The sequence below is a fragment of the Lucilia cuprina genome, chromosome 4 (assembly GCF_022045245.1).
Source record: "Lucilia cuprina isolate Lc7/37 chromosome 4, ASM2204524v1, whole genome shotgun sequence".
Lineage (NCBI taxonomy): Eukaryota > Metazoa > Arthropoda > Insecta > Diptera > Calliphoridae > Lucilia > Lucilia cuprina.
This window is the reverse complement of record NC_060952.1, coordinates 16,103,438-16,175,526: the sequence shown is the minus strand read 5'-3', so window position 1 is coordinate 16,175,526 and position 72,089 is coordinate 16,103,438. Positions and strand designations below refer to the sequence as shown.

At 27.0% G+C, this 72,089-nt stretch overlaps 7 protein-coding genes across 10 annotated transcripts; 4 read left to right on the top strand and 3 right to left on the bottom strand.

Annotated features, from left to right (window-relative positions):
- The first annotated feature begins 393 nt into the window (after positions 1-393).
- LOC111690658 (paramyosin) lies at positions 394-1,435 on the top strand. Its single transcript, XM_023453186.2, has 2 exons — positions 394-754; positions 824-1,435. Exons 1-2 carry the CDS (start codon positions 563-565, stop codon positions 1,313-1,315), a joined length of 684 nt encoding a protein of 227 aa, XP_023308954.2. The 5' UTR covers positions 394-562; the 3' UTR covers positions 1,316-1,435.
- LOC111690659 (probable prefoldin subunit 5) lies at positions 1,423-2,696 on the bottom strand. The gene is made up of 3 exons (XM_023453187.2): positions 2,456-2,696; positions 2,172-2,381; positions 1,423-1,757 (listed from the first exon to the last, which is right to left on the bottom strand). The coding sequence occupies exons 1-3, from the start codon at positions 2,549-2,551 to the stop codon at positions 1,578-1,580; spliced, it is 486 nt and encodes a 161-aa protein (XP_023308955.1). The 5' UTR covers positions 2,552-2,696; the 3' UTR covers positions 1,423-1,577.
- Positions 2,697-3,651: 955 nt separating this feature from the next.
- On the top strand, positions 3,652-4,725 carry LOC111690660 (ATP synthase mitochondrial F1 complex assembly factor 1). Its single transcript, XM_023453188.2, has 3 exons — positions 3,652-3,962; positions 4,020-4,344; positions 4,420-4,725. Exons 1-3 carry the CDS (start codon positions 3,724-3,726, stop codon positions 4,681-4,683), a joined length of 828 nt encoding a protein of 275 aa, XP_023308956.2. The 5' UTR covers positions 3,652-3,723; the 3' UTR covers positions 4,684-4,725.
- Positions 4,726-7,491: 2,766 nt separating this feature from the next.
- Positions 7,492-13,582, top strand: LOC111690664 (synaptic vesicle glycoprotein 2B). The gene is made up of 8 exons (XM_023453192.2): positions 7,492-7,895; positions 11,188-11,350; positions 11,409-11,837; positions 11,898-12,005; positions 12,068-12,200; positions 12,258-12,541; positions 12,607-12,734; positions 12,807-13,582. The coding sequence occupies exons 1-8, from the start codon at positions 7,583-7,585 to the stop codon at positions 12,839-12,841; spliced, it is 1,593 nt and encodes a 530-aa protein (XP_023308960.2). The 5' UTR covers positions 7,492-7,582; the 3' UTR covers positions 12,842-13,582.
- Positions 13,583-15,064: 1,482 nt separating this feature from the next.
- LOC111690666 (neuropeptide F) lies at positions 15,065-24,034 on the bottom strand. Of its 2 annotated transcripts, none has more exons than XM_046948079.1 (4): positions 24,013-24,034; positions 15,913-16,093; positions 15,470-15,533; positions 15,065-15,401 (listed from the first exon to the last, which is right to left on the bottom strand). In XM_046948079.1, the coding sequence occupies exons 2-4, from the start codon at positions 16,086-16,088 to the stop codon at positions 15,360-15,362; spliced, it is 282 nt and encodes a 93-aa protein (XP_046804035.1). In that variant the 5' UTR covers positions 16,089-16,093; positions 24,013-24,034; the 3' UTR covers positions 15,065-15,359. The 2 variants fall into 2 exon arrangements, with proteins under 2 accessions (XP_046804035.1, XP_046804033.1); XM_046948077.1 differs by lacking the exon at positions 24,013-24,034 and adding an exon at positions 16,393-16,563 and having other exon boundaries at positions 15,124-15,401.
- Positions 24,035-26,726: 2,692 nt separating this feature from the next.
- LOC111690663 (scavenger receptor class B member 1) lies at positions 26,727-54,966 on the top strand. The gene is made up of 7 exons (XM_046948907.1): positions 26,727-27,280; positions 46,814-46,905; positions 47,068-47,726; positions 47,790-48,070; positions 48,139-48,257; positions 48,319-48,444; positions 54,030-54,966. Exons 1-7 carry the CDS (start codon positions 27,244-27,246, stop codon positions 54,519-54,521), a joined length of 1,806 nt encoding a protein of 601 aa, XP_046804863.1. The 5' UTR covers positions 26,727-27,243; the 3' UTR covers positions 54,522-54,966.
- On the bottom strand, positions 54,956-62,739 carry LOC111690668 (trypsin-1). 3 transcript variants are annotated; one of them, XM_046948909.1, is made up of 5 exons: positions 62,475-62,739; positions 61,160-61,962; positions 55,472-56,387; positions 55,293-55,380; positions 54,956-55,232 (listed from the first exon to the last, which is right to left on the bottom strand). In XM_046948909.1, exons 2-5 carry the CDS (start codon positions 61,278-61,280, stop codon positions 55,065-55,067), a joined length of 1,293 nt encoding a protein of 430 aa, XP_046804865.1. In that variant the 5' UTR covers positions 61,281-61,962; positions 62,475-62,739; the 3' UTR covers positions 54,956-55,064. The 3 variants fall into 3 exon arrangements, with proteins under 3 accessions (XP_046804865.1, XP_046804864.1, XP_046804866.1); XM_046948908.1 differs by having other exon boundaries at positions 62,482-62,739; XM_046948910.1 differs by having other exon boundaries at positions 62,583-62,739.
- Between the last annotated feature and the right edge of the window lie 9,350 nt (positions 62,740-72,089).

The following is a 72,089-nucleotide window of genomic DNA, read 5'->3' as shown; positions in this document are numbered from 1 at the left end:
TGGTATTTTTTATATCGATTGCTGTAGAATGGCCCATTTTATAAAAGCATTTAATTATTGTAAATAATTAAATTACACACTATTATACAATTATTATGTTAAAATAAAGTTATTTCATGTTTTGTAAGTTTTAAAAATTATACTTTTGTGTTCTGTTAAAAAATAAATCTAAACAATTTTGAAATTTGTTTAATCTTATTTTCATCCATAACAATACTTTCTTCAAAAAAAACTAAGCAAAACAAAATTCCAAAAAGATTTATGTTTATAAATGATTTTCAACTTAAATTTATAGCCCCACCCCACCCTTCACCTGAAAACAAAATTATTGTGATGAAAATAAAAAGAAAAACGAATGAAAATGAATTTTCACAAAAATATACACATAAAAAATGCGCCTAAAAATAGAACATGCAACCGAAACTACGTAAAGAAAGTCAAAAGAGAAAAAATCTTCATTCAATACACACGATATTAGAAAAAAAGAAAATCTAAAGAAATTTTATAAAAAAAGAAAAAAGCACATTTCAGTTAGACGAAAAACTATTAAAAACCGTTAAAAATGGCAGAAAATAACGCTCAATCGACAGGAGATATTAACAATAATGAGCCACAGGAAATTGTGGAAAATCCTCAAGAAAATCCAAATAACAATAATGAATTATTGGATATGGTATTCACATTGGAAAGTGAAAAACAACAATTGGTAGAAGAATCGCGTAAACGTATAGGAGCTTTGCGTAAAGATTTAGAGGTTAGTTTTTCTCAAAGAAAATATATATAAAAATTCCAAAATTTATTTTATTTACTTGTAACTTTCCAGGAGTCTCTAAGTGAAAATGAAAAACTTAAGAAAAAGGTTAATCAATTGGAGCAATCGCTAAAACAATCCGTTATGCTAGGTGGTGTAGATGCACCAAAAACCAAGCAAGATCAAGAGGAATTATTGCTAAAGGCCAAAACTCTGTTGTTCGAAAAAACTAAAGTCAATAAACAGCAAGAACAACAGATTGCTACTCTAAAGGATCAAGTTGAAGCCATGAAAGACGTGGTGCAGGTAACCAAAGATATGTTAAATTTGAAGACAGCTGAATGTGAACATATGCAAACCCGATTGGATAAATCACATTTGTGGATAAAAGCAGAAAAAGATAAATGTCTTATCACCGAAAAGAAATTGGCCATATCAAAGAGTGTTTACGATAAACTTAAATCTGAACACGAAATTCAAACAAAAATTCATAGAGAATTGAAAGAAATCTATGAGCAAAAGATTAAACTTTTAAATGACACAATAGAAAAACTTAAAGAATAAAGAACTTATTTAATTAAATCAAATTATAAGTTAAAATTAGTAATGTTGTGCTTAATTGTTGTTAGTAGAAAATGAAACAAATAAATTTATTTATAAATAATAAACAATTTTTGTTTTGTAGATTTTTTCTTAAGTGTTTTTTATTTCGTTTTAGGTTTGCGACTAAACCTCTTTTAAAAGTGTATTGAACATATTGTTTGTTTGTTTGTTTTATGAATGAAAAATTTGGAGTCCAGTGTTTCTGTTGTGTGTATTTTTAAATTTAAGCAGTTTGTTGTTGCTGTTGCATTTGTTTAACGGCTGCCATTTGTTTCATTTCAATCACTCCTATCACAGCATTCAAAAAGCGACTCTTTTGAATTTGAATCTTTTCGATTTTTTCAATTTGTTCTTGGACATATTCAACGCGACGTTTGAAATAATCCTTAGAGCCTTCAAGATTCTATAGAAAAAAAATTAATACAGATTTTATCAAATTTATATTTTAAATGTATAAAAATTTGTTTTTCTTAGTAAATATTTGGAGTTTAAGTAGTAATATAACTAAACGTTTTTGTTGGAATTAATTAGAAAACTTGATATCGTATTGAAATTCGTAGTATGCGAATCATTTTTCTAGAAGAACCTGCAATGTTGCTATAAAACTATCAATTGGGGCTGGGGACCTATACTTTTCCAAAAATTTACACATGTTTCAATTTTTTTAAATCCTCCCCGGCTCCAAAAATATTAATTGTACAATTTGTAGAGAACTCGTTAAGGTATGATAAAAAAAAAATATTTTTTTTAAATATGAATCTAACAATAATTTTGGTAACATTCTAAAAATACCAAAACAAAAGTAAAACCTAATTACCTTCTCAACATAGTAGCCAGTACCAACATCAATAACAAAGTTGTCTAAATCCTTAATGCGGCCGGGTACATACATACTGCTGGTCAAGGGTACAAGAATTTGACGATTATTCCAATCAGGTTGAAAAGATTCTAAAGCTTCCTTCGAACTAGCATATTTAGCTTTGCAATTGTACAAAGTTTGTAAAGACTCCTGAATTCCACTGATTTCCTAAAAGATTTATTGATATTTTAATTCATATTTTTAAGACATTCAATGGAAAAATGTTTTCCCACAACACTCACCTGTTCAAATTCTTGTCTAATTTGTACCAATTGTTCCAAACTTAAGTTGGCTAAATTGATTTGTTCGGGTTTATTTGTTCCTTCACTGGATGACATGGTTTATTTGTTAATTAATACTCTAGTTATAAGGAAATTTGCAAAACTTGTAACAAATGTTTTATTTTTTGCTCCAAAAAATTACTTTTAATATTTTTAGAGATCTCGTGTGTCATCACCAAAAACCAATGTTGAACAGATTTTATGGCGTCGGCGCCAAACTCTTGAATGTCAACGCCGGTTTTATAGCATCTTTTTGCCGGTATAATGCCGGAATGTAAGTTTCTATATTAAAACAATTAAAGCAAATCTAATTTCTGCCATTATTGGTCACAATTTTAAAATTAATAAAAATTAAAAGAAATTATCAAAATTTCTAGGGAAAGTTTTCGTCAGCGTTGGAATTTAAAATTTTGATGACGGCCTACGTTTTCCGACATTTCAACGGCACAGAATTGTGAAAAATTAATAAATGATATATCACTATTATTGCCAAGTATAGAAAAAATACTTTTATCTAGGGCGGACCCCAACGTATGTACATAATTTGTTTATATATGTTTATGTAATTCGAAATTATTGTTCTATATCTTGATTAAAAAAATAAAATAGTATAATAGGATTCAACTCAACTGGTGCTGAATATTTTTGACAGTAAAAAGAGATGATAAAGGAAAAAATGCTCTTTCATAATTAGTTTAAAAATTTTTTAATACATATATTTATAACCGATATTTTCAATATAGGCTAAGTTATTGGAAAGTTATTTGAATAATGAATTGTTTACAAAATATTAATATCAATCTCCTGTTATCGTTAAATCGCTTAATAATCTGCCGTTTAAAATTATTTTAGAATATACCCATATTAATGTTTACTTTTTCTTTTTGTCAGTAAGTAATATTAAAATTTTCAATATAAATTTTAATCCAAAATAAAATGTTTTCAAAAACTCATACTTTTATTTAATTTCACGTTTTAGTAAAGAACGCAACTCTTTCTTTTTTTATTTTTTTTTAATTCTATATATTCACTGATGGCAGAATAAGTAAAACATGTTTGTGTGCCACTGTTACTACTGTAGTCTCGGCCATATTTAGTCACAATAAACATTAAACAGCTGATCACGTTTGAGTGTCCCAATCAGATATGCATGTGTTGTGTAATTTGACATTTACATAGAACAAATTATAAAAACCCTCTTTTTGGGCTGTTTATTTTTCAGTGAGGGAATGGCTTGTACTAGAATTCCATTAAGATTGTTGGGCGTAAATAAAATTATTGTCAGAACTGTAACAATGTCAGCTCAAAGACGTGCCGAAGAAGCTTTAGATAAGATCAAGCAGAAAAATCCCTACTTTGATAAGTATGCTGAAAAAATAGCCAAGTTACAACAGACTTCTCCCGAGGAATTTCTAGAAAGAGTAGATAAGGTAGCCAATCCCATTAAGGAAGGCAAATCACAATCGAGGTTGACAATGTTTCAAATTATAAAAAAAAACTTGTTTTAAACGATTTCAATTTACAGGTCCTACTCGGAATTGTTGAATCCAAAGGCACCCAAGGCACAAGTTGAAGCTGAAATTCCCCACAAAAAACTAAGTGATATCATGAAAATCGAATTGGTTCAAGATAAAACCGCTGAAGAAATCTCCAAAATATGGTTTGAATATCACAAAACAAAAGATGTTTTGGCTGCCACCTTGACTGTTCAACAATTTAATAGTTTAATGGAAAGAGCCAAAAAACATCCTATCTTTTTGTTGCCTTTGCCCAGAAGTGAAGGTTTTGAGTTTATTATGTTGCAATTTGCGAATAATACTGTACATTTTACACCTTTATTGGCATACCAGGTATATAAATGAACTTGTTTTTCGGAGGTGTAACTACATACATATATAATTATGTTGTATTTTTTGTTGTTATAGGTCCATGCCGAAAACGCTCCTGAGTGTTTGACAATAGTGCATTACACTGAAATGAGTGATAAGGGTGTTATTTTAATGCGTGGCGAATATGACTCTAAAGTTTTGACTGCCCAGGAGGCTCAATGTCTGGTCAACGAATTGCAAATGTTTTATTGCATAAATGATGAGGCCAAACAAAAACTTTTGGATACCTTCACCAACAAACCAGATGAATTTAAACACATGGATTTAATTAAGGAGGTAGAAAATATACAACTTGTTTAAATTGTTTTTTGTTAAAAATGAATAAAGAATTAAAAAAAACAATAATTTCAATTTTAAATTATCCAAATATTAAAACCACTTCATATTCTTAAATAACAACAAGACTGTTTGTTTCCATTTCATACCAAAAATATACTAAATAGTGAAATTTTCATAGTAGTACATACATAGATTACTTTAATAATAGTATGAAACAAATTTAATACAAACAAGAATTTATGTCGTATAACAGATTAATTAAGCTTAATTAAGAGTTATAATTTTACACGACTTTTATTTCTGGTGTTACTCTAGGAATTGTTTAAATTCATTGAAATGAGATCAATGAATGAAGGAACTTTTTATATTTCAACCATTCTGATTATTTTAGTCCAAAACATGCAAGTGTTGAAGCAATATCGATATTTTATGTTAAAACTAATAATTCCTACTGTAAATTATGTTAATTCATAAAATAATTTAATTTAAAACGTAATTAGTATTCACATTCATTCAAATTGTACCTAATTTCAATTGTTTTTATTTTCTAATTTTTTGCACAGTGAGAACTTTTTAAAAAAATAGGAGAAATAAACAAAGCTTTTATTTGTTTTGTAAGATTTAACTTTATTGTAATATGAATATTTATTTTTATATTTTTTATTACACATTAACTGTTGTTGTATTAAAACGTAAACAAATGAAACTTTCCGTTTTTTCTTAAATTTAAATAAATAAAATTATAATATAAAAATTGTAATAATTGCAGAATAATAAAACACTTGACAACAATTCATCAGCATCATCTGTGATCAAAAGTTTTAACTATTTTATTAATAGAAGTGAGACAGTTGATCTTATATACAAATTCTGTTTTTCGAAATTTTACCGTTATTTAGGGATCTAAGGCTGATTTTATTTTTCTTACATGTTAATGTATTTTTGATGGGAAATATGAGTGATATAATATTTTTACTATTTTCTTAATTGGAATGTTGTAAAAGCTCTACAACAAGTTTTTCAGTATTTTCAAAATTTGATCGTTATTTACGGATCTAATTTTGATGGGAATTATGTGTGATAGAAAAAAACTTCTAAAGAAGTAGAATTTACACCATGGAAGTACTGAAAAAGACCTGAAGAACTGATAATTTTAACACAGATTTGTCATTGAAGGGATTTTCTTTTTATTATGGGTGTGAAGATAAATTGTAAATTTATTACCCTAGACACAAACCATTCAATTAACAGGGATTTGTTTAAAGTTAACATAACATTGCTAAAATACAGTTAAATAAGTCTGGAGTACCGGACAAGTTAACAGAGCTCTGGTAAACGTTAACATATCTCTGTTAAAAATTAAGTTATTTTTTAAGTTTTTATCGATTTATTTACGAGTTTTAATTTCACTTTCGATCGGAATGGAATTCTGTGACAAGCCTGATAAATCGACATTTGGTGGGTGATTTGAGTGATCACATCAAATATTGAAATATTACTCATAATACTTCATGGAAGTACTGAAAAAGACCTCAAGAAGTGATGATTTTAACACAGGCTTGTCAAAGAGGGATGTACTTTTTATTTAATTCCAAATATAAATATAAATAATATTAACATTAATAAAATAGAAGAAAATTGTTTATCTCACAAAAAAGTAAGAACAAAAAAATATATTCTGCGTAGAAAAAATAGAATTACTTTCGTTCTTCGGAAGTTCTTAAACATCACTTCCACAGGAGTACTTCGCTTTATTTTTGCTAGGAAAATGCAATTTCAGTGAGGGTCTTGAGAAGTATTTTTTGCATTTTTGTACAGTGTCAGTGTTTTCAAGTTATTTAAAAAAATAACAGGTTTTTACGATTTAAAGTAACAAAAACATCCGTTATTATATTGACATTTGAAAATGTAGGTCAAAAGTGAAGTTATCATGACAGCCAAGTGACAATTAACTGAGTTATATATAGATCTTTATATCTTTGAAAAGAGATGAATAGATATTTATCAAAAGTAAGATTTATGTACTCGTCACAAGGACTAACATTAAATGGATATGACTGTCATGATATTTAATAACTCTCAACTATAAAGAAATATAATTTTATAATCAGATAATTGCAGGTTAACTAAAAACATGTAAATAATTGTAATTTATAATAAAACCTAAAACATATATTATAAATAATATTGAGTAAAATTTACTATAATCGCCATAATTAAATTACGCATTTAAATGACTAACCACTCTGATACAAATTGACTTCAATCAACATCCAACAACATCTTCCTCAATAAATAATTTTCAATTTGTGCTCAATTCTATATTTACTTTGTTATCTGTAAACAGACAGCCACATTTTTACAATTAGTATATCTACCAATTCCGTACCCCCGAACCCGATAAACAAAAGAAAATATTCTAAAATATTTATTTAATATTTTTTTATTTTGTTATTAAAATGGCAGTTGCAAGTTGATGATTAAAAGAAAAAATTTTACATTTCAAAATTTATCTTTATTATAACTTGACTAGTAGTTGGTTGATAAAAGTTGGTAATTCACAGAGCTACAACCAGCGAAATAAACACTTAAAAACTTTGCAAATTGAAATAATAAAAAATGATAATCGTAAACGATAAAAGACTTTTGTCTTTGACGTTACTGATCAAAACAACGGTTGTTGTAGGTAGATAGATTCTTACTAGTAGATGCTTTCATTTAAGTTGAAAATCAAACGCTTGATCAGTTTGAAATGTATAGCAAGTTGGCAAAGTTCGTTTAGAAAAGAAACGTTTATAAAATATAAATTAAATATAACAAAAAGTTAAAAATTTTGTGTGCAAATGATAAGAATTTAATAAATATTAACCTAGATCAGTTATATTGAAAAAAATTTTGTTAAAAAAATTAATAAAAAAAAATGTCTTCTATTAATAAAGATATTAATACTAATGAATCTCAAGTGCAAAAATCGATAGTGATCGCACCGCGCCTTTCCGTACAAAGCAATGGAAATGGTTGCTTAGATACGGAAAAAAAATTTCTCTATGAAGATGTCTTAGATTTAATTGGTTTTGGTAAAACTCAATGGATTGTACTTTTAACTTGTGGTCTTCTTTTAATGATGGTCATTAATGAGACAATGGGTATGAGTATTATTACCATTGCTTCACAATGTGATTTTGATTCGTCTTCCATGGATAAGGCGATCGTGAGTGCTGCTGCTTTTATAGGTGAGTAAGGTGAAAGGAAATGATCATGAATAAAGTCTTAAACATGTTTTTTTTTCCTATATACATAAGTTTTTGGGTTTTATTTTTTTTGCGGGGAAGTACGTACAGTAGATCTAATAGAGTGTTTCACAAATCGATATTTAGAATTTTTATTAAATTCCTAATAACCAGGGATACAAAAATATGCAAATGAAATTTTGCGGAGCTTTGAATGGACAAGGTATTTATACGTTTTTAGAACAATTTTGGTATCCATTTTGTAATGCATATTTTAGCATAATTTTGCATAAATAAATTCTCATAGCATATTGTGCATATTTTATGTCTTTTAGAGCATATTTTATGCTCTATTTTTTAACATTTCAAAACTGTATTTTTATTTTTATTTACATTTATTTTAAAAATTGTTCTGCGTGTTTCACAAATTGTCGTTTGGAATTTGTGTCAAGTGACTTTTCTAAAGCCAAAATGACAAATCCATTAAGTACTTAATTTTCTATCCCTGTTTAATAAGTAGTTTAATACAAGTATCATTTATCTTATTGGATTATGGCTGAGCTACATATTAAATCCGTTAATTTTCTTATTGGGTTAAAAACCTTATTTAACTCAATCAAGGCTAGAGGGAAAATTTATACATAAAATTCAATTACTAATAATTTACTAAAGTCTAGCGATAAACTTTTGATCTAGGGTGTAATGTAATTATTTATTTGTAATTAGAGCACTAGAAAAATCAAATAGTAGAACAGTAAAACTGGAATTGTATTAGAAACGCAATAAGAAATAATTGTTAATGTCTAACAGGCTCTATTTAAATAAACAAGATTTTCTTTATTTTTGTTTAATTAAAATAAGAAAAATCCCCAAAAATAAACTTAATTTAAGCTGAAGAAAGATTTTAAAAAAGTATCATGTTTATAAAATTTGCTAACTATTTTTTGTTCAATCATGTTTAACTTACATGATTGACAAATTTATTGAGGGCAACATATAAAAATCCCCCACTTTTTGTAACACATAATTTGTAAAATTTTTTTCAAGGTAATTAAATAATAGCAATAACGTTACATAAATATTTTATCTTAACATGTTTAGACTGTGTTCTCCCTGACATTGAACTTTATCGATAATAAAATTAACATGTTCTAATATTTAAACCCTACACCACTATAGTGGGGAGGGTATTATGTGATTGAGCTGATGCTTGTAACGCACAGAATTATTGGTCCTAAACCTATCTTAAAGTATACCGATCGAATCAGAAGCTCTTTCTAAGTCGAGTCAAACAGCCAGCCCATCCGTCTGTCGGGTTGTCTGTTCATGTACACTTTGTGCGCAAGTAACAGGCAGCAATTTTCAAGCGACTTTGATAATTTGAATCATACTTGCTTTTCAGCCTATTGAGTATGAAATCGGTCCATTATTTTACCTATCCCCTATATAACCGGGTATTAAAATTCGGCGTTTTTAAACAAAAAGTACTATCGGCTTAACTAATTTATTATAAAATATCAACCTTTTCCCAACTTTTTGGCCCTAACTACCATAAAAGCCTTCTTTAAAAAATTTGTTATTCATTACTAATGGCTTAATTATGTACATCGGAATTTTGATAAAATTCAACATATAAGTATCGTTATGAAAAATAAAGAATTTCTAAAATATACTCATGGTGTAGGGTATCATGCACGACTATACTTTCCTACTTGTTTCAATTAGAAAATAGATCTTATAATTGATAAAGACTTAAGACAAAGGATACTCTATACATCTAATTATAGACAATCTGTTTTATCAAGTGTTAATTATTACTTGTATTAAAACAAATAATATACAAATGTATTTAATATATTGTTTTAACAAATAACAAAAATTCATTGAACTGCGAAATAAAATATTAATTATAAAGTAACAAAAGCCAGGTTATTATTTAAAATAGTTTAGATATTAATGTAAATTAATAACTTTTATTCATAGGAAATATCCAATAGTGAGATTTTGTAATTTAAAAAAGCTACGAACTTACTATGATAAATAAAAAGAGTGAAATAGCAATTGATAAAAATAATCGATTTAAACAATGAATTATTTTATTATATATTTTTTAAATTATTTTCCAATTCAATAGAATACTATAGCATTGAAGAAATTTATATACTTTCAAAAACAAAAAAAAAAAAAATATATATATAATCTTATTGACATTGACATACTGATAAATGATGAAGTTGTAAAAACATTAGAAAGAATCAAAAGATATTTAATTTTCTTTAACGTTTTAACCACAAAATTAAGTACATTTAGAGTGCTAAATATTTGCAAAATATTTCTGGGTTTATATTTATCTTGTCACGAGAGCAATTTTTTAATCAAAACAAATATTTATATTATTTAAACAGATTATCTAACATTAAAGTGTCATAAAATGTGGTAATGTTTATAGGAGCTTATGTTTATAATACTTTTAAATATTTTATCCAAAGTTCTTTTGTTTTAAATTTTTGCTTTAACTAAACAAGAATTATGCGACATACATATCATAAATTATTATTACGTCAATTTGATTTAACAGTGATAAAGACTCATATTTATAAGACAAATTTATAGTCTAGTCTATTCCAAAGTATAGTCTATAGTCTATTCTATAGTATAGTCTATAGTTGAGTCTATATAGTCTAGTCTATAGTTGAGTCTATAGTCTAGTCTATAGTCTAGTCTATAGTCTAGTCTATAGTCTAGTCTATAGTCTAGTCTATAGTCTAGTCTATAGTCTAGTCTATAGTCTAGTCTATAGTCTAGTCTATAGTCTTGTCTATAGTCTAGTCTCTAGTCTGGTCTATTACAATATCCATTTTTAAAGTATTGTAATATGAATTACTTGCGGGTTTGAAAGGGTTTTGGTTTAGAATTGTAATAAGCAAGAATTCTATTAACAATTAAATTCAATTTTCTTATAAAATACTGATCTTTGGTTGAGAGAATTAATGGACCTATTCAAGCTTGTAAATATTTAAGTTTAACTGAAACAACAACAACTACCTTTTAAACTATTTACTAAAATAATAATAGTAATTACATGGAAGCAAACATATCTTAGTTAAGTACTTACTACTTGTATGCTTATCTAACTATTTTCATTCATCATACCAGATAGTAATTAAAACGACACGTGCATGTTGGCTTGGAGCATTCGTAGTACATTGACTTAAGCTTTTAATTACGCTCATTAAGAATTATAAACAATTTTAATTTATAAAAGATACATATTTTAATTTTCACATTCACACAGGTATTTTATGCTCTTCATACTTTTGGGGTTATCTATGTGATACGTATGGCCGGAAACCGATTTTAATGTACACTACTTTAATGGGCAATCTGGTGTCATTCATATCCATATTTATAGCAAACTTTTGGTTTTATGTCTTTTTAAGATTTGTGGTGGGAATATTGTAAGTATATTAAAAGTAATCTACAATTGTATCATCTGATCAAATTCTTTAATTACAGTATTGCTGGTGCTTCCTCCACTACGTATGCCTTTTTGGGAGAATTCTTTATAGCCCGCCATAGACCGGTTGTCATTAATTATGCCAGCATGTTTGTGAGTTTGTCCATGACCTATGTTCCAACCGTGGCCTGGCTTGTCTTGTACATGAATTGGTCTTTTGAAATAACAGATTCCTTTGTTTTTCGTCCTTGGCGTTTGTTGACCATATTTTACTTATTACCGGGTTTTATAGCGGTTCTAATATTATCTACATTACCCGATAGTCCCAAGATTTTAATGTCTATGGGTAAATATGATGAATCTTATGAGGCGGTTAATTGGATTGCTAAACGAAATACTGGCAAATGTTTGCAAGATTTTAAGGTTTTCAAATTATTGGACGAAACAGCAACGGAGGGCGATAAGATATTGCTTACCTCGAAATCACCGTAAATTAAAATGAAACTGAACTTTAATGGGGATTTAGTAATGGAGTTTTTTTGTTTTAGATCTCAAGTTTTGAAACAAATGTGGCGGGAAACGAAACCATTGTTTAGAAAGCCTCATGTTACGAATTTCCTTATATCGTGTACTATCATGTGCGGAGTATTTTTCTGGTAAGTTGGTAAAAAATATATTGTTTTTTTTTTAAGAATAGATTGATCATTATTTTTTTCAGCAATTCCGGCATGGGTCTGTGGTATCCAGAAATACAAAATCGTTTAGGCAGCTATACAGATGAAAATAAAATGACTATATGCCAAGTGATTGATGCTTTTATCGATCAGCAAAATCAAAATGAAACAGAAAAGGTAGATTTAAAAAATTTATTTCTAATGAAATACTAAATACTAATGCCTCTTTTACAGATCTGTGACGATACTATCAACACTAAAAGTTATATAGATTCCATAACTTTTGGTGTAGCCTACATAGGGGCCTACGTTATATTGGGAATGATAATTAATCCTCTAGGACGTAAAGTAACCATAATGGGTCTCTTAACTATTTCGGCAATATGTGGTATAACATTACATTGGCTTTTGGAACCTATCGCCATTGTGGTGTGCTTTATATTGTTTTTGGTTCTACCCGGTTTATGTATATCGATATTAAGTGGAGCAGTGGTTGATTTGGTGCCCACACATTTAAGGTTTGCTAAATTGTTTGCAGTAAACATTAGAAAGTATTCATTATATTGTTTTTTATTTCTTTTAGGGGCAAAGCTGTGTGTATTTGTCTAATGTTGGGTCGCTCGGGTAGTGTTATAGGTAGTAATATTATTGGCAGTTTATTGGAAAGCTACTGTAGTATAACATTTGGTGTTTTCTATGGTTTAATACTAGGTAAGTGTAAACGTTTGTTATATTTCATATAATTTTGTTAAATTTTCTAATAACTATTATGTGATTTTCTAGTGTGTTGCTTGTTAACATTTACGCTGCCCATTTAATAAGTATGTTATGGAACTTTTATAAAAATCTCATTAGTTTAGGATTTGTATTAAATTTAAGCACATTTTTTTGTATGTATTTTTGTACTGAGTAGATATTTATAAAAATGAATTTAATTCTCTTTATAAAACAAGAGAATAGTACAAAATTGTTCTTTTAGTTTATAAGCTACAGCCATATCGGAATCAATTTAAGTTATAAATTGGAATCGCAATATATGCACCAGACACTTAGTGTGTAATGATTACATAAAGTATTTTAGTACATCAATTACAAGTAATTGTAATTGTTTAAGCTTCAATTACAGTTACTTCAAAAATGATTGTAATTGTAATCATTGCTCCCATTTCAATGTAGAATTTGATAAGTTAAGTTTATTTGAACTTTAATTGTTTTAAAATTCAAGAATTTCTTTTGGTATTTAAAGCTGTGACGTTATATTTTATTTGGCGCTATTGTTTGAAGACTTTTTGTTTATTTAATTGCATCAGATGTTTTTTTTCAAATACGGACGAATTTTTAATTGAAATAAACATTAACAGTACATCGGGAATTGTATCCATTTGTATATGTTAATTCCTAAATTACCAGATAAAATTTAGATAAATACCTGTTCTGCGCTTCTTCTGATAATTAAAACAGATTATATATTTATCCCAGCACATTTATCATTATTTCAAAAGTAGCAACTATGGAAGTGCTGTTTAATGACCTCCAAAGAAGCGAAAATAATTATATGTTTTCGTATATGCTGAATATATTTATTTGTTCTTATTTTTGCACTTCTGTTTTATTAATTGTATTAATGTTAATATTTATGTTAATACAAATGCACTTCTTTCTTGAGAATGACTTCAGAAGTAGTGAATTTGGAATTAAATAAAATTGACATCCCTCATATGACAAGTCTCTGTTCTTCAGGTCTTTTTCAGTACTTCCATGGAGTAAATTCCTACTTCTTTTTCACTTCTTTGGATGTTCTTTTTTTGCTGGGTATATATTTCATTGGGAATTCATAAATGAATTGAATTGAAAATTATTGAAACAGTAAAAACAATTTTTGCGCCACTCATATCTCAAATTCTCCAAAACGTCTGTCTAACAAACAATAAGTTAGTGGATCGAGTACTTGTTAATATCAGCAGATTTTTTCAAAAGCCTTTTCCAAATAGCGCAATAAAATAACAAATAAACACAGATTACAACTGTGCTGCCGTCTCGTAACATTGTGTATGCATAATTGTAACCAATTTTTTTTGAAACCTTGCCGAATAAAAATAATTAGTTATTCAGATAGAATGTTGGAACATCCACTTTGCATCAATTCCCTCAAACAAGTACTTACAAAATAGCATTATAAGTCATTATTTTAACATAGGGATGATATTGGAGGTAAGTACTTACTATGGGGGCCTACAAATAGTGGGTAAAATAAGTACTTGACACGATCGCCTGAAAATAGGGAATTAAGTTTGTAGTTTTGTTTCTATCGGTAGACAGTTTTCTCATGTGCATATATAAACTCTGTATTTCTCAACCGATGCCTGATTTACAATGAGACAAATCATCTTTACTCATTTATATGATGCTGTTAAATATGATGCCAACAACTATAAAAAGATGATAGAAATTCTTAGGCTTTTATTGGCTAACTAGGCTGAGTTTGGGGCACATAATCTGAGGAGATAAATACAAACGGTTAATTATGGGAAAAGACCAACACAGATATAATACGATGATACAAATTCTTCAGATCTCTTAAGTATGACTTGAAGAACTTATTTTCGTATAAAATACAATTGCGTATCTAATTATAGTAAATTTTAAACATAATTAAAAATTTCATAATTATTAAAATTTATCTAAACTGCTAAAGTTCTATTTACCACAGCAAAATACTTTTGTAATGTGGAAATTTTTAATATTTGTATAAATGTCTGTATTTTTAGAATTATAAATAAAATATACGAATATATTCTTTCTTAACTATTTCCTACTTTGGCAAACCTGTGTTCAATTTAGTTTTTAAGTTAAATCTTTTTACTAACTTCCTGTTAATAAAATTTTAATGCAAGTTAGAATAATACCCTTAAAGTGCGGTGAATAAAAACTATTTTATACTTTTTTAATTATGTTGACTTACAACATTGTTATATAATTTTATTTAATTATTACAATTACAAAAAAATAAATAATCATAAATTAATAAAATTGTGTATTCTTTTCATTATATTAACAATAATATTCATACATATTTATTAAGTATTTGATATACATTACAATAACTAGGTTGCTCCAAAAAAAAAAATTGTGTTAAATAATATATTACAAAAAATAAACTAAATAAGAAAATATATTCTAAAATATTCCATTATTTTTTTGTATTTTTTTTAATTTGTTCATATTTGTCATTATATACATATAACAGAGATTGTATTTTTCATTCAGGTTAAATAGCGATATGTTAGTGAAATTATTGGTGATTGGTTTTTGTGCTAGTTTAAAGTTCTATCCAATTTAGAAGGGTTCTTCAGCAGCGGCCAATTCAGCAGGATGATTCTGAGAATAACATTAAAAGTTTTTATTAAAAGTGTGTTTAACATATTTGTTAGATAGTAAATATTTACCATTTCAGCTTCATTGCTTAAATGATTTCTTAATAATTGGATCAAGGAAGCACGTTTGCCAAATCTGTTTATAGAATTTTTTTAGGTTAATATAGTGGTTTCACAGTTACATATTTTAATACATTACAAGTTATTGTAATAAATAGTTTTTTTTTAATTACAATTACTTTTAATTGTAACTGAAGAATTGCCAAAATTATTTGTAATTAGTATTTGCTTAATTACTTTAATTACATTATTAATAAGGTAATGAGAAGTAATCAAATATTTGTAGTCAAATATTTTTAATAATTACTATTTATATAATTGTAATTGGAATTTTTTAATTGTTTGTAATTAAATTGATCAGAATACAATTAATTTTGTGTGTAATTACTAGGTGTAATGATTACTTATTATAATCATTAACCTTCAAAGCTACATTTTTTTATATGTGGACTCACCTAACTCTAGCCCTATCACCATAATAAGTATCCAAATCTTGTAAATATTTCAAAGCATCGGCCATGTTACTGATGTCATTATTTCTGGGTGGTCGTGAATTACTGGCCGATGCGATGCAGGCGAGTAGTGCAATGATGGTGACAATAATGAGCACTTGACGCATGGAGGAGACCATTTTTGCTGTTAATTCACAAACACAATTATTTTTAAAATTATGAAAACGAATATTTTCAAAAAAAAAAAAAAAAAAAAAAAAATACAGAAATTATATTGTTTTAAGAAATAATTTTAAAAAATCTAAAATTAATTTTACCGTAAATATTTTATGGAATGACCAATTCGTTTTATATTTAAAATAATTTTAAATGAATTTTTAAAAATTAAAACAATACATTCTGTAATTATTGGTTGGAAGGACCAATTCAAAAGCACAATATTAAATAAAATTATTTTTTTTAAATAAAATTAATTTTTTTTACCTTTTTTGTTTATTTTTTTTAATAACAATTAATATACAAGAAAAATAACGAAAATTCGTTAATAAATTTTATGAGTATCTGAGTTTTTTTATATTTTGTAATAACAAAGATAATATATATGGCGTTTAGTTTGTTAATATTAGAGCGTTTTGATAAATTGTTGCACTCACAATGAAGTTTAAAACAAATGTGATTCTAAACCACAATCAGAACATCCTTTTATACAAACAGAAATTGACAAATAACATAGATTTGTGATGATAAGAGAAATAACAACGAAACAAGAAATATGGAAATTATTTTCATAAATAAACACACACACTCTCACTTACAGTTATGTACAGTTAACGCTAAAACCACATACAGTAATAGGTAAAATATCCTGATTTACAATTTGATAATAAATAAACAGCATCAAACTTTAGCTTTGGGGTTGTAGTGGGTGTTAAAAAGAAAAAAAAGTTACTAAAAATGTTAATCAAATATAAATTTAGCTTTTAATTATAAGTTTTGGTTATGTATTTGAATATATTCATGTATTTACGTATTTTAGCTGTTTAAATAACTCTCAAATAATGCAGTTACAAAATGCTATTTTTGTTTTCTAATTTTACAAACATCCTCTAACATTTTTACATATTTACACAGCCATATGTTGCATTCATTTATGTTAAACTTATGAATAAAGAAATCTTATTAATGCGTAATTTTCTTTTCTTTTTGTTTTTAATGACATTTCATATTTGAGGGTATACGAGGACAGACGGAAAAGTTCTACAAAGTTTTTATTTAGGATTTGATATGATATTTGTAACATTTGTGATCCAAAGATAAATGATATCAACTAGTTACAATAAAAGTTTCCTTTCAGACTAACTCTTTAGTTTGGCTAATTATTTATTACTATTTTTTTAACTGTGTTTAACCAAATCCTAGGATTAACAAATTGTGGAAAAATCAATAAATTTCTTCCGAGATTAATATTTATTATTTTCTCATAAATTTGGAGATTTTGACAATATTTTATAAATAAGTACTATTGTAAATTTTTTTGAGATCGGTTCTGCTTTAAGTCCGATCTCTTATATTAGGTATAATTTACAAATTTAAAAACTAATTATTGATAGATAGATTTCGTATGGAATACATCTCGAGAAGACTTGATGTTTGAAAAACTCAATAAGATCTTGGTGATCCTTCAAACAGTTTCGCTGCTACTACACATCTAGCTCTGGTCTTGTGGCGTCGAACAGATTGACATCCTCAGGTTTTCCTTTATAGCTCTTGCTTTAAAAATTGGGGATAATATTGCACTCCATATAACACATTTTGTGAATGCCTGGTAATGATAAAACAAGTGTTCCGTGTTTTATTTTGTATGGAAAACATCGACCCATTTTGAATATGTATTTGTACCGTAACTTATCTCGAGAATAGATAAGTGATCCCACCAAGAGTTTCGTTGCTGTAAGTCTCTGCTATAAGGTTTGGTCTCATGGCTTAAAACAGATCCTCAGGGTGTATTTATAGTTCTTGCTTTAAAGGGATGGGGATAATATAACATTTTTTTACCTTGAAACATCTTGATGGTCCTATGAAGCATTCCGTTATTCCAATAAGTCATGTGATATTTTTTGTTTATAATTGTTAATTCCACTTTCTCTCTAAAAATTTGCAATTAACTGGTTGGATTCCCGAGCGACCATTCAGTCGATAACGTCTTTGTCTTTTGATGAGATTGCAATCTCGGTGTAATCATTTCTTTGGAATGACTTAATTGGAGTCGAATTAAAAAACCCACATTATTTCATACCACGGAACTTTGTCTTGTCCCGGTTATTGGAGAAGGGTGCATGTGGTGTCTAAGGTTTAAAACCAAAATCCGAGTAAGCGAATGTTGGTTAAACGACTGATGCAAGTTGAACTCTCTATTTCGTGATAAATTGGGTTCTGTTACCGAAAAGATAACAAATACTTCTACGAGGAGTGGAGGATGTATATAAAATAAATGTTTTGATGTTTTTTTCAATGAATGTGTCCGAAGTCTGCTGGGGTTGATGGTTATGGATGAAAGGTATCTTATACAAGACGGACCGTTTTATTTCTCTTTCTCGTCAAGGTATTTTTATGGTGTAATCATGAAAACAAGTTCAATTTAAATTATTTTCCCATGGTGCCTTTTCAACATTATATAACATATTTTTAGTTTTGTTTTAGGAAATGTAGAACTTTTTAGTCCAACCTCGTATATCTTTCTCGAGTACTATAATATGGATAATCATGCATTTATTTGTCTATGTGAATTGACATTAATATACCCTGAAATTAGCTATTTTAGCTCCCCTTCATATACAAATTTTTATTTTAATTAAAAACTTTTTTTAATTTTTATAAAAACATAAATTTTCATTTGTAGGTTATCTTTCTAGAATATAGTAAAATGCTAAATGCCACTGAAGTTGTCATAATTTTTCTTTTCGCTCTTTTTTTATTTTACCATTATATTATTTTATCATTTAAGAGCCTAGCAACCAAGCATTTCAATATACATAAGTAGATAGTGCTTCAGCTTTTTGTGGTTAGTCTTAAAGGATTAAATCAAATGCAAAATTAATTGAATTTTGATAGAGCTCACCTGGCCTAAATTAGCTTAAATACACAAATAAATGCCAATGACGATTGTTTGCAAAAAAAAAGTAAGCACAATAGAAAAGACAGCAGAAAAAAACGTGTATATTGTATTTTTTGTTATCATTAATAAAAGGAAAATAAATAACTATAAAATATTTAGATTGTTTTACTTTTGAGCGTAATCGATAATACTGTTAAAGAGTTAATTTATATATTACCTATAACAACTTTAATCGTTTTTAAGTACAATTTGAATAAAATATGTGTGACAAAAACAAATATGTTATTAAAATGACATCTTAAGTGGTCGTAATCAAAAAAAATATTTTTTATAATTTGGCTCTAAGAAGTTGAGACGGAAATGGGACGTTTAAGAAATCATATCAGTTTAACAATATATTTAAATTCTTTAACATATCAGCATGTTATTGATATTTTATACTTCGTTGGGGAGTTTCTAGGTAATATCTCACTTAGAATTTAGATTTTTTTTAATAAATTCTATTTTTTAAATCATTAAAAAATATTTCAAGTCTTTCAAAGATCTGTCTAATTATTGCTTTAATATTTATTTGTCTTTTATCAAAAAATCCCCTTAACCGTAACAGTAGTTTTGATTTTCTATTTGCAACAAAATGAAGTGTTGGCATGTATTAACATTTCATTATAGTAACGTTTATATTACCCCTTATACGAGTAGGAGTGTATTTATTGATACATTTAAATTTTCCCATTATTACTATTTAATGAACAATTTTTTCTACTATTAGAATGACGACGACGAGTAATAAATTCGTATAAATCTATTTAACGCAATTTTGGTTAATAGTTTATTTTTTGTTATGCGAGTTGAGTCAGTAAACCATTGCGCCTGGTTGGCATTAAGTTCGTTTATTTTTAGCAAAACAAAAAATAAAGGGGGCATTGAGCTCTTCGTTTTTTTTTGGTTAATATAATTTGAATTTATTACTCTTAAATAAACTGGAGTGAATTTAAAAAAAAAAACCTAGTGTAATTATTTCATAGTCTGTCGATGACTTAAAAAAATTATATAAAGAGAAACTGAAATAAAACTAGAGCTATAGTGGGTCTAATAATTTCCGATTAACAAATATAAATTTTTTGTAGGTCCTTATAAAAAATAAAACGAAGTACTTCCAAAAGAATAACATTTATCACCACTTCAAAAGTAGTACTAAGTTAATTTTTGCCTTCTGTGGAAGTGACATCCAAAGAAAAGAATCCAATTTTTGAATTTTAGCTATATTTTTTTGTACTGAGATTTTGTGAATTAAAGCAATTTTATTTTGGAGTTAATTGTTAAATGTGTGTAATTTATTAGTTATGTTAATATTATTTGAATCAAATTAGTTGTAGTGTTATACAATTTCACTTCCTAATAACTTAAGGATGTAGTGAATATAGAATCAAATGTTGTTCTTTTTAAACACGGTCAAAAGCCTGTATTTAATAGTAACATGTTGCGGATCATGTACTCGCATGATTTTATTAAGGTCGTAGTTTTAGGATTAGTCTGGTGTAATGCATGGAAGTATTACGTGGTTCTTACATAGAAACATGTTTTATTTTCATAAATTTAAATTAGTTTGGAATCTAACCTAGTCCTTTGAGGAGTACTCTCTGCACGGTTGTGCGGAGTGGTCTTAACTTTTGTAGGTTATGTTTTTTAGATATTTTTAGTTTCTACCGTCTAGCTTTTCTTTTATCGCTTTTCGGGTTTTTTTTTTTTTTTGGGATATGACTTGGCTTCGACTGTACATTAAGAGATGGGGAGCTCTTTATCTTCTTAGATTTTTTCTAAGTACACACTTCAAAGAAAATCTGATTTTTCCTTTAATGTATAGTGGGTTCGACTATAATTTGGGATTTGCCATTACGTTGATAATGACATCTCAGGATTCAGAGTCGGAACTCTCATCTATATTTAACGTCTGAATAAGATTAGAGATTTATAGATTTCGAAAACGTTTTCGTCTTTGAGTTAGGTATATTAAAAGATGGGGAGCTCTTTTTCTTCTTAGGTTTATTCTAAGTTGTCAACTCTTTGAGAGTCCTCTTTGCCTATTGAGAGAGATTCTGAATTTTTCTATGAAGTGTCGTGGGACGCATTGTCTACCACGGAAGCCAAGATACTTATCTCCGAGTAGTCGTTTGCACACTATTTAACTTTTATTTTCTTTAACTTTTTTATTTTCCATATTTTTATTTTTTTCTAGTTGTTTGTTCTACGGGTAATACACTATTTCCAGGTGGTGGACAATTTGCCCTCCCTTAGCTTAAGTGAAACTATATCTGGGAGAGGACAAATGTTCATCACCATTTTCATCAGATCAAAGTAAGCGTATGCCAAATTTCATCAAAAAATCTTTAGTATTCCGACCTTTAGTATGATTACAAAGTTTACATGGACAAACAGACAAACGGACATTGATGAAAATTGGTAAACTTCTCAATTACGAATGTCGTTGAAGTAGTCGAAATTTCGGAAAAGTCAATTTAATTAATTATTGATATAGGAATTTCATTAATTTTTGATATTTGTAATACCAATTAAACAAAACGACTTATATGTTTGTTAAAACTTCTAAAAGCATTATTATCTTTAAATCGCAGTTACCGAAATAATATCAATGATCTTTAAAGCTACTTTTTAGCATTTAAGAAATTTAGGAATGTTTCCGAAAAAAAAATTAATCCGGCAAGTTTTGTTAGGTAAAAAAAGGTACAATTTTATTTCATTAGCATAGTTAGTGTTCAAATAAATAAAAATATGCTTGCTTGCATACACATACATATATAAGAATCAAATAAATCAATGTTTATGAACATAAAACGTGTATAAAGAAAATAGCTTTTATAAAAGTTTACTGTTAATATAATAGTAAAATTGTGCCGTTATAAATTGAACAGTAACATTTTTATTAACATTATAAATATTAAGCTTTAATATTTTATAGCTTTTGCATATTTTGTGTTATTAAAGCTTTACTACATACATTAAGATGCCACATTTTTTATTTAAAAGCGCTAAATTGAAATATGTTGTTGTTTTGGTTGTGATAGACAATGTTAACAACTTATTTGGTTGTGTGAAAAATTTAATCAAATTACCACCTGTAGAGTGCGCATAAGGTTTACATGGATAAACAGACTGACTTATACAGCGGAGAATTTGAGTTGTAAATTTAGAAATTATTTGTAAATCACATTATTAATTAGATGCTACCCTGATTATATAGAAGTAATCTATTATGTAATTAGGACTACATGGACTTACTTGTCATGTTAATAGGTACAGTCGAGCATACAAGTAATATGATCAGTCATAATTTTGTGTATAAGAGTATGGATCATCTAAACGCAATATATAATGAAACCATTACGGATTGAGAGGAAATACGGGTGGAACATTTGACAGTCGTATGGCTCTTTTCATTTTTTGAAATGATTCAAAAAGCATTAGAGCAGGGATGTATTTTTATGGCAACATATACAAAAAAGTGAAACAACTGTTTCCATCTTACTTTATTATCGTTTTATACCAATCGTGTAAACACAAAAACTATAAATCATCATACTTTTATTCTCTTTTTTGTTAAGCACATGAATTTTTATTTTACTTCTTCATTAGACTTTACGTACGTAAAGTGTGATCGTGTGAAGTGCCCCTAAGTGGTTACAAGAGAAAGTTATTACCAAGATTTTGCTGGGAAATTAATTTTGAAGACAATTGAAATGTTAAAAACATTTCATACATATTACAAAGGTGCATATTTTATAAAACTTAAATAAGAAACTGCTTAATTTGACTTATGTCATTCTTGTAGTAAATAAGCGATATCTATTTAAAATGTTATGTTTTTTAAATTTTTTTTAAGTAAAGCATCACTAAGTCAATGTCTTCAATAGGAAAAAAATACTATGTATTATGAACTTGAAATTTCAGCTTACAGGTTAAAGTGTCGTAATTTTAAAGACAAAGAAAACAAATAATGTAAAAAACAATTAAACAACAATAATACGCACTTAATATTTTTTTGGAATAAAAATTATATAAATATAAATATATTAATTAATTGTTTATATAAATATTGCAATTTAAATTAACCATATATTCTAAAAATAAAATTGAACTTTAAAGTTTTAAAATTTTAACAAATTTATAAACAAATCTACTTGGAAACAGTTACTCTAACAAGTTTTAAGTTAAAACTTTTAACTACTTATATCTGTATGTGTTATAGCTACATGTGTTTTAATAAATTTTAGTTTTATTACGAATATGTGTACAGAAATAAGAATTATTAAAAAAATTATTGTTTTTTTATGTCAAAAGATTAAGAACGAAATATTTTTGGACTAGACACAGTCATTTTATTGTTTGTTATTTGTATTTTTTATATAATTGCCTTCTATACATAGAAGAGTCATAACAACTTGACGTCTTGACAATTTAAAGAAAAAATTAAAAATTTATTAAAGTAATTATTTAGAAATTAAATTTATACTAAAAAACTAAACAAAAAAAAACAATAAAGGACAAAAACCCCCCAATTAAAGTTTGACCAATTGACAATTTTATTTATTATTAACAATTTCAGAAAGTTAAAAAGAGAATATATATTTCCGAATTTCAATATAAAACAAACATTAAAAATTAATATATGTACTTAGGTCTTTTTCTATATTGGTGATTTTAAAAATTTGTTTTGTTTCTAATTTCATTTTTGCTTTTGCAGAATTGCAAATAATTGTACAAATTCTTTGAAACGATTATTTTTGTATTGTACTTAATTTGGAAACTGATATATAGACTTGATAAAAATGTAGACAATTTTTATGATTTTTATTACTTTCAACATAAAACAAAAACCGTTAATTTTCAACAAATGTTTTGATCATGAAGTTGGAATTTTTTAATTGTGGTAACAATATTCAATTTTAGTAATTCTTATAAAAAACACTTACCATTTTTGTTCTTGGAAGTTGAATATCGCAATAATACAAAAACATCTGAAATTAGAGAAATTTTATTATAATATATATTTTAGTATACAAATTTTTGATTATTTCTTTACGGTTTTAAATAATTTTTTTAAATAATTTATAGAAAATTAAAACAAAATTATTGCATTTTCTATTATTATTTTTATTTATTTTTTATGAATAATAATAAAAATTAATTATTTTTTAATTCCAAACAATTCTCTTTTTAGAAAAAAAAGTGTTAGTGAAATAAAAAATTTTTAAAAATTCTCCTTTAAAAGAAAATTTGTAGAAAAAAATATAATTTTCCCTTTTTTAAGTAAATTAAAAGAAAAAACATTTTTATAGAAAATTTAAAAAATCCTATTTTATAGAAACTTTTCAACTTGTCTTTTCAAGTGTGCTTGAAATTTACTTTTAGAAAAACTTGTCTTCGATTCTTTGAAAAAAAAATCGAAAAAATCACTCTTATAGAAAAATTTTTAAAAAAACTTTTCTTAATCTTGAAATAAAAACAGGTAAGAATATATAGGTACGGATAGATACGGATGTATTAGCCCCCATGATGATATAATGAACCGATTTTAACCAAACGAAACGTTTGTGTAAGTCGATTTAGAAAATGATTCTGAGCCGATTGGTATACTTTAAGGCGGCAATATTTCAATGCTTTACATACATCAGCACAAAACTAATATGTATATCCTTCCCACTAATATGATGTAGGGTATAAAAACAAACATCACAGCTCTCGATAATATAGATTAATTTTCGTTCTTTAAAGATTTTGTTGGTTTCCACGTTGCGTGATGAATCAGCTAATTTACAACTGAGGAAACTTGTGTAGTTCTAAGTTTAACAGTAAGGATGTTAAACTTAGAACTACAGGTTCAAATGCATAAGAGCTTTAGTGCTCTCTTACACTTAGTTTCGCTCACACATGTATAAAAAAAACATTAGTCGAAGAATGGTCTACATAACCAAAAGCAAATCGGTGCAGAAATTAAAAACTTTTTATAAATATTAATGAAATTTCGAATTTATTTTATAAACGGTTTATAAAATAGATTTAAGTGAGTATTTTGTTTTATAAACCTATTATAAAATAAAAATGTTGTTTGTGAACATGGGGGATAGAAAATTAAAAAAAAATTATATAAATATTTGATAAAATTCTGTATTAGAAAAAATTTTCATAGAAATTTAAAAAAAAATTTCGAAAAATTCTGTTTATAGAAACTTTTTTTTAAAATAATATGTTTTTATCTATTTCTATAGAAAATATTCTAAACACTTTTTAAAAAGTTTGCTTTCTTTTTTTAAAGCTTTTAAAAAAAATTACAAAAATTTTCACATCTCATAGAATTTAGTAGAAAAATTTGTAAAACTCTCTTTTTAATTAAAAGTTCAAAAAACATTTTCATTGAACATTTTCAAAAAGTTCTACTTATTATAAAAATTTTGTTAACAAATCTATTTTAAATACTTTTCTGTCTGCAAAAATGAACTTTCCTAAATATGAACTTTTATTTCAAGAATTTTTCTTATGTAATTTGATATTTTGGATATAAGTGTATTAAAATTTTTTATGTTGCAAGTGTGTTAGTAATAAAACTTTAAAAAATATATTTTTAATAATAATTTTTCTAGTATTTTCATTTATACTATGTTCTTATACAGACGTCAATATATAATGCGATTCACCTTATTAACCTTTAATATGCGACAACTTACGAAAAAAAATCCAAATATTTTAATTGACAAAAAAGGCAATAAAGACACAAACAAATTATATTTAAAATAAATAAAGAAATGTTGCGTAATAACTTTGAGAACTTGGTTGGAATAAAACTTAAATCCAAGTTAATTTTTTAGAAATCAAATATTACAAAATGCTGAAATTAAGGTCGATATTTAAATATTGAATATCGGAACATACTCAGAAAAAATTTCATTAAAAAGTTATGTAAAGTGTTTGGGTCTAAGTAAAATTAAATTTCTCATTGGGTCTGATTTGTTTAAACTATGCCTTAATACTTATAATTAATTTATTTAGAATATATAAGTTCTAATCGGGTTTTTACACAGAAAAAGATTTAAGAATTTAAATGTTTAAGGTACAAACAGTAAAAACAACAACAAAACCAGAAATCACAACGGTTTAATGACTTTATGATGGCTCGTGTTTGTCTAGCAACCCTTAAACTTTTACATCATACATTGGCCAGACTTAGAGACGCACACAGTGTGACAAAGTTTCAGAGTTTAGGCCAAATACAAAATAGAGCTTGGCTTAAAGACAAAAACACTCGATGATAAGAAAAAAAAGCTGCAATTGCTTGGACTATGCTCAAACATATAGATACAAAAACACGTTAATAAGCTAAACTGATAATTCATTTGTTTGTTCACTTTATTTACTTTGTTGTTGCTTCTGTTTAGCTGGGAACTGGTCAAGAATGAGCTTTTTTAGTATTTTTGCTTTTGAATTTGCTTTTGAGTTTTAGATTGTTTTTGCCAGTTGAGTTTTTTTTTGGTTTCTTAACTCTAAACTAAATAAGTTTTATACGAACAAACGCACCAAGAATTATTGAGCTGCTTGGATACGCTGGCTGTTGCTTTTCTGTGGTTTTTGGTTTTGGATTTTAGTCTGTTGCCGTGTCTATAGCTTTTTGCCGAAATCATGAAAATGAAATAAAATCTCCGCTAAAATAGACAGACCGGTTAATAAACACTATACATTGACTATCAAGACTCTGTTTTTGTCTGTTTTGGGGTTTTAAGAAAAAAGTCTATATAAAAGGGTTATGCAGCAGTTATGAGATGAACATTGATTTCAACTGTTTCAGACGGTTTAGAAGTTGTCCCACAATAACTACAACAACAATAACAAAAAACTTAAATTTACTAAAAAAATTGTTTTAATAAATAAAAGAAAATAAACAAACATAAAATATATATATTATAAACAAAATAAATAAATCGGAAAAAAATAAATCAAACTTAAACCTTAAACAAATTATTAAATAAATTTTAAGAAAAAAATTATATAAAAATTAAGAAAAAAACTGTGAATGTGATGTTTGTATATTAAGCAAAAGAGTTTTAAATTTAAACAAAAATTCTTAGTTATAGAATTGAAATAAAATAATTTTTATTTATTTTATTTTTTGAGTTATTTTTTGAGAAATTAATTTAATTATTTATTTAAAAATGAAACTATTTACAACAAATTCTTCAAAAACTGCAAGTAAGTTGTTTACATTTATTTATTGATTTTTTGTGTCTTTTTTTTAAATAAATTTATTTTTAAAATTGATGTGTAAATTTGTTGTGTTGAAACCAGAAGTGTTTTATAATGACAAGCGGATTTTGTTTATTTTTTTTTTTAATTCTCTGAATTCTATACAATATTAATAACGATAATATTGTTAAAGGTCAGTGATTAAGTGGAAAAGAAAGAAATTATGGCTATAAAGTTAAGGAAAAAATGTAGAATTAATTTAAAAATTAAAAAAGAACGGGTTTGTTTTTATTTTTGCTTTTAAAATATAAAAGAATTAATGTATATCTTTGAATCAATTTCTACATTAAGTTAAAGTGTTTTTTTTTTTTTTTTTTTTTTTGATAAGAAACATTATAAATCTAAATAATATTTCAATTAATGCTGAGTGTAAGGTACATACATACATATTTTGCAAAAACTTGTGGGACATAGGATAGTTATCTTAACTTTAAATCTCGAATTAAAAAAATATATTTTTGAGTCCACATTTGATTCCAAGAGATCCAAAAAAGGATCTAGTAGCTCCTCGTAATACAGTTAAGAACCCAAAAAATTTGCACAAGTAAGTATTAATGAAACATCCAGTAGGAAAGTGGTTAGAGTTTTTGTATGGTAGACCGAAGTGGGTTTTTTTTCCCACCTGGGGCACTGGTTAAGAAGCGAACAAGTCCAATAGAGGCCTTGGTGTATTTCTTCGGATATGTGTACATACATCCTCCTTTTAAACTAAGTTAATAAGTTTTTATTACACAGAAATTTTATATCAAAATTCCCGACTTCATATAGCTCCTTACCAAGTCAACGGAACGGAATGTAGAAACTAACTGATCCGTTAGACCTATAATACACAAAGTTTTTTTAAGAGCTTTCGTGTTCTCTTCAAATCAAAAAACATCAGTCGGAGAACTTTTGTGTCGCTCTCTTCCATCGCTTTATGGGACCAAAATTGAAATCATTATAAACAACAAAAGGAATTTAGAGAAATAACAATTCCAATAGAAAATACAACTTAAAGTAGTGATATAATGTAAAAATAGCTTTATCTTAAGGTATCTCTGATGGCATATTAAACACAGATGGTCTTCGCTTTAAAGGGTCACTAACTCAAAATTCCGAAGTAAGCGTTTTCTGTGTTCTCTTAAATATTATAAAATTTATAATTGCTTTTTTGGCATTTTTTAAATCATATATTTAAAGTGCTATTAAAAGACTTTAAAAAAACACATAAATTTCATCCTTCAATTCCATTGCTAGTTCATTTGTAATAGAAAGATGTTAAAAAACAATACTTTACTTAAAAATAGTTGTCGTTTTTTCGCTCATTTTGACTAACTAAATAATCAAAGAAACTAATCTTCAACCCACTGAAGGTCTCTAATAAAAAAATGCAAAAATAAATTATAAAAAAATATATAAAAGTTAAAAAACACAACAAAATTCTTAGCAAATTGCAAACGGTGACAATGTCAATGTTGGACGCAGAAAAAAACGGTTTAAATTAATTTAATGGATTTAAAATTTTGTTGCAATAAAATGATTTTAAATAGAATTATTTTTTTTGAAAATAGAATTTTAAAAACAAAAAGAAACAGGATGTAGTCTGTCAAGCCATATTTTCATGGAAAAAAAAAGGACTTCAAAGAAACAATAATAGATACATACATATAAACAAAAAAATATTTTTAGTAAATAAAGTTTTTTATACTTTCAAATATTTTATTTCAAAAAAAAAATCCCATGTTTTTGTAAACAAAAAAAAAACCCTAATCAAAATGCATAAAAGTATTTGGTGTATAAAAAAATAAATAAACAAATTTAAAACATTTTTTTGTTTAACTCAAATAACCATTTTGGTATTTTTAGAAGACCAATTGATTGTTGGTAAATATTATGGGTCTTATTCATAAACTTTTATCAAAGGTTTATAAATTAAAATTTTATAAAGAATTTGTTCTTTAAATTTTTGATAAATGTTTATAAATATTGCAGTATATATGGATCATTTCGTGTCAAGTGACTTAACTTTAAAAATCTATGTCTTCCGATTTTAATGATTTGCATCAAGGTTCGTACTATTTGACACAAATTTTCAGCGCTATCGTTCCAGAATTGTCGGACTTAGAGGAGGTCAAAGTTAGACATTTTGTTCATACAAAGTTAAATTCGAATGAGTGTAACTTTTTTATTATTTGGATAAAAATTATCCAAAGGAATTCAAACAGCTATTTTTTAACCGTTTTTAATTTTTGTTTTTAATTTTTTATAATTTTTTTCAAAAAACTAAATTTTTTGTTAAACGAATTGTCTAATGCTTCCTTTAAGGGCTTTATATTCCAATAATTGGATTATTAATTATTTTTTTTCAAAATGGACGTTTTTTTTTTGTATTTTTTTTATTTAAAAGAAAGCTTAGACCATTTCCTTTAAGAGCTTTGTAGTCAGTTATTGAACAAGTTGGTTAACTTGATATGAAATTGCCCATATATGGATATATTTCTTTAAAATGCTCAATTAAGTTTGACATTATTTTTGAAGATTTGCTCTTAACGGTTAATTAATTATTTCAGTAAAATAATATTAATTAGGTTCTTTTTAGAATAATTTAAAGTCTAAGGTGGCAATTTTACCACAAATGTTTATGTACCCTAATAATAAAATTTTGTTTTTTTTTTTCTTCATAAAAATTATATGAATAATTTAATGAGTTCTTTTCAAAATACTAGACCTAAAGTCTATGCAATAGAACTAGTTGAAGGCCAAACTGCGCCGCTTTTAGATTTTGACGGCGTTAATCATAGACAATAAGTGACTTTGTTATTAATAGATATAAATTTCCTAATTTAAAACAAATGGCGGCCTGTTTTCAAAAAAAAACTTGTTTATATTGTTCTGAATTTATTAATTCTTTAAAAAACCTTTTCTTTTCAATATAACGAAATTATTAATTAATTACCGGTCAAAATAATAAAGTTTATAAAAAGAATTTTTTTTTATAAAATTCTAGTTTTAAAAGCATCCATTTAATACATTTTTAACACAAATGGTTTGATTAAAAAAATGGTTAATTAAAAAAAAAATTTGGATAAAACGTGGTAATCTTTTAAAATAATATTTGATTAACATTTAATGTTAAATCAAAACTTTAAAATATTTTATATAAAAGCTAAATTGATAATTTAAAACCGTGCTTATATTTAGTGGGGTTTCTGGTTTTCATGCCTCTACTTCCCCACGAATTGAGTTTTTTTTGCATAATTTATTATATTGTTTTAAATAAATATTTGCCACTTTTTCATTTGGGTTTGTCTAAGACTTAAAAGTCGCCTGATTTTTTTAACTCAAGCATGAAGACTAGATTAAGAACTTTTAGTTTAACATTTTTATTAATATTCTTTCATAAATGTCTTTAATTAATACGAATTAATTTAAATAAATTAAAAGCTTTTAATTGTGTTTAGTTTATGTTTGTTAAATAAGGGCGCGTGCGTATGCTAATAAAAGTGTGGCTCAAGTTGCCTGGAGCAATTCAAGTTTATTGTATTAATATGAAATGAAATATTAAGTTAACAACAATTATTGTTAGTTTATACTAAAAATAGAATTGAAACTTTTAGCTTTTTTTCATTCTCAGTTACAATAATGTTTTTTAACATTTAAAGACTTTACAGATTTCGCGAATAACTCATTGCTGAATGTCGAGTCTTTATTTTATTTCGGAATTTTATAGTAGACTAGTTGCCGACATACAAAATAATGGTTTTTTACATAAACCTTTATCAATGGTTTATAGAATAAAATTTATATGAAAAGTTTATGAATAAGACCAAAAGTATTTAAAACCGAATATGGGTTATGGGTTAACATTCCTAAAATATCACAAAATTATAAAGAATTAAAGCTAAGAATTTAAAATTTTGTGAAGATATATCTAATAGTTTTGAAAGTGGGAGCTACATATAGTTTTATTTTAACGTTGGTTTACCTCAAATGTTTCTAAGACCTTAAGTCAATAAAGGTGTTCTTGAAATTTCCTTGTTTATAAGAACATTACAGAATATTTCTTAAAATAATTTATATTTAAATTATTTCCGTTTTTTTTTGTAACACAATTAATATAAAATATATTAAAAAAACTTGTTCTTATACACATGTAAATATTATATTTTAATTTAAATTTATTTCTTTTTAAAAAGAGATGACCTTAAAAAAATTCTGTTTACATCTATGATATCAAGATAAATTTTGGGTTTGTTTTTTGGTTACAATGAAAAAATTTCCAAAGATTGAAAAAAATCAACAAATTTGTATAAGAACGCATATGATGTTACTTAATAGGAGACATGAATTAGTCATGAACAACAAAAACTATAAAGATTTTAGAAGATTAAGCTTTTGTTTGGTAAATAAGATTTAACTTTGTCTCAAAAAAAGTACCGAATATTTTCTTATAAATATTATTTTATTATTTGCTAACAATAATAGTTAACACTAGACAACAATTTTTACTTTTTTAAAAAATGTGCAATTTATCCAACGTCGTGTTAGAATTCTACAATATGCTAATTCTTACTAGACAATTGAAAAGTTATAGACAATTTTAACCAAATTGTCGCTTAGTGTAGTTTATTTAGATTTAGTTTATTTAGATGAATGATCAATCAGTGTGGTCTGATCTGCAGCTTTTTATTTAGCAAAAAAAAAAATATTGTTAATTTTTATCACAAACAAATAACATTCAGTTATGGGAATTTTTTTCTTATACACTTATCTAGTCTGGGTTTTTTATGCTTGAACTAAATACTTTTATTTTATAAAAATAAAAGAATATTTGTTAAAAATAAGAAATCAGGGTTGGGTATTTCACGAGAAATTTAATTTTGTCAGACTTAAGATAGCTTTGAACTTAAGTTAAATTCCAATATGTTTTCTCATGGGAAAGGGAGAGGGTAATTGCTATAAAAAAATTACATTTATTTTTAGCTTATTTTCAGTTTTGATTTTTCACAAATCGTGTTAGGAACCGTAGAATTTAATCAATATCTTGAAAATTTGTAATTGTTAGTCTTTGGACCAGACTGTAGAATTGACTAGAGATTAATAAACAAGACTATAAAAATAGACGATAGACCATTACTGGATATCAGATTATTGTCTAGCCTATATACTAGACTATAGACTACACTAAAGACTAGACTATAGACTAGACTATAGACTAGACTATAGACTAGACCATAGACTAGACTATAGACTAGACTATAGACTAGACTATAGACTAGACTATAGACTAGACTATAGACTAGACTATAGACTAGACTATAGACTAGACTATAGACTAGACTATAGACTAGACTATAGACTAGACTATAGAGTAAACTAGATATTAGAGCAAAACAAAATCTTAAGACGAAAATGTCTGAAATTAAATAGTAAGTTAAGTGTAGGTCATCACTATGTCACTTTTAAGTCATGCAGGCGGTACGTTGTAGTCAGTGAAAAGTTTGATCTTGATTTTTACAATATTTTAATATACATACATAAATGTACTTAATCAAACACACAATAAAGATGGAATTATAAATATTAACAATAAGATTATAAATTGAATATATTAAAATATTTTTAAATATGTGTAAACAAGAAATACTTTTTATTATCTTGTGTCTGCTTTAAATATTATTCATTAGATTTTTCTGTTTAAAATGTTTTACAATAAGAAGCAATAAAAACAAATTTAATAAATTTTAATTTATATAAAATGTCTTGAAAACAATAGAAAACGTTTTTGATCTGCAACAGCTGTTTTTATACACCATGGGTCTAGTAGTTCAAATGAATTAAAAAGCCGTTAAATTAAACCAACAAAAATGTTGGCAAAACCACTTTTTATATTTTGACCAACTGTCCGACAAAAATGTTATGCAAATTTTTAAAAGAAATATATCGCGTGTTTAAAGTATGTATTTTATAACTTTAATAATTTGTTTGTTCATTTAAAAAACTTGTTTTAATTTTTTGTCATTTTCAAAGAATTACAAAAACAAATAAGTGTGTTTTTTTTTAACTTTTGACCCACTGTTGATGATCGAGAGGTAGGGGTTAATAATCGTTAGCACTGAATTTTAAAATTTCTTGCAAAACAATTGAAATAAAAAAGCAAGTATTTTCTAACATTTAAATTCTCAATAGATTGTTAAAATATTTTAAAAAAGATTTATTGAAAAGATGCATCCATTTTTTATTATTTTTAGAATTTAATTGGAGTTTAGCTGAAGAGAGGGAGTGTTTAAATTAAATAAATCACCTTAGAATGTGTATGATACCAAGAATACTTAAATAGAGCTGAGACCAAAGCTGTAGACTTTAAACTTGACCACAAAATGTGTTTTTGTTGTAAAAGGAAATAGGCTTTAATTCGAAATAAAATTCGTCATTATTCAAACTAATAATAACGATTCCAAAGAGGAAGCATGACTTTAGAATGACGTTACATTATTGTTTCTGAAACATTCCTTTGGTTTACTTGTTGATTTGAATTCCAAAAATAAATATTACTGAGTTTTTTATAAGTACGTATGTATGTTTTAATTTCGAATTGAATTTTAAATTTTGTATAGCAGCGAAACAAAACAAAATATAAATCACTATTTAATTTAAGTCCCATAAAAATTGTTCAAGGCATAAACACTCTAGGAATGATAAAACCAATTCAGTCACAAACAGATCTTATGACTAACATTATTCTCAAAATGTTTCTTATTTCTATTACAAAATAAAATTGTATAAATAATAAAGAATTTGAAATAATTTAATAAGCCCCTTTTTGAGAACTAATCAAAGTCAAAGAACATTTTTATTATTGTGTTGATTATTTTTTGATTAAATTTAAAGTCAAATTAAGTTTTTTTATATTAATATTTTTATTAGTCATTATATTTTGTTTTAAATAGAGTTCTTCCTTCCTTTTTTTTGCATTTATTCGAACAAACTTTTTCCGGTGTCTTTTGTTTATATAATATTTTTTATTAAAAAACGTTTAAATAAAAAATAATTAGTATGTAAATTTAAAGACTTCTAGATAGTTCTCAGACAGTTTGTGTTTTTTGAAACATAATAAATATTTTATTCTTTTTTTATCAATTTTAAATATAAAATTTATGCATATATGCATATTTTGTTTGCATATGTTTAATAAGAAATAATCTTAAGCTTTTATTTTGAAATCAATTAAATGATTTATATTTTTTATATTAAATACATCTGGTTTATGCATAGAGTAATAAGCACTTCACTGAGCACTTCCTATCTTTAAATTGAACAGACTATGTGTGAGATATGTAGCTGTGAAGTAATGATTAGTAATTATAATTATAAGTAATTATATTGTTTTTTAATTTAAAAATTGCGATTTTTTTATATAATTAAAACTACTAATTACTTAAAATATTGAAAAGTTTTAAATAATTTAATAAATTTAAGGATTATGAAGAAAATATTTAAAATTTTCATACTTAGCTGCGTTTATGATTTGACAGAGTCATGAATTATTTATTATATTTTTGTTGTAGATTTGACAACTATCAGTGCATAATTGACAACGGTTGTTATTGAAAAATTTTACACTTTAACTTAAGCTAACCTTTTCTCTGTATATAACACATTATAAGTAAGATATTCTTAAACTACTTCCATGTAATGAGGTATGTAGTAGTCAGGCATGTAGTAGTCATTGAAAGTCTTTCTCAAGTTTTTACTAGGTTACTATTTATACATTTCTGATGTGTGAAATATAAAATTGTGTAAAAATCTGCGTCAGATTAATCTTATGATCTCATGTCCAAAAAAAGGTAGCGAAATACACTCGAATTTTCCGACAACGAAACTACAATTGTAGTCGTATGGGTATTTAATTTACCCACGACACTGTGGTCACAGTAGGATAATTATGGCGACCTTTAAAGCTTGTGTAAAGTTTGTTATTATAAAATAATTTTATTTGAACCTGTTGTCGAATGTTATTCGTGGAAAAATTATTTGGTAAAATAACGTGATTAAATGGCAACCAAACTGTTAAAAACCGTATAAACAAAACTATTAAAATATTTTAATAAAACGAAATTATTATAAAGATAAGTTAAAAAAATCGTAGGAAATATATAAATTGAAAATGATCAAATTTAACTACAAATATCATTATCATAATGTGCAATCAGTCCAGTTTTACTGAATGAAATTTAAGTTCAAAAATTCAATCAAACATTTACCTACTTATAAATAAGTTCCTTATTTGTTATAAAAAAATGTATATGTGACAATATTGATATAACGTACTTATCGCCTATAATTACTAAGCATTCTTGATAATGTCTGTAAATTTTATTTTGCAAATATAAATAAAGGTATATTTCAACTCTGTTAAGTTTATTTTTATTTTTTTTTTAATTTTATTTATTTTAAAGTTCAAATACCTTTAAAAAAAATATATTTTCTTTAAAAAGTTTCCTATCGATTTTAGAACGTGCGTTAGGGGATTTTTATTTTCGATATATACAAATTTCAATCGATTAGTAAATAAATGAAAAAGAAAGTAATTTATATTATTTGGTCAATACAATTTTTGAAATTGTTAACGACATGATTCAAATGTTAATTTCTTTATTTAGCAAATATCCATAAAATGAGGTTTTTATGAATCTTTTGGTTGCTATGCTGCCTCTGAATAAGTTAGTTATAAAATATATATGTATATAGCTTACTTTCTGTCAGATCAACGCAATCAAAATGAATCAAACAATATGTTGAACTTATGTTTATTAAAAACCAATTGTAGCTTTGCTAAACAAATAGCAAATTTTTTTATTTTTATTATTTACTTGTGATTTTTTAGGAAATAAACACATGTTAGTTTTTTGTCTTTTGAAATTCTTTTTAATAAAAACATAAAACAAAAGCAAAGTTTGTAACACAGTTTTTGCCAAGAATAAAAGATTTTCCAATAAACTTGGTTTTTCCTAAAATTACATAAAGGAAAAACCAAAAAAGTAAAACAAAATTAAAGCAATAAGAAAAAATTGCATGTTTTATTAGTTTTTTTAAGAGTATTTAAATTGCAACATTATTAATTTAATGACAACTAAAATGATTTTCTCAAAAGTGTTTGCAATAGGCCGCAAAATTCAACTAGTATCAAAGAAAAACAGGTTCAATTGTGAAAAGTATGTATTTGCAAGATAGCGTATGAATGAATATTTTGAAATTAGTTTTTTTCTTTAGATTTTTGTTTGCTTTTAAAATCTCAAATAGTAGTAGTAATCAAAAGTGATACCAAACAAACTGTAAAAGAATAAAATTAAAAAACACATGAAAAACTATTAAACATTTATGTATTTATCTATTTATTTATAATTTGTTTGCTGAGAGAGCATATGTCGAAAAAAACGTGATTGAAACTTGCAAGATACTCAAATAACTTTAGTTTATTTTTATTTTGGTTTGAATCAATTACGACTATTAAATTAATGGTTTTTTAGTCAAACCAACTAACTTACCAATCAGCTAGCCAGCCAGCAACAAACTAACAACAACACAAATTGTTGATTTCGACATTGTACTCGGTACAATGCTGTTGGTAACAAAATAAGTACATACCATCACCTATAACTATTTAGTACTAACATATAAATTTGCTCAAAGTACGCGTGGCTAGTGTTAGAGTATCTTTTGGTACGTATACGTACCATTTTTAGTGTATTTTACTTGATTGTTTTTTATTTGCTTTTTCTAAAAACGAACTTGTTTTTTTTCTTCTATTTATTTTTATCAAGTTTTATTTGTTATATATATTTTTTGTTTTGTGTTGAATGACACTTCAAATCGGAAGTATTGAAGACTCGTTTATTTTCAAAACTATTTTACATTTTGTTTTCATTTCATTGTGGTTTTATTTTTATTTATTTTTTTATAATTTTTATGATGATGAAGGTGTTTAGCACTTATTTATAAAGTATTAGAATATTTCTTTATTATTTTTTTTTGTTTTACTGGTGGCTAATATTGGTAGATCAATGACTCTTTGATAATTTATTATTAGCCGTTTTCATTGTTTTTTTTTTTACTTTAGACTAGTCTAAGCTTGTTTTTTTTTTTGTCTAAATCTAATTTTATATAGCTATATTTTCGAGGTATTAGTCTGTATTATTTTTTAAAATTTTAAGAGTTAACAATTAATAAGTAGTATTATCTGTATAAATAATTTATTTTTAAGTGTGTTTGTTTTAAGTTTTTTGCAATGTTTTTAATATCATGTACCTGACGTGTTAGTCAACGTCAAAGCTTAACTGAAAGTAGGTCACTCGGTGAGCTACACTTAGAGAAATAGTTGTATTTAGAGACGTGTATTTTTAATAGTAGTAATAAATCGTTTTGAAATTACCTCAAATTTAATTGTATATTTAAAGATTTTTTTAATTGCCAATCAAGAAATGACCATTAACTTGTTTTCAGACATTCTTCAAAAATAAATAAATAATTAAATAACATAATTTGGTAGTTTATTGATTACAAAATACAATTCAGATGCAGTTTGTCATGGATACAGTTGCCAAAGTTTAAAATCTGTCGTTTAAAATTCGATTTTAGCGGAAAGTGAACATTAAGAGGTGGTCCAGTCAATAGTCTATTCTATAGTCTATTCTATAGTCTAGTCTATAGTCTAGTCTATAGTCTAGTCTATAGTCTAGTCTATAGTCTAGTCTATAGTCTAGTCTATAGTCTAGTCTATAGTCTAGTCTATAGTCTAGTCTATAGTCTAGTCTATAGTCTAGTCTATAGTCTAGTCTATAGTCTAGTCTATAGTCTAGTCTATAGTCTAGTCTATAGTCTAGTCTATAGTCTAGTCTATAGTCTAGTCTGTAGGCTAATCTAGTGTATAGTCTAGTCTTTAGTCTAGTTTATAATATTATTTGTAGTCTAGTCTTTAGTCTAGTTCATTGTATAGTCTATAGTCTAGTCTATAGTGTAGTCTAAAGTTTAGTCTATAGTCTAGTATATATTCTAGTAGTCTAGTCTACAGTTGTACAATACCATTACATACAAAGTACAGAACCTTTAGGATTGTATTGTTACAATTCGATATATTAGATAAAGCAATACCAACACTTTGAGCTATTTGCACAAAAACTGATATAAAGCCATGTCATATTGGTAATTTCTACTAAATCATGAAAATATTTTTTAAAATTGTATTATTTAATAAATTTATAGGTCTTATTTACATCACAATTGTATGTTTTAATATACAATTATTTACATTTTTATGAGTGTAAATATCAATGTAAACATTTAATAAACTTAATAAATGGAATCAATTATAAAAAAACAACTATTTTTTTTTTGTATGACAAACATTTATTACAATTATACGAAAAATTTATGATTTAACGGAATTATACGAAATTGAAAACCACATCAATAAAATGCAGTATAAAAAAACCATAATATATTTCTATAGAAAAATAAACTTGGATTTTTGAACACTATTTAAACAAGTATTTTTACTAAAAAAAACTATATATTATTAAATGTAAGGTTTTACAAGTTTGTTTTTATAAGAGGTCTCTTATAATTCAATAATTTACTACATAGTTGAAGTTATTCACAGACATACCAAAAAAAATCGAAATTTGTTTTTTGGCTAAAAAATATGTTAAAATTGAGAGAAAAATGCTTATTAATACCGGCATTTAACGTAACAGCTATAAATGTATATGTATGTATATACAATAATGAGATTATTTGTTTACACCTTCAAAGTGGTTTTAAATGAACTTGAACTTCATTAAATTATCAAGACAACAAAAAACGAGAGACGTCAAAACATCATTAAAAAAGATTTATTTACACTTAAATAAAATACTATGTACCATAAGAAAAACATTTAAACAACAAAAAAATTAAAAACTGCAAAATTATAATTAAAAGGCGCCAGAACTTAAAATGTTAAACAAATTATAGCGATATTATTTTGCATAGAATTAAATATTTCAAATTGAATTTTTTATTCAAAATACCACAAATTCTTTTACGACATAATAGTAGTAGCTTTTTTTTGAAAATACTTTATGCTAATAATAGTGATTTTAACATAAACATCTTTTTGCATAAATTCACATGTCTAAATGATCACAAATAATGATTTAAGTAAATAAACTGACAAATTATAAATATTGATAACTAAATACATATTGCTTAAAAGAAATACATTTATATTTATATATAAAACAAAACATGTGAAACATCTCGAAATATTTAAATTAATTGTTAAACACTGCAATGCAAAAAAAAAAACCAACAAATATTTTGCATTTTTTATAACAAAAGATACCGGAAAAAAGTGACGTATTTGTCTATGACTAAAAAAGAAACAGCAACTAAAGGTCGCCATCTTGCTACTTAATATATTTTTTTGATATCGCATTAGTGTTGAAAAAGTTCTTGAAAATTTCAAAGAATCATTAAATTTTGAAATAAGTTAGACCATGTCCTAGATAAAATACAATTTTTAAAGCTTTTTGTTAATACTTAATATTAAATCATAGCTTAGATATAGAAAATTACAGCAGATTAATGGTTAATTTTGCGAAGTTAGGAGAAAACCATGATAGTTTGATTTTTTACAGCATAACAAACACTTAGTACTGGTTAGGATTTCCTGCTATGAAAGGTTCATACATTTTATTATTCAGTCCCACAAAATTTTAACCTAGAAACCAAAGTATACTTTTCTAAAGGAATTAAACTGAATTTGGTTTATTAAGCGTTGTATGCTATATGCAAGTTCATTCTGTAGCTTTAAAACAAACGCTTAAAAGCTGTAGATGAAGAAAAAATCATTTTTTTTAAATTTAGGAATAAGTAGCCGTTATCAATATTATATTTATATTTTATATTAGATATTAGAATAGTTGTAAAGAAATATAGATTTTTATATTTGTGTAAAAACCATTGATGAAACAACCAGTTAATAAAACACTGAGCAAGGTAATATACTCATATATATAGACAATTACTGTAAAGTCGGGTTTAAGTCCGTTAAAGTCGGTAAGCACATTTGTAACAAGTTATTTTTTGGACATGATCAAACAAAAATAAGTTGTTTTTCTTTTTGTTTTTACTTTTTGATCCAATGTTACTTGACTACTAAGAGGGTAAGTAAACATTTTTCTGAGAAGATGTGTCAGATGTTAATAATGTTGTCTTGACGCTCAAATTAAAAAAATAATTTTTCAAACTTCAGGATTCTATATTTCAAATCCCTGATAAGATGAAAAAATAAGGTCAGATTAGGACTTAATCTTTTAGAAAATCAACGTTATCCCATGATTCTGACTTTACCAATTGTATTTAAATATTGTTACTAGTTTTCTCTTACAACGATAGGTTTTTCAAACATTAGACAGGTTCTTTATTAGTGAAACTATGATATGGATCTTGAGATTTTTGGATTCACTCAGTTATTAACGTATCATTCTTGACATTGGAGGTATCGAACGTGATCGATGGGGACAGAAATATAGGAAATTAATTGATCCACTATTGTTAACGTATCATTCTTGACATTGGAGGTATCGAACGTAATCGATGGGGACAGAAATATAGGAAATTAATTGATCCACTATTGTTAAGTATTGTTTTACTTCAGAAACGATTTAGTTGTATGGACATGTCGCCGAAAAGGGCGTTTAATAATTACCAGCCAATTATGTGATTAGCGTCGGCCAATTAAAAGGTACTTGTTTAAAAAAAAACTTATAAAAAAATTTTCACGAGATTAAAATTTAAAAAAAAGATTGACATTAAACTTGTTTAATTACAATAAAAATATGTATATTAAAATATACTTATGTACATATTAATATATTTAAAAAACAGGTGCTTTACTTATTGATTTTAAGTTCGTAGAATTTCTATACATTATTACTTTAATTTATTTAAAAAGAACAAACTTATCAAAACCTTAATTGAATAAAGCCTTGGCCACAAAAAATCTCTACCTTGAAATGTCCACCACCAAGATCAAAAGTGGTAATTGTTAAAAAAATTGGCATTATTATGTTAAGACATAAAAATCACTTACACTAACTGGCACATCATTATGTCAGTTGCTGCTATTATATGACAGAGTCAAGGAAGGTGCTTTAAATTGCATGGCAAATGAGAAAATATGGCAATTCGAAATAAAAAAAATAAACAAAATGACTGAATGACAGACTGTATGCTTGACTAAATTAAGCAAGTGAGTGAATGTTGACCACAAGCTCCACTCCTGTTACTAGCCACATAAAAAATTGTTGCCCAAAACGAAATAAAAGAAGGAAAAAATAGTTTTGAATGAATATACAAGTATTATAATAATAATAACAAAAATTTCCATTGATGAATTACGTATTTTTATTTTATTATTATTTGCATTTAATTGTAAAATAAAAAAAAAACTATCAGCTAAACGCAAATAAATATCGAAAAAAATTAAAATCGTTGTATGATTTCTTGAATTGTGATGATTTGATTTTGAATTGATACTGACTCTGGTCGCACTTTACTACACTACTACTCATTTACCAACTACATATTTATGTCTATTGTTGATCATCATAATGACGATGATGACGACGTAAATGATGATTATATACAACCATTCATTCAATCGGTTTTTTTTGTATTTAATTTAATTTCTTTATTTGTTTTGTCTTTTTTTTTTTTGCATTTATAAAATACACTAAAATTAATGTTTTGATACTTCAAGATACAACGACAGCATACAAAAATTGAAATCAAAATCAAACTAAATACAGCACACACTCACTCACTAACATAAAATATTCGTAAAAAAACATACAACAAGACAGTTCATTGATCTGTTGGTTCGTTGGTTGCTTGGGTTTGTTGGTCGGTCGTTTGAGTTTATTTTGTTAAATGAAGCTGTGACGTTTTATTTATTGATGCATCCGTCCGTCTGTCTGTCCACTTGTTGCTATGTTTATACGTTTGTTCAAGTGTTTTGTTGTCTGTCCGACCCACCGTTTGGGTTAATATGCTGGCTCTGAAATTTACCTGTTATTTGGTAAGGTTATGGTTTTTAATATAATTTTATTTTATTTTTTATTTTCTTAATTTAATCTGATAAATATTATTTTTTTCCTCTGTATTTAAATAAATTTTGCGGTCATTTATCAGTTGTAATACACCATGTATAACAAACAAGCATACTTGTATCTAACAGATCTTTAAATACTAAATTCCTTAAAGATTTAGAAATTACTTTAAAAATTTTAGGCCTTATATTTGAAATATATATTTAACTTTTCGTTGATTTTGAACTATTTATAGATTAGCTATCAATTATTTTAAATAATACATTATTAATATGTGTGTTTTATAAATAGCATATTTTTTTGCTAACGCATATTTTTGTTAATAATATGTAAAATTGGGTAAAATATAGCCCTTTGCTAAAAGAAAAGAATTTGGTTAAAAACTCGAAAGATTTTTTGTATTTTGTTTTTAAAGATTTAAATATAAGAATTATGAATTAATTCAAATATTTTGTTTAACGATTACTTAACAATTTAAAAGAATACTATCTTCAGCAATTAAATTGTAAAAACATGTTTCTTATTATTTTAGTTTATAATTCCAACTTTTTATTAAAAATTAATAATTAATATTTTTAAATCAGTTTAATTAATTAAAAGAAGGAACTTTTTCTTCGTTTTAAACAAATTTTTGAAAATTCAAAAAACTTGAAAAACTTAAGAAAAATATTGGACCTTCGAACCAAAGTACGCTCTCAATCATCTGGCCAGAAATTCGGTTCATACATGGAATATGTTTTCTATGTACACATTAAACTGGAATGTTATGTGATAAGCCGTGAATTATGATGACTATGTTGAGTCTTAAGTTATGTATACAAGTTGCTTGATCTTACAATATTGCCAGAAAAATATTCAGAAAATTTCTAACAGCCGTGTCAACTTACATTTTTTTGTTTTGTCAGAAATACTTTTTCTGATAATGTATCAAAAAAATAGTGAGACATTTTTCATTTTTATACCCTTCACCTTCGTGAGAAGGGTATATATAAGTTTGTCATTCCGTTTGTAATTTCTATAATATAATTTTCCGACCCTATAAAGTATATATATTCTGGATCCTTGTAGATAGTGGAGTCGATTAAGCCATGTCCGTCTGTCTGTCTGTCTGTCTGTCTGTCTGTCTGTCAGTCTGTTGAAATAAATCTTCAATAATTCTGTCAGACATGTTTTCGAGAAGTTTCCTATCAGCAAAATCGGTCCATAAATAACTGAGATATGGGTAAAAATCTGAGACTACCTCTGAAAATTTCCTCAACAAATTATTAATAAAAGCATAAAACAACAACAAGGAGATAAAGCAGTAATATGTTGGTAAAGCAGTAATATATTTGTTTGAAGGTGATAATACAGTTTAACGGTGGTAGTACAGTACAACGTTTAATATTTCTTTCTGCTACATTTTATATTTGTTTGTGTGTATGTTATGTTTGACATGTGTGCAGTGATACAAGATAAATACAAACTATTTTAAAACATACTTGGTGAAGGGTATATAAGATTCGGCACAGCCGAATATAAAAATCTGACTTGTTTCATCTAAATTACTTAAAAATGTTCAATGTTTAGTATAATCTTCCTAATCCGTGGTGTATATTTTAAAATTTAATTCTATCTACATTTGGGATCTTAAAAAAATGGGTTCAACGAAAATTTTGGTTATTTTTTTTTGAAGATTTTTTAGTTTTAAGATATCCTTAAAATTTGATAGAAAATTCAATAGTGAATTTCAACAGGATCTTGTATCCTAATATATTAAGTCACAACAATTTGTGCATTTTTTTCTTCAAAATTACAGCTTTTTCGATCTAAGAATTTTAGTTTCAAGACGATGTAATATTATTTAATAATATGTTTATAAATTCATGACTTAAATATCAAGATACATATGTAGTTATATTGTAACTATAAACACATACTTATGTAGGTTACGCATTATATCATTTCAAACCACGAGTGATCCTGCCACAATGATCGCAGATTCTATAAGTGTTACGTGAGTTTTGTCATGTTGTCCAAACTATAAACTATTACAATAGGTTGTTAATTTAATCGTTTTATTTTGCTCTTGTATCTTTTATTACAATTTATTCTGTGGTGATCCTTCAGATCTTTAAGTATTACGTGAGTTTCATCACATTGTCCCAACTACAAACTATTGCAAATAGTTGTTAGTTTTTTCTATAAATGTTTCCCCTTTTTCATGCATTTATTCTATGGTTTACTAAGTTTGCTATAAAAACTGGTTCCCTGTTATAGTGATTCTTAAATTAAAGTTGAAAAAGAAAAACATTCAGATCAGAAAAAATAAATTCCTAACAAAAGTATATAAATATTGTAAATTTATAAAAGATTTAAAAAACAAATTTCCATACAAAATTTGTTCAATAATGCTTTGATGATTTTGAATATTTTTATATTTATACCCTACACCACTATAGTGGGGAGGGTATTATACGTTTGTGCTGATGTTTGTAACATACAAAAATATTGGTCCAATACCCACCTTAAAGTATACCGATCGATTCAGAATCATTTTTTGAGTCGATTAAGACATGTCCGTCCGTCCGTCTGTCCGGCTGGCTGGCTGGCTGGCTATAATTGATAATTTGATGAAATTTGGACCAAGCATGTTTTTTGGCACCAGGATGAAGCCTACTGAAAATGGTTGAAATCGGTCCATTATTTCACCTAGCCCCCATACAACCGTACCTCCCGATTTGAACTTTTTATGCTATAATTACGTCAAATATTCTGCTATCTCTCTAAAAATTGGCACAAATAAGTTTTATATAAGTATAAATGATACTGCAGATTTTCGTAAGGATCGGCCTATATTTGACGTTAGCCCCCATACAAACCCCCCTTCAAAAAATGACTTAAACGTCTAAAATTGACTTGTAACCATTTGTATCGCAATGAAACTCAACAAAACTAACTGTTATTTAGAAATATATCCTTTTCCCAAATTTACCGAGGATCGGCCCATATTTGACCTATATAAAGCCTCATTTAGAAATTTTAGTTTTTTATCAATAAATGGCTTAAATATTTTGGAATTATGGTAATATTCAACAGTTTCTTTACAAAAAATAAAAATTTTATAAAAGAAAAATTTGTAAAAATATACTCATGGTGTAGGGTATCATATGGTCGGCCATGCCCGACTATACTTTCCTACTTGTTTTTTTAATGAGTATTTAAATTACTAAAAATCATAATATGTTTATTAAACAGTTGCAATATTGTGTCACAAAGTCATAAAATTAACTTTTATGATGTAATATTAATAAAAATGTAATTAAATATGTTATAAGTTTCCGTTACAAGATAATAAATTAATTTACACAACAAATTAGTTTAAAAGTTAATCGTCATAAAATTCAATGGCTTAATAAACACTTAACAATTATAGAATTTTAACTCAAGCTGATATAAAAAAAGTATGAACTCCTTTAAAACTCTGCTCGTTTATATTTATATTATGTTATGTTGTATTTTGACATCATTGTTGGTACAGACCTATGATAATTAATTTATTTAAATACAAATTTGTAAAATTAATTTATGTGTTTAAAAAGAGGAACGTGGCTTAAAATCGGGTTTTTTTTTGTATGAGAAGAAGTGCAGAATTTATCATTTTCTGTATATTTTTCTTAAAATGTTTTTATGTTAATTAAATATTTGTTTTTGTTTACTTGCTGATAAGACAGGTTCATTGTTTTGCTTTTGTAAAGATTTTTTTTTTTTGAGGGAAGTAGTGGATGCTTTTTCGTGCTTTTTGAAATACAATACGTGGGATTGTTTTATTTTTGATCTTTGTTTTCTTGAGAAGAAACCCTGAAATTGAAGGGTTTAGGTTTTTTTTAATTTTATTTTCACCTTGATATTGAACTTTTTATGACTTTTTATTGAGAGTATGTTTGGCTTGCATGTTGAACATGATAAGTAGTAATAGTTTTGATGAATTGTTAACTGTGGAATAAAATTAAGTTTGGTGTGGATCGAAGACTTATAAAAAGAGAGTACAATGTATTTTTTATTGTTAAGCGGTCTAGCGCATAATGTTCTAAAAGCTCGTTTTACACAAAGTTTTATTATCAGTCTCTTGTGCTAAAGAACCTACAACAACTTAAGAGCGTAAGATAAACATAGCAAGTTTACACTAATCCTGGGAATTCCCCGGAAATATTTTAAATGTATATGTATATAAAATATATGTATATATGTATGTGCATGATTTTGAATGTTTAATTTATTGTTAAATTCATTAAAGAATGCCACTTTACATACGCCCATAAGTAAACTGTCAATAATTTATAATTATTATTTTACTCTTCTGTTTCAGATGTTCTTAAGTTGGCCTCCTTGGGCATGACTTTAACCATATTGGCAGCAGTAATATTGTGTACAGATCCTGTAGCTAAGATTGTTGATTCTGTAAGTATTACGTGAGTTATAACACGTTACCTTCAAACTAGAATATTATTACCACCTTATATATGTGTATAAGTTAGTTTCTTTTAACATAAATTTATTTTTTATACATTTTTTATTCTCGCTGTTGCTGCCGCCGTCGTTATCATTTATTCTATGATCTAGCAATTGGCTATAAAAACTGGTTCCTTGTTATATAATTTATGGCTGAAACCACCTTTAAATGTTTACATCACAGTGTATATGTTTAATGTTACAAATTTAGACGCATTTACACGTGGCCTTGATGCCAAGTTGAAAATCGCCGAAGTGGGTCCTTATGTATATCAGGAAATACTAGAGAATCATAATGTGACCTTCAATGCAAATAACACAGTAACCTACACACCCAGACGTATAGTAAAGTTTTTGCGTGAAAAATCAGTGGGAGATCCCAAGGTGGATAAGATAATTGCACCAAATATACCATACATGGGTGTTACATCAGCAGCATCGGGTTTTTCTACATTTGCTGCATTGGCCATAAGTGCATTGACACGTAGACTGAATTCAAAGCCCATGTTGGAAATGTCTGTACATGAATACTTGTGGGGCTATGAAGATAATCTAGTATATTTGGCATCAAAGATTATACCGAATGTAATAAATTTTCAAAGATTTGGTTTAATGGAACGTATGTTTGATGAGGGTGATAATATTGTGACCATGCAGTTGCCCTCTAAGAAACCCAGAAAGGCCTCGGACAAATCTAGAAGAGATTTTGCTATAGACACTTGGAATGGTCGTAAAAGTATTAAATACTGGACTCCTAACGGTAACAGCACGTGAGTATAAATATTTATGGTTTCATTTAAAATTGTTTAATAACTTAATTCATCTATTTTTAGTCTTACTAATTGCAATAGCATACAGGGCACCTATGATGCTACCCTATTTCCTCGTAACATTACCAAAGGTGAAACTTTTCGCATTTATCGCAAAGCCATTTGTCGCACTTTGCCTATAGTTTATTCACATCCCGGCAAGATTGATGGTATAGAAGCATATCATTTCAAATTGCATGAAAAAGCTTTCGATAGCGATATCAATGATCCGAATTCCTCTTGTTTTTGTACCAATAAAAAGTGCTTGAGAAAGGGTTTGGGCAATATAACACCCTGTTATTACAGTAAGTTTTTTTGTTATTTTATTTTTATCAATAAGATTGTAAATAACAAATTGATATCTTTTGTTTAGATATACCACTAGCTATATCTTTTCCCCATTTCTTTAATGGCGATCCCTCTCTATTGGAACCGTTTGAGGGTTTAAATCCTAACGAAGAAAAACATGGTTCGGAAATTGTTATACAACCAGTAAGTATTTTTTTTAAATATTTTCCTTTGCAACTTATTGAAATATTTATTTAATTCTTAGCAATTGGGCATACCTATGAAAGTGCGTTCTCGTTTTCAAATAAATTTATTAATGGATGAGGTGAAATACAATCGTGAAATGACCAGATTTCGTAATACGGTTTTACCCATATTTTGGTTGGAAATTGTAAGTTCTTTAATTTTTTTTATATATTTTTAGTGTTTTGTACATTAAAACTTATTGATTGAAAATTACTTATACATGGGATTCTGAAAAAGTTTGTTCTTGGAGATACTCTACTGTACACTAGGTTTATAGTGAGTTAGATTAAAGGGTTGATATACATTAGGGTTAAAGCTTCTATTAAATTTTTAAATGGGCATAATGACAATTCAAAATGTCCAAGAGCAGTGCGACAGAAAGTTCGGCCAAAGGCTATCCACGACACTTTTTAAAATGAATCCAAAATGCTACATACACCAAATATAGGAGCAATTCTTTTTGGAATAAGTGTATCCCTTTTTTAAATTCTAAACAAATTTTCCAATAAATTATTGCTTTAAAAGTGATAAAATGTCCATGGACAATAAATATTTAGCAGACTAAATTATTAACTTTTATTATACAACTTTAAAAATTTCAAATCTACACTATTTATTCCAAATAGAGTTTAAAAAAGTACACTAAAGAAGCATATTTCTTACCCCGAGTGTTAAATAAATTAAAACTAGTTATATAATCTAAAATTTTGTATATAAAAAGGGCAGATAAAAAAAGGTTCGGTTGGTTTGCTGTAAGAGCTTCTTGCACCAAAGTAACCCGATTAAGTTGTTTTCGTTATTAGAACATGCTTGGTGATTACCAGGGAAACCAAAATATGCAAATGCATGTTGTTTGTGGTGCGTCGTATGGACTCATGGATAAGATATTTACACGTTTCAGACCAATTTAAGAATTTTGGCATCGATTTGTTAGAGCATATTTTTGCATATTTTACCCATAAGAGCATAATTTTGCATGATTTGACTTTTTAGCATATTTAAGGCATATTTTTCGAGTTTTTAGTGCATATTTTGATGTTTTCGCTTTTTTTCGTTTTTATACATTTTTAATTTTCTTTTCAAAACTTTATTTAAAAAAAATCTTACCCATATTTTGGTTGGAAATTGTAAGTTCTTTAATTTTTTTATATATTTTTAGTGTTTTGTACATTAAAACTTATTGATTGAAAATTACTTATACATGGGATTCTGAAAAAGTTTGTTCTTGGAGATACTCTACTGTACACTAGGTTTATAGTGAGTTAGATTAAAGGGTTGATATACATTAGGGTTAAAGCTTCTATTAAATTTTTAAATGGGCATAATGACAATTCAAAATGTCCAAGAGCAGTGCGACAGAAAGTTCGGCCAAAGGCTATCCACGACACTTTTTAAAATGAATCCAAAATGCTACATACACCAAATATAGGAGCAATTCTTTTTGGAATAAGTGTATCCCTTTTTTAAATTCTAAACAAATTTTCCAATAAATTATTGCTTTAAAAGTGATAAAATGTCCATGGACAATAAATATTTAGCAGACTAAATTATTAACTTTTATTATACAACTTTAAAAATTTCAAATCTACACTATTTATTCCAAATAGAGTTTAAAAAAGTACACTAAAGAAGCATATTTCTTACCCCGAGTGTTAAATAAATTAAAACTAGTTATATAATCTAAAATTTTGTATATAAAAAGGGCAGATAAAAAAAGGTTCGGTTGGTTTGCTGTAAGAGCTTCTTGCACCAAAGTAACCCGATTAAGTTGTTTTCGTTATTAGAACATGCTTGGTGATTACCAGGGAAACCAAAATATGCAAATGCATGTTGTTTGTGGTGCGTCGTATGGACTCATGGATAAGATATTTACACGTTTCAGACCAATTTAAGAATTTTGGCATCGATTTGTTAGAGCATATTTTTGCATATTTTACCCATAAGAGCATAATTTTGCATGATTTGACTTTTTAGCATATTTAAGGCATATTTTTCGAGTTTTTAGTGCATATTTTGATGTTTTCGCTTTTTTTCGTTTTTATACATTTTTAATTTTCTTTTCAAAACTTTATTTAAAAAAAATCTATTTTTTTATTTTTTTTAATTTTTTTAGCCTATTTTACAATTTTGAAAAAAAATTCGTTATGTTATAGTTTTTTTATTCAATAAAGCATTATATTTTAAATCGGACTTAAAACCGATTACTTTTGATTTCATGAGACCAATCCATTTTTATAGTTTAAAAAACTAATTATTGGAATTTTTGACAACACCGATTAAAATTTCAGTTTAAAAGCGATGAATACAATTGGAAGAAATGTGTCAAACTTTGTCGTTAGAAATATGTTTTTTGGGGACCAAATGTTTTCATGTTATTTATTGGTTATCTGAAAGTAAAACGGAATTCTATTATACTAGTTCTTCAAACTATGAGATGAAACATTTATAAAGAAATGTTGTAGGATATAGAATATGACATTAAACATTTAATATTTCATTACAATTTCAGTCTTTTTGAGCTTTTCAATGTTAAAAAATAATAAAAAATTTTATTTTTGGAGCATATATTTTAAATTTTAAGAGCATATTTTGAGTTTTTTACGGCATATTTAAAGCGCTTAAAACACTTTTTTTAGAGCATGTTTTCGGTTTCCCTGGTGATTACATAGTGATCGAGAGCAATTGTACACTATTAATAAAGTATTTTCCAGATAATATTAATTCTTATTCAAATCGCGCAATCATAACCCATAAACGCACAATTGTAACCCATAAGATAACAAGTAAAATTTGACAATACTTAGGAAAAAAATGTTGAATAAACATACATAACACTGTTGTGCAAATCTTGCTCCTGATTATAATAATGACCTTGAAAATATTTTTTGTATCAACCTTGCTAGGTAATGTTTAAGTTGTTAACCTAATTTAGTAATAAAGATTGGCAGCATAATTAGCTTTAATAATTTCATTTGATCAATAAAATACTCCTTCGAACACAAAACATCTTAATTGTTAAATAACATTGAACAGACAAATGTATTTATTATTATTGCATTATAATAAGTAAATTATATTAACAATTTAACTGACATACCTTTTTACAAAACGGCGCATCAAACGATTTGTCCTTAAGCTGTCAAGTTCAACACATTTTGTTTATTATTTTACGAAACATTTTAAGAATAAACAATAAATACACTTTTTATGTTAATACACATTTAATTGCAACAATAAACAGGCCATATTGTTTATTTAATTTGCTTCAACAAACACATTCAATTTCACTTCATTACACTATTTTTGCTTTTATTTGCTTTTCTTTTTTTATTTCCTTATTTAAATTTTTTTATATTCATTCTTAAGAAAACAACAAAAATGCTAATGATTGCTTAAGACGTATAAACGTTCCGTTCCTTTCCGTGATGAATTATCTGATTCGTTTTTGGCCTACGGTTATACGAATTAGTTAATACGTCACGGAACGAAACGTAGAAACTAACTGAGCTTTATTCTTTTTCTTTTCTCCTTACTGCACAAACATAATACAAACAACAACAATAAGAAACTTTGTCGGCAAATAAAAACGACAACAACAATACTAACAACATTGACAATGACAAAATGACTTTGCAAATTGCAAATATTTTTTTCATTGATGGATGCTTCGTTTTAACTGCATTTTATTCTTAATTTAAAACACTTTTATTACTTTTTTATTAACAATAAGAACTTTATTTCACACTATTTGTATTTAAATGACACTTTTTTAATATTTAAACAATTATATTTCAATTAATTTAATTTTATTACTGCGTTTTCTCTTTATTAACAAAAACCTTATGCACACGCGTATGTAGATGACCGAAATCTAAACTAATGAAGAGCAAATAGAGAAGAAAAGGTTCATGGCATTGCATTGATTTAGTAAAACAAAAACAAATATATGCAAATATGTATGTGTAGTTAATGAGAGCATTAAAGTGAGCAACAAGTGGAAAAAACAAACCTAGAAAAGAGCATTTGAAAGCCGGTAGTTTTGTTTTTGTTTGAATTAAATTATATGTAAATATTAAGAAGAAGAATAAATAGTAAGAACATGACGCCGATAGATTTATTTGTGTTCGTATGTATGTAATTTGCAAGTTATGTAGAATTATGATGAAATGTTGAGGGGGAGATTGAACTGTATGAAAAAAGAAAAACAATTGTTTAGATGGGAAAATTAGGTCAATTTGGTGATTTTCATATAATTGGCATTTTTATTAGCGTGTTTTTATTAATTCAAATAACACTGGAGTAGGGTAGAAGGGGGTCCATAGTCACTTTTTTTGAGGCGACCTCAAATTAAAACCACAATACATATTCTTAATTTTTTCTTGGTTTGGATACTTATATATGTTGGCTTTAGTTTTATTCAATTTTTCTTAAGTCATCCTCATGTACATATTTTTTTAACTTTTCCGCACTGACCAAAAACGGCGAACCGCCTAATTCATGGGGTAAATGCGCCAAGGGGGTGGGGCAGATAAAAGAAAAAAATACAAAAATAAAAACTTATTTTGCTGTTTTATACCTTAATTGATTAAACAAAGTATAATAAATCAGATATTTATTTTTTATTTCACAAAACTTAACAAAAAAAATTAAAACAAATTATTACTGATTTTTTCTATATTTTAACCAAATTTTGTTCTACATCACAAGCATTACATATATTTGGCGCATGTGCCCCACGGACAGTTCTGGCGTTTAGTTTCAATTTTTTTTCGGGCTTCAAATTATATTATCGAAAATTTTATTATATCTTATTGTTCACTATTATTGACATTCTTAAACTGACCAATATATTTTTTCTATCACAAAAACTAAAAAAGTTAGCACAAAAAGTTCACACAGTGAAATATTTTCACAGCCCTTTGAAAAACAATTAATCATGTCTGCCTCCCATCATATGTAAAGTTAATGTTTCAAATTTTCAGGGATGATAGATAATCGATAAACGAAAACAAAATTTAAAAATGCGATTACTCGATTACTCGGTTTTCAAGTTATTCGCGTTGACAGATGTGCCCCTATGGTGAATGATCCCCCTTCTACCCTAATCATATTTGTGTACATTAGATTGATTGTTTAAAGTTTTTTTTAACGAATACCTATATATACAATTGTTCTTCATAAAGGAAGTATTAAACCCCTTTTCAGAAAAGACTTCTTTTTCGAAAAGTGTCCTTTAAAGGACAATGGTAATTTATTGCAAGAAAATTTAATTTATATAGAAGTACAATCTGAAGAATTATATTATACGAAAGTTATCCATAAATAAAATTTATTTCTATAAATCTTAAAAATTTTAAAAGTAATAATACCTATTTTACTATTTTCAAATTATTTTCAGTGCACAACAGGTTTATAAAAAACATATAACTTTGTTGCACCGTATTCCTTTAATAGTTTTAATATATAAATTTCTATTGTAATCGTGTAAAGGGCATAAAAGAAAGAAAACTTTATTACTTTAACATAATTAATTTTTCGACCATGTTGTCAATTTTGAAATTTATTATTTCAGACAATATACTCTGACAAATACCTATTACAACTTAACTTGTTTCAATTGAAAATTATACGTAGTATGTAATAAAACTTCCCATTATTACTAACCATTATTGTTTTTAATTTTTTTATACATTTATTTTATATGTTTTCTTCTTTTTTGTGTTATTTCAGGGTGTCGAAGAGCTTACGCCAGGCATAAAAATGCTTTTAAAATTACTCTTCAAAATTTGTCCTTATGTACAATGTGGCCTAATTATTGCCTTAATTGTGGCTGGTCTGTCACTGGTTGGTACTGCCCTGCTCTCCTGCTTCTGGTTGCCAAGCACAACAACGATTTCCTCGTCCATGCAAAGACACACGAAACAAAAATGCAATATTCTCTTAACGGAGTCATCAGTGGAGGCGGCGGCTGTGAATAAAAATAAAATGAATAAGACAAATGTTTGTATAGTTCCATTGCTGCCAGCACCACCAACTTCAGCAAAGGCACTGGAACAAATGGTTAAGCAGGATGAGAAGATGACAACGTTGATGTTATTGCTGCCACCACAAGTGGACCAACAAAAGACCAAAGAGTCGAAGCTGAAGCAGTTAAAGAATAAATTTTGCAAAAAGAACAACAAATTGCTGCCTTTTCTACAAAATGAGTTTATGACAACATAATAATGAAGTTTTTACTTCATTTTTTATTCCTTACATAGAGCTTACATTGGTGCAGTGGCGGTAGTATCAGTAGTAAAGGAAGTACTATATAAGTAGCAGTAGATTTTGTGATAGTTGCTTATAGTTAGCTTTAGATGTAGTAGCCTCACTTTTCACTTTCTATTCTATTTTATGTTTTTTATTAGTACTTTAAAAAGTATTTATGGCTGTGATAATAAATTTAAGAACATCATTCTAGGAATTTGAGTATTTTCTAAGGATTGTCGTTTAGTTTTTCTTAAAAATACAATAAATTTTTCTATTTTGGTATTTAAGTAGCAGGGCGGGTTTTTTTAATTTAACAGATAGACAACAAATTTTTATTTTTTTATAACAATAAAAAAATTACATTATATGTAAGTTTATAAATAGTTTAACTTAAAACTTAACAATTATTATATTAAAACTAAATAAGTATACAATAATAAAATAAATAAAATTTAAACAAATCTTGGTTGTACTTTAGGTGTTTAACAATTTGTATTGTTTTTTTTATATTAAAAGCTATTCAAAAGCTATTGTATCTTGTATCCATTTCATGTAATGAGATGTTCGAGTGTAAACATCTGGATAACCTTCTATAGCACAGCCAGAACCAAATGAAGTTATACCTGCCAATATCCAAGGACCATTTTTAGTGAGACGACATTGCAAAGGACCACCAGAATCGCCCTAGAGAAAGATTACGGTTAGAATTATAATAAAAATACGAAGGATTTTCTTTTTCATTACCACACATGTGCCACCTTTGCCATTAAGTTTTCCAGCACACAAATGTCCACGATGAATTTTTACAAAACTACCATAAGCCTCTCTGCATCTAAAGGAGAAAATTTTTAAAATTTATATTTTTTTAAATTCTTTGTGTAAAAAGCACTCTCCATTTATTAATTTTATAATAAATTACTTACCTCCTATTATTATGCAAGGGCACTGTAGTCTTCAATAGTAAATCCGTTAGATCACCTGTCAAATTAGCTTTACCCCATCCCGTGGCCACACAATCAATATAGGGTAAATCACGATTATTATCCACAAATCTATGATGAAAATGTTTCTCCTGACTCACCCCATCATATTCATTGGAATATTGGAAAATTTTCATTATCTTATCATTTCTTCTACGTGAATATTTAAAATTTTTGCCCACTTTGCCTTGCGAGGCATTCTCTTGTCGCTTCAAACGATTTAAAATTTTCAAATCCATTAACTCCTTCATACTAGGTATTGTAACATTACGATAACGTCTCATTGTCTGAACACTTCTCAAGAAATTTTCCATTTTATCGGGGACTTCCGCCAAACCCCAAGCCAAAGGATCCTCAACATCTGCCTGCAGTTCCTCCTCTTCATCATCAATGTTGGGCTCGTTGAAGAGAAATGGCAGGCATATTCTTCTAATATTGGACTTTTTCGAAAGATCTGCTGGCATTGAGAGTTTCATTAGGACTAAATCATGTAAAAAATTTTGATAGCTTTTATGTAAAACAATTTTATCAATAGGTATTCTTTGTTCATAGCCCGATTCGATAGCACGATTGTATTCGCCTAAAACTACCGTCCATAAAGGCGGCACCGGTAAATTAAAGAGATCATTGTGAACACAATGGGCAGCTGATAAAATCCAATATTGATGTATGAGCACAGCACCACACCAGTGCCCCAGGAAACCCAACGAGGGGTGAAGCAGTTCTAGTGACGCCTGCCAAGGAAATTGCCCTTCTTTGGTATAAGTTCCGGCTATAATTTTAGCTGTACGGGAACTATTAGGATCTTCTGTAGAAGGATGTGATCTGGGTTCTCGTCTAGGCGGTCGTAGGCCACAGTCTGAAAGAAATTAAAAGTTTATTTTAGTTTTCTGGAAATTTAGAATTTAGGTAAAAGTATAAAAAAGAAAAATAAAACTATCAAAAATTTTTCTATATTGAGGACATTTTATGGATAACTTTTTAAAGAAAAAAATATAATATAATTTTTTAAAGTGAAAGTTTTGTTAAAAATTTTCAAAAGATTTATTGATTGAAATTTTTCTAAAGAAGGAAATATTGTCCCTTAAAATCCCTTGAATGCATATATAATTTGTAAAAATGTTGCTATGTCCTTTTACAATTCAGGTGACGATATATATCAATACAATTTTCTTGAAAAAAAATTAAATATTCTAGAAAACATATTATTGTTATTTAATTCATTGAATGAATTCCTTACTTATCAAATAAAACTTAGAAAAGCGCTTGAAAGCGTTATTAAACTGTTACAAAAAAGCACTAAATGTTCATTATATAACATTTTAATCCCGTCTTCTATTTCTCTTTCTTCATGCTATTTAAGAGAGATTAATTTAACTCAGTTATTACGTCTACTCTTTAGTTTTCTATTCGTTTCGGTTAGAAGTGCGTGTCAAATTAAGTGTCGTATTAAATTTAATAAATCTACTAAAATAAGTGTGAAATTATTATAAAATTATACAAAAATAATATTGTAAAGTTTATTAATAATCAATTAATTATATTTTTAATTCGAAAGATAAAGTTATTTGTATAAAAATTGCACCAAAATATTATCATGCGATGCAATTTAGTAAAATGTTATTTTGCATTTTGTTTTGGTGTTTTCTTGTTGTTGCGGCATACCAAGTGTTGTTGTTGGTTAAAATGCCATATTATGTTTGTTTGATTGAATGTGGTAATATTTAATAATAAAAAGGAAATCTATTGAGAGAATTAATTAAATAAATTTGTTTAGTAAATGTTTGCCAGTTTTAATGAAATAGTTCCGTTTTTTAAGACTTTTTTTGAATTCCTGTATAATGTGTATGAAATTGGAGTTATTATTTAAGAAAGTGTTGAAACTAGTATTAAAATAATTATTATGGGAAAAAGTACACTTCATCATAATTTACAAAGAAATAAAAGCAGTTTTTTGTAAGGTAAGTAGGTAGTGGGATATTTAATTTTTTGATATTTATAATTATTAAGGTCTAAACCACAATCACAGCAAAAAACATTTTTATTAATTTTTAAATGATTATACCTATGTATATGAACATAATCTTTTTGAATTTTGAAGTTAAATTGTTTTCATGTGATTTAATGTTTTAATTTAGTTTTTTTTGCTGTTAGTTTAAAAATCGGACTTTGCAAAATTTGAATTTTGATCCCCACTGTTTATGGGTTAAATAAAACTTGAGACATATAAAATTTTATCTAACTGACAGACTGATTTATCACTGCACAGCCTAATCGGTTGAAGCTATAGAGCTGATATTTGGACAGGAGATTGGTCTCCCACCAAAACCAAAATTCTAACGTTTAGGGGGTAAAAAAGTGTAAATTCATTAAACTCATATCTCCTTAACTAAAAAAGATACAAAACGAAGTTTAAAGCTTATCGTTGTTCGTTATTGTACTAACTAAAGACACTTAGGACGGGGTTTTCAGACAAAGATAATCTACATTCTTTGTTTAAACCAAGTTTAATATATGTTTTGGGTGGCGTGTCATAATGTTCATACCGTTATGACGCACTAAATTGAGTCATAATGTCCATGGACGTTATGACAATTTCAAAAGTGTTACAATGTCCATGAGCAATGGGACATAAAGTCCATGGATTTCAAAGAGTCCATTTATCAAAAAAGGCTTAATTTAGCGAAGCCGGTGTTGGAAAATCCCCAGAGTTTGAAACTCCTGCGCCCGGCCGAAGGCCGGCTATCCAGGACACTTTTTAATAGGAGTCCAAAATGTAACAATTACCAAATTTAGGAGCAATTCTTTTCGGGATAAGAGCGTCCCTATCTTAAATTTTAAACAAATTTTTCAGTACATTTTTGATTTCAAAGTGTCACAATGTCCATGGACATTATGACATTTTAAAAAAGTGACATAATGTCCATGGACATTATGACCTGCCACCATGTTTTGTGTTTTTCAGTAAACAGTAACGTTACTGTTTAAAGTCCGCCTAAATTTGTTCCGAGTTTAATCTAACATGGTTTAATATTTCGTTAATAATGCCCTGAATAGGAGATGGATACGACAGCTTCAAAAGTTAAAAAAACTTGAACGTAAATTTTTTCAAATATCAGTTTTTGGCGCGACACAATAGCAATTGTAAAGGAAATAATTTCAGTTATTGCGTTAATTGAGTTTTTTGTTATTTTAAAATATAAAATCGAAGAAGTATGTAAAAAAAATTTGAATGCAAAAATTTTATGAACTTTTTAAAAATTTTACAAAATTTAAAAATTTTACAAAATTTTGCGGTTTTATATATCAAACATAGAATTATACAAATATTTAATGAATCATAAATCTATTTAAAATGTCCTTGTAAGCTACAAAGGCGTTACTTTTATCTAAACACATTTTGCAAAGGCACATCATGGATAATGTAATTTTGTTCTTAAAAACATCAAATCAGAATCAATTTATTTTTTTAAAATATCAGTTTTTGGCGCGACACAATAGCAATTGTAAAGGAAATAATTTTAATTATTGCGTTAATTAAGTTTTTTGTTATTTTAAAATATAAAATCGAAGAAGCATGTAAAAAATATTTGAACACAAAAATTTTATAATTTTTTTAAAAATTTTACAAAATATAAAAATTTTACAAAATTTTACGGTTTTATATATAAAACATATTTAATGAATCATAAATCTATTTAAAATGTCCTTGTAAGCTACAATAGCGTTACTTTTATCTAAACACATTTTTTAAAGGCACATCATGGATGATGTTCTTAAAAACATCAAATCAGAATAAATTTATTAGACTAATTAATTTAATTATTAATTGGCATTTGATCGCCAACTCAAAAACCCGCTTTTAACTCTTTCACGGTGCCCCATGATTTTTTTATATTTATTATTTATTTATTTTTTAGAATTTAATTTCAGTTCATGCTAAAAAGGATAATATCCTGTGATATCCTTCGAACACCTTTTCCATTTTTTTTTATCAAAAATGATTAATATACGTCAAAATAAAGTGTGTGGTGAATGCACAAAAGCGGTTTCGTTTTGTGCTTGAAAGGGTGATTCTTAAATGTAAAACTGGGGTGCATCAAAAATAAAATAATTGTAGGTTTTGTAGGCCAAATGAAATATACCTAGCATCAAAAAGCATCACTCTATAAATATTTATTTCCTTCAAACTATAATTTTTTAATTGCAATCCCTAATATATCAAGCTTGTTTGATTCAAATATTAACTGTTTTTTCTTAAATTTTATAAATTTGCGATTTTTCAAAAACTATAAGCAACAAGTTAAAAATATAATGAAAAAATTTCTTACTGTGTATTTTAAAAATTATTGAAAATAAATCTTATGGTATGTATTTAATGCGCTGAATTTAAAATATGTATTAAAATTTATGCTGGGTATACATGTCATATTGTAATCAAAATATTTGTCTAATTTTGTGAGGATTGTTCTATATATGACCAAATCTCATATAACCATTTTACCATAAATGTATTATGATAACCAGGGAAACCAAAATATGCAAATGCATGTTTTTTGTGGTGCGTCGTATGGACTCACGGATAAGATATTTACACGTTTCAGACCAATTTGAGAATTTTGGCATCGATTTGTTAGAGCATATTTTTGCATATTTTACCCATAAGAGCATAATTTTGCATGATTTGACTTTTTAGCATATTTAAGGCATATTTTCGAGTTTTTAGAGCATATTTTACTCTTTTAGTGCATATTTTGATGTTTTCGCTTTTTTTTCGTTTTTATACATTTTTAATTTTTTTTTTTTCAAAACTTTATTTCAAAAAAATAAAATTAAATTTTTTTTATTTTTTAATTCTTTAGCCTATTTTACAATTTTGAAAAAAAAAAAATCGTTATGTTATATTTTTCTATTCAATAAAGCATTATATTTTAAATCGGACATAAAACCGATTACTTTTAATTTCATGAGACCAATCCAACAATAGTTTAAAAAACTAATTATTGGAATTTATGACAACACCGATTAAAACGTCAGTTTAAAAGCTATGAATACAATTGGAAGAAATGTGTCAAACTTTGTCGTTTGAAATATGTTTTTTGGGGACCAAATGGTTTCATGTTATTTATTGGTTATCTGAGCGTAAAACGGAATTCTATTATACTAGTTCTTCAAACTATGAGATGAAACATTTATAAAAAAATGTTGTAGGATATAGAATATGACATTAAACATTTATTATTTCATTACAATTTCAGTCTTTTTGAGCTTTTCAATGTTACAAAATAATAAAAAATTTTATTTTTGGAGCATATATTTTAAATTTTAAGGGCATATTTTGAGTTTTTTACGGCATATTTAAAGCGCTTAAAACACTTTTTTTAGAGCATGTTTTCGGTTTCCCTGATGATAACAAACTACTGTAACCCTGACGTTCATATTACTATTTACTATATGCGATATTAGAATTAAGAATGAATTCCAAAATAATAAAAATGATCGATTCATTTAGTAAAAGACCATTTTCCGAAATTCACTTGAATTATATGGCATATGATTCGACATAGACGAATATAAGACTCTAACATATTTTATTTTATAAAAATTTACATAATTCATAAATTTATTTACCCGTTGCAAATTGATTTGTTTTATAATACTGCGATACAATCGAAGGCGATGCTAATGCTGTTGTTATACGATCAAATACAAGAATTCCCAATAACAACAACAAATAAAAGTTGAAACACATCTTTAAACATAATTCAGAATGAGCGAACAGTTTGTGGGTCACACAAAACACACATGATTTTAAGAAAGTATTGCATTAATTTTAAAAGAAAATTTTACACCTTTAACTGTTTTATAATATTTGCAAACACACACAAGAAAAATAAAATTGAAAGTGAAATATGATGTTGATAATTTTCACTTTTATTATAATTATTTTTTTTTTGCAATTTCTATATTGTTAAACAGAACACAACGTCAATTATTTTTGTATACATATTCAAATTTAACGTTTTTTTCGTTTCTTAGCTGAAAATTTTAATTCGAAACTTTTGTTTTTATTGTATTAACAGTTGTGATTTTTTTTTGGTTTATAAATTATAGCGTTTTGTTTATTGTTTCTACTCTAATTATAGACAATTTGTTGAAAAAATATTATTTCATTTGTTTCTTCTTCTTTCGTTTACTGTTGTTTTTTTCGTTATAATTTTTTCGGGTGTAACTTTAAGCTATTAATCATTTGTTGTGATTTTGTAAGTGACGGAGTGTTTGAGAGCGTGTGTCGGTTTTTCACTGGGTGAACATTCAGTCAGTTGTTTAGTTAAGCCTGTTGTTAACTTTAAATTACATAATTGGCTATTAGTTTTTGTTGTTTATGTTTTTTTTTGTTAGCAAAAATTCAACATCAATATTTAAACCACTAACTGCCAATGAAAAAGAATAATTTATAATAATATTAATGGCAATAAAAAGCACTTGTTTGTCACAGTTATTTGAGGGCAGAGATCAGTTAAACTTGAGTTAGAAAAAATATATATTTTTTCTGCTGAATATATTAATTATGAAGAAAGTTTAATTTAAGAAATAAACTTTCCCAATTAAGTTTTTATTAAATAAATAGTTTACTAAGCTTTTCAATATTCTATTTAAGCTTAGAATATTGATTTAATGGAACTTTTTTTTTTATCAAATTTAAACATAACACTAAAAAAAGTCATTAGGATTTATTTAAAGCTTTTATATATTTTTCTTCAATTCTTCTCTTTATTTTAAACGTTTTTTTAATCAAACATTACAACAAATTTTTTTTCAAATTTTTAACATTTAAAATTTGTAACAAAAATTATTTTCTTAGTTTAACTCATCTCAGTCCTTAATACAAAAACCATAGTTTAAAATAATTGTTATTATTTATAAATAAAATTTTCAAGTTCACATTTTACTTTTGGCTTAAGGGTCTATTTTTCAATGCCATTTATTTTTCTCTCAAATAACCATTGAACGAACACCTTCACTTTCTTTTGAGATTCAAAAAAATTATTACATTTAAAAAAACAAGAGTTAAGTATATTTCCATAAAAATAAATCATAAACAAATTTCTTCCTACAGTCAATAGGATATTTGTATTTATTTAAAAATATTTTGAATTTTTTTTTTAATTTCGATTTTGGAATTAACCGTTGTTTACGCGACAACAGATGGTAAGCAACTGTAACAAACTCTGGGATACGATTACAAATTTGAACTACAATGATTTTTTCTTTTTATTATTTTTGTTGTTGTTTGTTGTTATTTTTGTGAATTTTTCATCACCGCAATTGCCGCTACTACTACCACTGATAAATACGAAAAATAGGAAAAAAAACAACTACAAAAATAAAAAAACTGAGCAAAGTGTTGCATGCCTCTTCCAAAAATATTTAAAAAAAATAATGAAACAAAAGAAGAAAAATAATAAGCAGATATTACGCGACACAAAACAAAGCAACAACTGAAAAACCTCATACTCATAACGTAATGTTTTTAACGTAATAAATACTATCATAGTCAACTTCCAGCAGCAGTAGCAGCCTCGGAAAACAATTGTGGTGCTAATGAAAATTTTACTTCATAAACCATAACTTTTAAGATGAGCTACAATCATTTGTTTGTATGTTGGTTATTGAGCAAAGTATTTTAGAATTGTCGGATAACTTCCCATCTTTTGTAAGCATTTAAAACCTTTTTTATGGTTTCGAGATATATTCTACTACAAACAACTTACTTTTATTACATATAACTGCGCTAAGTCAACTTTATCTTTTTTACTTCCCAATATTTAAATTAAGATATCTTAGTTAGTTAGGTGGTTAGTTAGTTATAGGAATTTCTTAAGATTTTTTATACACATTTCTGATAAAAATGTTGTTCTTATTTCGGCAATAAAATTCGTTCCAATATATGTTGCATTATCTGAATTGTCGGCATCTAAACCCCCCGGAGAATGTTTCCTTGATGAAAACCCTTATTTTGGTGCATTGCAAACCAGGTACTACCAGTACCTCTATTCCGCCGGGACTATAAACTGGCTAGTCCTTGGAATGATATGGGGTCTAACCAGGGAACTACACAATCTGGTACTACGGTCGGAAATTCCATATTCCCTAAGATGCCACCGACATAAAATTGCCCAAAATGGCAGGTGTTCAAATTAAGCACTTCGACATTAATTTTTGTCTACATCAAATGTAATTAAAATTTGCACAAATAGGATTCAAAATATCGCACATCAATATTGTACAAATTCCCATTGAACCTACCTAATGGTGTAACAAAACATTGTAATTTTCTCACAATACCTTTAAACGTCCTGTAGCTCCAGCTTAATATGAAAATTCAACATTCATCGATTCATTCATCCATCTATCCATTTCATATTGTTTCTGTTTATGGTGTGTTTTTGTAGCGTGCCGCATTTTTTTCATACCATGAAAGAGAAGGTGTTCGAGAGTGCATAACGTAGATGATCACAAAAACAAACTATAAACATAAGTTGTGTGTGTAAGTACTCGTACAACAATACAAAAAGCTTAAAAAATACACTTACAATATTAATACTTGCTGCTGAGACTCGTAGTTATAGAAAAACTATACGATTACTTTCGATTTCATTGGTGGTTAGGAAAACCGCTTAAAGAAAAGTCCAAGAGTACTACTACTACAAACAGAAACATACGAGGAAGAAGAAGGCCAGAGAAAAATCAAATGTTGCAACAACACTATTTGTAAGCTTCTTGGCGAACAAACATACATACTTTGTAGTCACTGCTTGCTTGTGCGGAATGGATGAATGAATGGGTCTTGTTTGTTTTATGTGTTTAATGATGTTTTAAAAACCACTTCTATGTAACATTAACATCATAATGATGTTGATGACGACGTTGCTTGTAATTCCAGCATCTGTTGCAATAGTTATAAAGCGTTAGCAGCAGGTTTGTTGCTGCTTATAAATATTATAAAACTAAAGCAGCAATAACAACAACAGTAATAAGATATAAATAGGGAAGTTGATGATGGAAGTATGCTGCAATATATCATGTTTTGTTTGGGTGTTTAATGCATCATCATTGTTGCTATTTGTTGGTTGCAATTGTGCTGTATTACAGTTGTTTTTATTATTTTTATTTAACTTGTAAATCTTGTTTAGTTTATGATTTCATACGGATGTACTGCAAAGATAATGTTTTTAGTTGTTGTAATTTTTTATATCTCAGCAACATATCGTATGTTTTGTAGGTGTAGAGAAATTAATATTGTTCATTTGTCTGTAGTTTACTTTTTTTTTGATATTTTTACTTTTGTTTTCATTTTGTAGGAAAATACAAAAATAGTAATAACTGAGAGAAATAAATTAAATAAATATTAAAAAGTTCAAATATGACAATGCAATAATTTAAAATTTACCACAGTGGGAAATACATTTGAGGAAATTAATAGGAAATTCCAATAAATAACATTAAAATTTGATACTGAAATATCAATGAGAGTTTTTATACCTTACACCACTATAGTGGGGAGGGTATTATGTGTTCTTGTAGATGTTTGAAACATGTAAAAATATTGGTTCTACACAATCGGCTAGGAATCATTATCAGACTCGATTTAGCTATGCCCGTAGTTTCATCTATCTGTCCGTTCATCTGGGTGTCTATGTAAACCTTGTATCTTGTTTCAGCATAACATGGTGATGCTCATACCCTTCTTTTAAACCAATTACTAATCTTTTTGAAAATAGTTTCGTCCATTATTTCATATAGCCCTCATATAACCGTACAACTCAAATAGAGCTTTTGAGATTAAAAATATGTCAAATCGCCAAAGCTTAGTTTTACATCAGTTTTCATTACGATTCCACTTCATTTGACCCTATTCCTCATACAAAGTCCCCTTCAGAAAATGACTTCATGATCATAATTATTAACACTACTATCAAGATGATATTCTATAAATATAATGAAGACTTAAATCCTTCTACCAAAATTTAAAAGAATAAAAATAGCCCCCATATAGCTCCTTTTTGGAAAAAGTTTTTTTCAACAAAATATTTCTTAATTAAAGTAAAAATTATATTTAATGTTTTATTACTAAAAAATAAAATAATAATGTAAGGTATCATATGGTCGGCCATGTTTACATTTTTTGTTAATTTTACTATTTGATGGCTTGATTTTCGAATTTGTTAAAATAAATTACCTACAGATTACTCTAAAGTTTTTCTTAGAGAAAAAGTGGTCCACTGTGGAACAGCAGCAAAAACCGTCATTACCATGTAAGGCTTTAAAACACTAAAATTTACTTACACAATAAAATTTTAAGTCGTTATTTCAACAGTGTGGTACATACTTACCACAATCGCTTACAATTAATTAGAAAATTATTAGTTGTAAATCGCATGAAAAAAGTATGCAGCTTCTTTCTATAGCTGCACAAGCAAGAGTACTAATGAATTATAAAATATTTATAAATCACATTATTAGTAAGACCTTATTAGACTACTTCTATGTAATCCAGACGATATGTAGTAGGTATTGAAAAGTATGTTATTCGGTAAGTCAATACATTTCAAAGTCATTATCTAGCCAGCATGTTAGTAAATAAAAGCAATTACATTATCAACTAATCTCAATTATGAAGTTCATCATAATACTTGATAACTTTATAAAAACAGTTTTCTCCTGAAGTATCCCAAAGTTTAAATAACCTTGTCATCATATTAATCATCATCTCACTATCATTATTGTTGTCATCAATTTACACAATTAACCTCTAAATGCAAAAAAAAAAAAATAAGTAAATAGTAAATGCAATTAACCGGCCATAAAAAAGTCAAACGGAAGTGATTGGGTCATTTACTAATTGAAGATGGAGGGAGATATATAAACAATAAATCATTTTATACCAATATGGTTAAAGTCGTGTTAACCATGCAGCAGCAATGCATTACAACGAAATTCAAAGAAAATAAATAACAACGAATAAAAGGTAATTTAAGATGGCAACAAAAAAAAAACATGAAATATGTAGAAAGAAAATGTTTAAACAAAGACAATATTTTGGTTTTTTAACAATATTTTACCAATACACAAAGAAATCGATTTGTCGTCAAACCAAAAAAAAAAAAAATAAAAACAGCATTATCACAGCACTAAAAGTACCAGCACTTTTGCAACAAACAGAAAAAGACCTTGACTTTTTGCAACGGTTTTGGTTAAAAAAACCAAAAAATAAACGTTGCTGAAGAGTGCTCAAAAAATCTTTTTATGTTGTGAAAAAATATCAATAAAACCATTTAAGGCGGACAATTATTGAAATTATGAATAAAATAAAAAACAAATACCGATAACTGTTTTTCCTGTTAAAGATCGTGGTTGTAATTGTTAAAAGAGAAATGGTATTTCTGTTAAATATATTTACTACATTTTTGTTCAACGTTTATTTTTTGAAAAGGGGAAGACAAGTACAATAACGTAAATAAATATTTTCACTTGTAGCTGATCTTATTAAAATGATAATGCAAAAAAAAAGAAATATACCTTTTACTTGTTTGTTTATTTATTTATCAACATTTAAGTTATTTAATATCGCATCAATAAAATAACAACAATTGCATCATAAAATCAATAAAATGTGCATTACAACTTAACGAGAAGAAAACCAACAACAAACAATATATTTGTTAATAATATACAACAATCACATCTTATGTCAGACGATCTCAATGAATTGCAAAATACGTAGTCATTTTCAAATGAAAATCTTTATTAATATTTAATAAAAACACAATATCAGCGTTAGGCGAAATGATGACAAAGAGTTAGAAGTTTTTTAAATTAGTTAAATTTTTACTTTATAACTGATTATTGAAATAATATATTCGTAAGCGGAATGATTATTTTTTTGTTACAAATTTTTCTTAACAATTATTAACGCTGCAGCTAGTTTTTATAAAAATTCTACCATTATCCGATAAATTTCTAACGTCTATTGAACCTTACTTTTAGTTGTCTCTGCAGAACCTCAAGCTTTCACTTATATACATCTTAATTAATATTTGAATGGAAATCTTTATTTCCTCCTTTAATTTTTTTTTCATTATATTTAAACCATACATTTAACAAGTTCATAAGAAATTTTTCTCATGCAACGCTTGTCGCCCACACTGCCATTTAGTATTGTATCTTCTCTTAAACCACACAAGGCATAGGTAGATATGTATATTAGGATGGCTGCAAAATGTAAGCTGCTGATTCCGACCAAAATCAAAATTTTATTCACTGTAAGATGACACTTCTCAAAAAAGCTCTACTTTGCGGTTTTAATGATTTGTTGCAAAGAAACTAAAATCTATTATAATTTATAAAAATTGTATAGTGAGATTTCGGGAACTTAATATAAGGGTTAGTCTCAATTGTAGACCGATCCTTATACAATTTTTCAGAAAATTTTTTGCACATAAAACATGTTTTGTTGTTTGATTATAGTTGGTGTAAAACTTGTATGTGTGAATTTTGAAGTCAGTTTCAAAAGGGGGCCTTATATGGGGGGTAGCGTCATTTATGGACCTATTCTCATAAACTTAATGATGTCCAATTTCATAGCTATATTCGTATTTATAAGCTTGTAGTTCTAAATGATCTTATTTATGTCGAATCACATCATTGTAATCATATTCCTAAAGAGAGTTAAAGTCAATATCTCAAGGGAACATGTAGGGAAAATTTGAACTGATCCTCATAAGAGTTGTTACAGAGGCATTGGTTCGAATAAAGCTTTTTTATATCTGATGTCTAAGTGAAAACATTGACCGACATTTCAGATTTCTAATACCGAACAACATATTGACCGATGTTGTTGAAAATATTTGTGCATAATTTATCTTCTTCTCACCATTTGGACTTTAACGTGTATTCAAACCATTGTTGCAGACGGATTGACATGGCTGGATCGTCTTAAAATTTAATAAGAATTGCCAAGTGACTCCTTATTTCTTCCTTGAATCCGCGTCTGTATACAACTATATAATAGATCTAACCTTGGTGTAAATTTAATTCAAATCAATTTTTTGAGCTGAGTAACATGACAAGAAAATGCCCATATGTATACTTTTATGGGTCTATGATCAATATTTCCATGTCTTCATTTTCGGAAGGGACATCTCGTTTTTTCTCCCTACAAATGGAACCACTCTAATATCTATATGTATATGAATCTGTTATGTTAGTCTGTCTCTTAATGATGATTATCTTTAACATTGGCATTGTCTTACATGTTTTTTGAATTTATGAGTGAAGGACGGGCGGACATGTAGTTAAAATTTTTACCCAACAAGAGTTCGAAAAACTCTAATGTTTAGTTACTAACAACCATGACATAAAATAAAATATTTAACAATATATCATATAAAATAAGAAGAAGTTTAACATATAATGAACAACAATGACTATAATGATAATGATGGGGTGTACAGAGGTTAAAAGGAATAAAGAATCGATTAGTCAGAATGAAAATCGTATAAACATATTAAATGATGAAAAATTAAATAATTTTGCATTGAAATGAAATGATCAGTTGCTATGAACTAAAATAGGGAAATTATGAAATACCAGGACCTACTAACATTAGAATTAGAAACTTAAAATTACCAAAACTAGTTTGTTCGTGACAAAATTTGGAAAAACGGTGTTCATGAAAACTAGCTCTTCTCTGATCAACACTGACGTCTGATGGCTAGAGATCCCTCTACTACGATATAGTAATTCTGAATAAAGGATTTTTTAATTATTTTTAAAAACTACTCCAGAACAGTAATAGAAAAGTAAATAAGAATATGTTAATGACTACAAATCTTAATTATGTGGGAAGATCGAATTCCTTTAAACGAACCCCAACTAATGATACCTTAAAAATAAAAAAGCCAACTTGAAAAATAAAAAAAGAAGATCCAACAAACAGCTGATCGATATCTTGAATTACACCATCAGCAGCAGCAGCATCAACACCGCCATCATCACCATCTACAGTGAGCTAAGGCAGCAGCAAATAACAGTGAAATAAGAAAATTGCAACAAAACGTACACAGATCTTTATTTCAATACACTCTCGAAGTAGTCAGTATGTGAACAAACGTACGAACAGTAAACACCTTACATTGTGTAGTTTTACTTTCGCTGTGGCTTTAGACACTGGCACGTGACGCCTGAATGAAAACGAAAGTGTAAGCTGTTGTATTCAAGTTGCTTGAATTGTTGTGAGTATGTGTCTATGGGTACAACAAGTACGTTGTATGTTTGAGCATTGTATGCCACAAAGTTTTTTTTCTTTTGGTACCAACTTAAACTTCATTGTTGGTCTGTCGGTTTGTTGGTTGGTTGGCTTCTTTTGCTGAATTTCAAGATGTTGGATTATTTTATTTTCTTTGTTATTTTTTTGGTTTTATATGTAAGAGTTCGTTTCCTGTATTTACTTGTTTTAACATTAAACGAATTACGACTTTATTGTATAATATATGAGTGCAAGTTGATAATCGGTAAGTTTATATGTACTACGTATGTATGTAGTATATGATGACTGAAATGTTGTTAGTTATGCGGCAGTAGCAGCATCAACATCTTTTCTGTTATTGGTTTTGGTTGCAACCATAATGAGAAAATTCATTTTATTTGTGGATTTAGCTAAATAATGTTTATTTGTTTGTTAATTTTTTTGGTATTCACTGCTGCACGTTTGTTCATTAGCTCATGGTATTTATACCCTACACACTTTAGTGCGGAGGGTATATTGGTTTGTAGTGATTTGTTTGTAACGTACACAGTATTGGACCCATTTTAAAGTATACCAATCGGTTCATAATTTTTTTAGAGCAATTTCAAAGATAATTTTATCAAATTTGTTGCATGATCTTCTATTGCCCCAGCGACGAAACCTATTGAAAATTGTTTAGATCGGTCCCTTATTTCACCTAGTCGCCATACAATAGTAAACAAACTTCAGGTAATTTTGGAGATAATTCAATGAAATCTGGCTTATTAAATATGGTTAACATAGGTCCATTATTACCTAACCCCCATCCAACTGAACCCGCCAAATAAGGCTTTTATGTTCATAATTATGTTTAATATACTCGTATCTCGACAAAAAGCAGCAAAACAAAGTGCCACACTAGCCTTAATGATACTCATGAACTTTATAATTATTGGGCATCAGTTGACCCCTACATAAAGCTTCCTTCAAAATTTGACTTAAATGTCCACAATTTTGTTGTCAACAATAAATGGCTTAAGTTTATCTGGGCCAAGGTACAAATCAAATTAAATTCTTTATTATGAAAACTAAATCACATTTTATTTTTGTCACAGGTGTAGGGTATTATATGGTCGGTCTCTTATTTGTTTAAAGTTAGAAAAACGGAGTTGACGTTGCATTTGCCATATTTGGGATTAATTGCGAAAATAGTACTATTGTGTTTAATTTCCTGTAATAAAGCGATTTATAACTAACTATCTAACTAACTAACTAAGTAAGTAAGTAACTAACTAACTTACTAACTAACTAATTTGAATTTCTCTTAACCTCTCAATAAAGTGATTTTCTCCAAGAGAAGTTATATGGGGACTTCAAAAGTAGGGAACCTTTTTGTCTTCTCGGTTTCTTCAGACCGTCATAAGTTTTTCTTTTACAATTAATATAAAAACTACTTTTCCAATGGCACTACAAAGCATGTGCACACATTTCCCTCTTTGGTACTAAAAGCTCCTAAAAACATCATTGTTAGTACAACTTCAATATGTTCAAATCTTTTTTTCTAACATCACTAGTTTAACACCAATAAATATTTAAAGAGTGTGTGTTTGCATAGATATATTTTTTTTTAGTTTTAACTTGCCACAATATTTTATTGCTTGATTGTTGTTTAAATTTGTTTTAATATACGTAAACTTGGTATTATTTAAACCTATAATTAAAAATACTTATATTATTAAACTTACACGTACTCGTATCTTTATAAATAAGTATAAATAGATGCTTGCCTGTTGCAAGTTTAAATATGTACAATGTACATATGTACGAAATTTCCTCTTTTAGTCTTTTATTTTTTTTTTTTTGGTTTTTCCTCGGCACGAGTATTTAGTAAATTAAATAAAAACTACTAGTAAATAACTTATTATTTTTATTTATTTAGTAGTTTGGTGTATGGATTGCACAATATTTCTTTAATTTGATTTTGGCGCCGCTTAACTATTTGAAAAATAACAGAAAATAACATATAAATTTCATTGAATTAAAAATGGAAAATATGTTACTTGTATCTGTTTGGTATTTTGCTGTTGAATTTTTCTTTAAAGACAAATAATTGCCTGTTATTTTCGATAGGAAGTCTTGCACATTTGACATTTAAATTATAAATTAAAAGAAATTATTTGTTAGTTTAGTTTTTTTATTTGACTATTAATTATAATTTTCATTAAGTTGAACTTGTGACTTGAACTTGTGTGAACTTTTTTAAATCTTTAT

Coding starts and splice junctions, on each gene's coding strand:
- LOC111690659 (XM_023453187.2), bottom strand. CDS start 2,551: ATGTCATCCAGTGAAGGAACAAATAAACCCGAACAAATCAATTTAGCC. Junction 2,382..2,455: donor TTAGACAAGAATTTGAACAG/GTGAGTGTTGTG, acceptor TAAATCTTTTAG/GAAATCAGTGGAATTCAGGA. Junction 1,758..2,171: donor CTGGCTACTATGTTGAGAAG/GTAATTAGGTTT, acceptor TTTTTTCTATAG/AATCTTGAAGGCTCTAAGGA.
- LOC111690660 (XM_023453188.2), top strand. CDS start 3,724: ATGGCTTGTACTAGAATTCCATTAAGATTGTTGGGCGTAAATAAAATT. Junction 3,963..4,019: donor GAAGGCAAATCACAATCGAG/GTTGACAATGTT, acceptor TTCAATTTACAG/GTCCTACTCGGAATTGTTGA. Junction 4,345..4,419: donor CACCTTTATTGGCATACCAG/GTATATAAATGA, acceptor TTGTTGTTATAG/GTCCATGCCGAAAACGCTCC.
- LOC111690658 (XM_023453186.2), top strand. CDS start 563: ATGGCAGAAAATAACGCTCAATCGACAGGAGATATTAACAATAATGAG. Junction 755..823: donor CTTTGCGTAAAGATTTAGAG/GTTAGTTTTTCT, acceptor GTAACTTTCCAG/GAGTCTCTAAGTGAAAATGA.
- LOC111690668 (XM_046948909.1), bottom strand. CDS start 61,280: ATGTGTTTCAACTTTTATTTGTTGTTGTTATTGGGAATTCTTGTATTT. Junction 56,388..61,159: donor AACAAATCAATTTGCAACGG/GTAAATAAATTT, acceptor AATTTCTTTCAG/ACTGTGGCCTACGACCGCCT. Junction 55,233..55,292: donor GCAAAGGTGGCACATGTGTG/GTAATGAAAAAG, acceptor ATCTTTCTCTAG/GGCGATTCTGGTGGTCCTTT.
- LOC111690664 (XM_023453192.2), top strand. CDS start 7,583: ATGTCTTCTATTAATAAAGATATTAATACTAATGAATCTCAAGTGCAA. Junction 12,201..12,257: donor ATCAAAATGAAACAGAAAAG/GTAGATTTAAAA, acceptor CCTCTTTTACAG/ATCTGTGACGATACTATCAA. Junction 12,542..12,606: donor TTGGTGCCCACACATTTAAG/GTTTGCTAAATT, acceptor TATTTCTTTTAG/GGGCAAAGCTGTGTGTATTT.
- LOC111690663 (XM_046948907.1), top strand. CDS start 27,244: ATGAAACTATTTACAACAAATTCTTCAAAAACTGCAA. Junction 27,281..46,813: donor AAATTCTTCAAAAACTGCAA/GTAAGTTGTTTA, acceptor CTTCTGTTTCAG/ATGTTCTTAAGTTGGCCTCC. Junction 47,727..47,789: donor ACTCCTAACGGTAACAGCAC/GTGAGTATAAAT, acceptor ATCTATTTTTAG/TCTTACTAATTGCAATAGCA.
- LOC111690666 (XM_046948079.1), bottom strand. CDS start 16,088: ATGGTCTCCTCCATGCGTCAAGTGCTCATTATTGTCACCATCATTGCA. Junction 15,534..15,912: donor GGTGATAGGGCTAGAGTTAG/GTGAGTCCACAT, acceptor TTCTATAAACAG/ATTTGGCAAACGTGCTTCCT. Junction 15,402..15,469: donor TAAGCAATGAAGCTGAAATG/GTAAATATTTAC, acceptor TGTTATTCTCAG/AATCATCCTGCTGAATTGGC.